Below are 54,486 nucleotides of genomic sequence, written 5' to 3'. Positions count from 1 at the left end.
TATAGTTCCGGCAAAGACGTTTTTAGTTCCCTCTCACTATTCACCAGTGGGTATTGGCTTCTCTAGAACATACTGAGTTTTGTTTCTGTGTGTGTCAGGCTGTGGTTTTTGTTTTTGCAATTCTAGGGAGGGTGGGGAAGAGCAGCAGTGGTCTCCTCCCTGTGAAAACAGCCTCTTGTAGCTTCCCGGTATGTTCCCCGGTCCTCTCCAAAAACTGAATATGAGGTAGGGACGTTCAAGACAGGTGTCAGAAGCCATCTGAAGTAGTGACAGCTGATATACAAAGCATTAAGTTATTTTTATGATTTTCAACTGAAATGTATAGAAAAATATTTATGTAATTAATTTATACTGAATAATAACATTTTCAAAGCATTCTTTGGTTTGTTAATTCGAAGCATTAACACTTCCGGAGGACCTTGGGTCACTGTGTGTTGTTTCCAGGACTGTGTTGGTGGTGGTGGCCGAGGAAGAGGGGTTGCAGGGATCTGACATTCATTAACCCTGTCCTCTAGGGAAACTCATCTACCAGCTGTGGTTCACAGGGGAGGGAATGATTTTTATCTCTATATCTACCCTACTTCCTGGCCCTCTTGCTCTCTGTTGAGAAATCTTGGCTTGGATCAAATTCCGTTTAGATAACTCAGACCTGGCATCAATTTTTATCTTGCTTTATGTAGCATTTATGACCTCATTTATCTTGGAGAGTACATAGGTAGGTATCCCTCTTAAGAGAAAAACTCAATGTCCGCAAACTCACTAATAGAAAATGTTGAGAGTGGGGGGGAATTGTTAATAAATCCAGCAAATCCTATGCCCATTTTTCAGGTTCCTTTCTGTGCCATTGGGCCTGATAAAGAGCCAGCAGGAGCAGGCGAAAAGCAGATAGCTATACTTTAAGCTATAGAGGCTATGAGGAAATGTGAATTTATTTCAACTCCCCAAAGTGAAGAGGTATGGAAATGACATAACAGAGATATCCTATGAGGTGCTTTGGTATGCAGCATGCCTTGAAAACAGAACCCCCTAATTCTTCAGGGGGTGCTTGTATGTGTGACACAGTGGGATGAGGGTTCAGTTTTAAGTTCAGTCCATTACAGGCTTTTCCAAAGCAACATATATCTGCTTATAAAATGTAAATCTATAAGGAAATAAGGATTCTATATACAAAATCTCAGCTTACGTACAACTTTACTTTTTGGATAGTTTTTATGGCAAGAAAGCTATGTTTTAACCACTTCTAACAGATTAACTACTGTAAATTCAGCACTTTCTAATAATCCTTGGGTCAAAATAACTTTAATCACAGAATTAGAAGTGTTTTAAGCTACACTATGTTTTCTGAAACAGTTAAAAGACTCTTGGGTCATTTGCCATTTTTACAGGGTGCTGTAAATACGCTTAATGGCATCGGCTTCTTCTTTATCAAGGATGCCTTTCTCCACATAAGCATCAGCTTGTTGGTTGATGAAGTCCCTCATCTTTGAAAGGTCATAATCTGGAAAATATTATTAGAGTATCATGAGCAAAGATAAGGAAAGCACAGCCCATTACAGTGATTACCATTAACGAAGAAGCATTTTGTAGAACGTCATTACCATGCCCTGTCTTTCACGTTGGAAGGCATTTTAGTTCTTGGCATTTGTGCTGTAGTTTGCAGCTTCAAATCATGTTTACACGCATTATGTTATCCCATCTGCTCTTCATCACAACTTTTCGAGGTGTTCAGGTGGGGAGAACAGCCCTCATTTGACCAGAGAGGGAACAGGCTCATAAACCAGGCCTTGGAAAACTTTAATATTTATACCAATCACCTGGGGCTTTTGGAAAGTTGCAAATTTGTATTCAGTAGGCCTGAGGTGGTGCCCCGGATTCTGCATTTTAAACAAGGTCCCAGGAGATGTTGATGCTGCTGGTTCAGGAAACACACTTGGGGTAACAAGACCCTAAAGCTTAAGTGCCTTATTCAAGGTCACACAGCTAGTAAAAGTTATGATCAGAACCAGGTGTTCTGACTTGAACTTGTTACACTGGTTAAGCCCATGTTGCTGTGACAACCCACTTTTTTTTTCCATATTAAGAATTACCTTGATTTTCATGTTGTTTGAATTACATGCATGGAGTGAAAAACGAAACCATAACCTCTTTGTGGTTCCTCTGTCCTACTTAAACAAAAAATTTAGGTAAACCATTGAACCGTCCACAAAAAACAAAGAGATCCTCAACCAAGTAAGGAGGCTGCTGGTGGCATCTTTCTGAAGGCTTGAAAAAAACCCCACATCTTCCCTTGATTCTTTTAAGTGTTATATGCTTATTGTTTTAAAATATGGGAAATACAGAAACATGAAAATAAAATTTAAATCACCTGAATTCTATGAATCATTGATAACCAGAGTGGATATTTTGTTCTGTTTCCTTTTAGCTTTTGGATGTATCTTTCTCAGCACAGTTACGATCACAGGGTACATTCAACCTTATACCTAATTCCTGTCACTCAGTTTACACAGTGAGCATTGATATTCCTCAGAAACACCATTTTTAATGGCTACATACAATACATCCTATGGAGGAGAAAGGAGAGAGGGGGATACAAAAGCTCAGAGCACCCCATGGCCACCTTTAGCTACCCTGAATAGAAGCTGAACCTGGGTCACTTGGGCATCTTTAAGCCCCTGCATGAAAGGAAAACCAGACTTGAAGGACCTCTGTACAAGCACCAGGTGTTTATCATACCACGCTGAGCTGAGGCTCAGAGAGAGGTTGTTTCCTCTCCACCCAGGAGGGCATTTGCTCCTTTCAGTTTGGGCTCGGCCATGAGGATGGAAGAGAGAACTCCCAGCACTGGACACTTTACAACCATCATCTTATTTGCTCCTCACAAAACCCCATGAGGAAAGCATTAGCGTCCCCGTTTCAGAGATGAAGAAACAGGACAGAGGAGGTAAGTCACTTGTTCTGGTCATAATAGAGTCAGGTTCTGAATTCAGGTCTGTCTGTAGTCACTGCTTTGACCACTCTACTGCCTTGAAGTAGTGAATATGAAGCATCTAACACGTGCAGAACATTCAATAAGTGTTTGGAGGCTCAGTTTTGTTTTGGTTGTTGACTTTCCCTTTCTCTCAGGCGCGAGTTAGAGAATCAAGCTGAGTGTACATTCTGTGTGCACCTCCCGAGCTGATTCCTGACCGACTCATAGGGCACAAAGGGGCACCTTTTAATCATCACTGGTTCTTCAGAATCGGTTCTGGCTCAGTATCTTTAGTGGGACAAAAGGCAGACTCCCCAAAACAGCTGTGAAGTGGTCCAGGTGATTTGAATGGACAAACAGGAAAATATTTTGCTTTCTTTTGAAATGGAAAAATGGTCTCTTGATGACATGGCTGTCACTGTGTGGCATGGGAAAACTGGCATGGTGCAGAGGAAAGGCCATTGGAGTCCATCCCAGCTCTGCCCTAGCTGGCTGTTAGAGTACACCAGGAGTAGCTAACTTGCTACTTAAAAGAGGTTTTAAGGCGGTAAGGCTCAAAAGAGATAAGGGCTATAATTCACTTTTCTAAAAGTACAGACTTTCTTTTTAAGGCTCCATAAGATTTCATCATCTTCCTCACTGTCACATCACATGGACTTCCCTTTCCTGGATTTGGGAAGGAGATTCAGGTCACCCAGGCCCCTGTCAAGCAAAGGGCATCTGCAGAGGTTAAGGAAGGTCAGAACTAATAGTAAGACTTCCTGCGCCCACAGCTGCAGAAGCTGTATGGCTCTAGGACTGGGTCCCCACAGGCTTTGACAGATGGCCCAAGTCAGGCAGAGCACATATGAAGGCAGGGGAAGAAGAGCTCTCTGTTTCTGCCTTCAGAAGGGTGAACTGCATGTCACCCTCACTTCCTGGAGGCAGAAGGGAGCCTCATACCCACCACTGTCATTCGGAAGCTTGCTCACAGAGCCTTCAATAAGCATGCACTAGAGTTCCATGATTTACTAGGTTGGGCGTTTCTGGAACTGGAAGACTGAATTGCAGGATATTGCTGATTATGATCAGGAGTCAGATTCATGTGTTAGTCAGTGAAAGAAATAACATAAATACTCTAAATGGTTGGTCCCTACAATTTACATTGGTTTCAGAATGCATTTTGGTACACACTGTATTACACTAAGATAAACTTTAAAAAATTTTTAAAGTCTTTGCCATAATTGATGGCATGTTCTAATTTTTCTTCTGTAGTGGTACATGAAACAATGGTGCATTTTTCAATCAATGACAGATTTGATGAAATATGGTTCATGTGAATTTTAATGGAACTGATAGCCCAGAAATTCGTATCATTTTGAACCAAATAAAGTATGTGTGAAGACCTGATAATTGTTTCCATCTCACTCAACTTGTACGATCACAGGCTAAAGGGGTGCTGAAAATACATACCTCTTGCTCCCACTGTGTTCTATCTCATCGGTTTTCAAACTTGGTTGCACAGTGGAATCATGAAAGTTTAAAAAATACTGATGCCTGGGTCCTGCCCCTCAAGTTTGATTTAGTGGTCTTGTGGGCATTAGGATATTTGGAAGCTCCACAGGTGATTTGAATGCATTTTCAAGTTCGAAAAGCACTGCTAATCTCATTTTAAAAGCATCACTTTGCAACTGCTCTGGCCAGACACCTGGGAATCATACTAGAATCCTCTCTCCACAGAGCTCTTGAGCCTCTCCCTTCTTCTTTATTTCCTCTGCTTTGCCTTGGTTTAAGCCGCATTATATCTGCTCCAGATCCTTACTTCCCATCTCTTGCCTGGCTTCTGGGGTTTTATTTTTTCAATCTGTAACCATACTGCTGCCAAAGAGATTTCTCAGTCCTTAACCTAATTAAGCCCTAATTTTAAGCCCTTGGGCTAAAATTAACCTCCTTTGCAGGGTGCACAAGCCTCCTCCTGACTTGGCCGCTGCCCACCTCCCCAGCCCTGTCTGCAGACCTCAGTGCTCCTGGAAGACTGGCTCCAGTTCCCGTAATGCATCACTCTCTTTTGTCCCTTCATGTCTTTGCACCAGTGTTCCCTCTGCCTCTATCTCTCCTCACTCGTAAATTCTTCCTTGCCTTTCCAGCAAAGGCTTTCCTGCAGCTCTTTCTCCCGATGTCAGGAGATGTGCCCCCTCCTCTCACCTCCTTTGCACCACCATGTTATCTGTGTTAGCCCTGAGCAGGGCCCGCCGGAGGTTTATTGATGGTGTGAGCAACCTGGCTGGGGGTGAGGGGCTGCATCTTATGGTCCTTCACATCTCTGGCACTCAGAACAGAGTCTGGTTGTGTTTTGTTTTAACTAAGTGAGCGGCTACCTTTGTGACTGCAGGGTGCACCTACTACGTGCTCAGGAAACATCATTGTTTAAGATACTCCAAGAGAAGGGGGGCGGGTGGGTACACAAAACAAGACTGGCAAAATGTTGATAATTATTGAAGGTGGGTAATGGATGCATGGTAATTCATTATACTGTTCTCTGCTCCTGTTTGACATTTTTTATAATAAAATGGAAAAGAAAAGAAAATGCCTTTGCTTGAAAGGCTGATTTGAAAAATAAGAGAAATGGAGGTCTATTCCCTTCTGCATCTGAGAAGCACCTAGAGTCTTTTGGGCTCTGAGAGGGGACTTTAGCCTACTTTGATTGTGGGAATCTTTAATAAGAGCTCCTGGGAATTCCCTGGCGGTCTAGTGGTTAGGACTCCATGCTTTCACTGCCGTGGGCCCGGGGTTCAATCCCTGATTGGGGAACTAAGATCCCACAAGCCGCTCGGCCAAAAAAAAAATAAAATAAAATAAAAAAATAAAAACTAAGAGCTCCTGACAAATTGGTGAAGTTTGCAATTTATAATGACACTAATTCCTTACCTTCTTTATTTTCTTTTTTGTTGTGTTTCTTCAACCATTCAATATTTTTTCTAATGGCTTCCAAATAGGCTTCTGTTTTCCCTGGAAAAGGCAAGAGAACCCATATTAAACACTCATAAAAATATCACTGCATCCCTTTTTAAAGACGACACTTACGTTTGAGACCATGAACAAATATTGGACTTATCAAGCACTTGGTGGGGACCGTCCCTAAGTAGGTGGTGTGAATATTTCTGTGGGTGGGTGGGATAAGAGTCCAGGAGGCAGATCCAGGCTGGCAATGTCAAGAGGCCATTATCCCCCAACACAAATAAATACAGTTTGATGTCCTGGCAGAGAAGAGTTTTGATTCAGTTCACTGGATGGGTGGGTCCCTACCAGTCTCAGATTGGGTCATTTCCAGTTAGGGATGGTTCTTTCAAACTGAAGAGTATTATCAGGTCAAGAACTGAATCAGAGTGGCAGATACTTAAGACTCCATCACCAAATAAATGATAAGTAAGTCCAAGTTTGTGGCTTTGTGTAAGCTGCTATACAGGTCTTCTGCCCAATCTGTTAGGGAGTATGTAAAAACTCAGATGAAGAAGAGACCTGAACCTCATTTCAAGGCTGGATAGTGAAACTTACAACTCCTTCTAGTAAAATTCCCCTGGATGTAAACATTCTCTGATGGGCTTTAAGTATGGCAGGAGAATACCAGGCATCACTGAAGCACCCGCCCTGTGACACCCTTTAGATGCCTTGTTGTCTGCAAGTGGGTATGATCATTAACTTAGAGATGAGGAAACTAAGGCTCAGAGAAGCTAAGTGATTTGGCTGAGGCCATACAGGAAATAACAGAGGTGAAATTTGGACTCTAGTCTGGCCAAGTTTCTGTTACCTGCACTATCTGAAAGATAAGACTTGTACTCAGACATGAGCACTGATGTACCTTTGTTCTGTCTCAAAGAAATCAACCATCCCCTTAATCAGGTGGGTCCCTAATGCTCAGAGTGTCTGCACCAAGAGGTCAGGTGATCTGGAGAGTACCGGATGGCCTAAGAAAAGAGGCCTTTAAAGTCCAGGGCCTTTGCAGAAGCAATGGCTGTCAGAGCTCAGTGTGGTGACCACCTGTTCTGAACCCCCTTTGAACCCTGTTACCCCTAGTCTACTGCCCAGACCTCTTGATTGAGCTACCTGTACTGTGTGCTTACTATGTGCCAGGGGCTGTGTTTTGTGCTCCAAAATACATTCTCTCTTTCATTCTTCACAACAACATTTTGACGCAGTCCTATTTAATCCCCGTTTTAGAGGTGAAGAAACTGAGGCTTAGAGAGAGGAAGTAAGGCTACTACTTACTAGCCTTGTGAAGTAAGATCACAAGGCTAGTAAGTAGTAGAGCCAGGCTTGAATCTGGGTACATCTGACTACAGTCCATGAACAGTAACATTGCCTTAAGATTTGCTGATGTTCCAATTTCCACCACAACATTTACTTAAGTGACTTCCTGAGCATCTTTCTTCCTGATCTTGTGAGCTCACTCTTACATCACCACTGGGGTTCCATGTTACCTGGTCCCCAGTGAAGCACAAAGAAACTCCTTTGCAAAAAGGGGTAAATGGACAAAAGGAGAGAGCCACAATTTTCAGCCCCTATTCAGTTCAATTGCCTGTGTAAATGATTTTAATTCTTTGCTTTTAAGAACGTTAGAGCATGTGAAAGACCAATGTCCTCCTGACTGATGTTATAACATTGCAGCACAATGAATGTAGAGATTTTCATAGTCTGTTGCCCATTTGCTAAGAAGGTCATCAGATTTGGTAACAACAACAAAAGAAACAAAAAGAAAAGCCAAAAAACACAGCATTATTTCAAATTAATTCGGTTAGAAAAAAGCATTTTGAAGAAGGAAAGAAATCTTAGACTATTTCTAAAGAATGCAACTTCGTTATTTTTAAAGAATTTAAATCAAATTAGTGGTTCTCATAGGGCTTGCTTTAATGAATAGATAATAATGATTTGTCATTAGCACATGAGGTAATTAGGGCTTCTGAAACTTTTGAGGATGTGTGAAAATAGTCTTGCTCTAAAGACGCAGACGTACAGAATGGACTTGAGGACACGGGGAGGGGGAAGGGTAAGCTGGGACAAAGTGAGAGAGTAGCATGGACATATATACACTGCCAAATGTAAAATAGATAGCTAGTAGAAAGCAGCCACATAGCACAGGGAGATCAGCTCGGTGCTTTGTGACCACCTAGAGGGGTGGGATAGGGAGGGTGGGAGGGAGACGCAAGAGGGAGGAGATATGGTGATATATGTATATGTATAGCTGATTCACTTTGTTATAAAGCAGAAACTAACACACCATTGTAAAGCAATTATACTCCAATAAAGATGTTAAAAAAAAAAAGAAAGTCTTGCTCTTTGAATAACTTTAAGCATTCTTCCCACAATCTTACCTATGATATTATATCCTAATATGGAGAGCTTATTTTTTTAAATAAATTTATTTATTTATTTTTATTTTTGGCTGCATTGGGTCTTCACTGCTGCGCGCGGGCTTTCTCTAGTTGCAGCGAGCAGGGGCTACACTTTGTTGTGGTGCGTGGGCTTCTCATTGCTGTGGCTTCTCTTGCTGCGGAGCACGGGCTCTAGGTGCACGGATTTCAGTAGTTGTGGTACGTGATCTCAGTAGTTGTGGCTCGCGGGCTGTAGACTGCAGGCTCAGTAGCTGTGGAGCATGGGCTTAGCTGCTCCACGGCATGTGGAATCCTCCTGGACCAGGGCTCGAACCCCTGTCCCCTGCATTGGCAGGAGGATTCTTAACCACTGCGCCACCAGGGAAGTCCCCTTATTTTTAATTTTTTTTAAGTTTTAAAATTTATTTTATTGCAGTATAGTTGATTTACAATGTTGTGTTAATTTGTGCTGTACAGCAAAATGATTCAGTTATATATATGCACACATATATATACATTCTTTTTCATATTCTTTTCTATTATGGTTTATCACAGGATATTGAATATAGTTCCCTGAGCTGTACAGTAGGACCTTGTTGTTTATCCATCCTATATATAATAGTTTGCCTCTGCTAATCCCAAACTCCCAATCCATCCCCTCCCCTGTCACCGGCAACCACAAGTCTGTTTTCTATGTCTATAAGTCTGTTTCTGTTTCATAGATAAGTTCATTTGTGTCATATTTTAGATTTCACATATAAGTGATATATGATATTTGCCTTTCTCTTTCTGACTTACTTCACTTAGTATGATAATCTCTAGGTCCATCCATGTTGCTGCAAATGGCATTATTTCATTTTTTTTAATGGCTGAGTAGTATTCCATTTACATACCACATTTTTTTTAAACATCTTTATTGGAGTATAATTGCTTTACAATGTTGTTAGTTTCTGCTGTACAACAAAGTGAATCAGCTATATGTATACATATATCCCCAAATCCTCTCGCTCTTGAGCCTCCCTCCTACCCTCCCTATCCCACCCCTCTAAGTCGTCACTAAGCATCAAGCTGATCTCCCTGTGCTATGTAGCTGCTTCCCACTAGCCATCCATTTTACATTTGGCAGTGTATATATGTCAATGCTACTCTCTCACTTTGTCCCAGCTTACCCTTCCCCCTCCCCGTGTCTTCAAGTCCATTCTCTACATCTGCGTCTTTATTCCTGCCCTGCCACTAGGTTCATCAATACCATTTTTTAGATTCCATATTATATGCGTTAGCATACGGTACTTGTTTTTCTTTTTCTGACTTACTTCACTCTGTATGACAGACTCTAGTTCCATCCACCTCATTACAAATAAGTCAATTTTGTTCCTTTTTATGGTTGAGTGATGTACCATATCTTCTTTATCCATTTATCTGTCGATGGACATTTAGGTTGTTTCCATGTCTTGGCTATTGAAAATAGTGCTGCAATGAACATTGGGGTGCATGTATCTTTTCGAATTATGGTTTTTTCCAGATATATGCCCAGGAGTGGGATTGCTGGATCATATGGTAGTTCTATTTTTAGTTTTATAAGGAACGTCTATACTGTTCTCCATAGTGGCTGCACCAATTTACACTCCCACCAACAATGTAGGAGGGTTCCCTTTTCTCCACACCCTGTGGAGAGCTTATTTGGGAAAAGGAATATCCCAGCTTAGACTCTGTTTAGGCACTATATTAAAAATTCTGAATTAGGAGAGTAAAATATAAATATGAGGTTTTGGCCATAGTGTAGCAGACACTGTTGATTCCCCACCCACATGCTTCCTGTATTTTAGATATGCTAATAGAGGAGCCCTCAGCCAGTGATGGACAGGATTGGCAGATACACACCCCAGCTTCCTCACTCCTCGGGCTCGGTCCACATGGTCCCCAGAGGTCCTCACGGGACTGAGCCCCACACCCACAGCTGAAGTCTGCTCATTAACACACCACAGTGGCTTCTTTCCCTTCCCTGTCTCATGGACCTATCCCCCAGTAGAGCTTCCTGGGGTCACCTGCCAACTAAAAACTCCACCTCAAATCCTCCTCTAGGTCTGCTTTGGAGGGAACCCAACCTAAGATAACTGGAAGTAGGGGGGGACTCAGCGTCATCTTGTCAGGTTGCTTTCTGCTCAGTGACCAATTACCTATAAAAATGGTGTTGAATTTTTAGAAGTATGAAATGCATGAAAAATAATTTTATTCACCATATTAACATTATCATCCCACAATAAAGACTGAGTTTACTGCAGCTTAAAGAAAGCTAGACTGTAATCCATTAAAAGACTACTATCTTGTGGATCATAACATACATGATTAGGGCTGTTTCTCTAACTTAAAATAGAATCCCCCCGCCCCCATCACCCTCATTCCCATTTTCTGCTTTATTTTTATCCATAGTATGTATCACTTTCTACCGTATCACATAGTTTATTTATTAAGCTTATTATTTGTCTTCCTCCCTTAGAAATATTTCTTGTTTGCTGATGTACTCTCATGCCTAGAATAAAGCCTAATACACAATAGGCACTAAGTAAATATTTGTTGAGTGAGTAAATGGATGAAGGCTTCTTACATAGAAGCTAATCATAATCAGAAGATTGTTTGGTGAGCATGGAATCCAAACTAGGGAAACTACAATTTTTAAAAAGAATAAATGGTATAAGCCTTCCTTCCTTCCTTCCTTCCTTCCCTCCCTCCCTTCCTTCCTTCCCACCTTCCTCAAAAAATGAATTGTTTATTTACAAGACTTGAAATTCAATGGATTCTGAATTTAAATGATAATTACATCAGAAACAATTTAAAACACCTACGAGGGCTTCCCTGGTGGCACATTGGCAGGCGGATTCTGCATTGGCAGAATCCGCCTGCCAATGCAGGGGACACGGGTTCGAGCCCTGGTCCAGGAAGATCCCACATGCTGAGAGCAGCTAAGCCCGCGAGCCACAGCTACTGAGCCCACGTGCCACAACTACTGAAGCCCAAGCACCCAGAGCCCATGCTCCACAACAAGAAGGCACCGCAATGAGAAGCCTGTGCACCGCAACAAAGAGTAGCCGCTGCTCACCGCTACTAGAGAAAGCCCGTGTGCAGCAACGAAGACCCAACGCAGCCAAAACTAAATAAATAAATAAATAAAACACCTACCAATGTGCTAAACATACTATATCCATGTGTCACTTAATCTTCACAGAGCTCTATGAAATAAGCATTATTGTTCCCATTTTACTCATGAGGGAACTCAGGCTCAGAGAGGCTAAGTGATGTGCCCAAGCAGACAGCTGAGTAAGGGTCAGAGCCTGATCTTGAACCAGAATGAATCTGGAACCTCTAATGAGTGGAACTGGGTAAAATTCACCTTTTCGACTAGAGATTTAGTGACTGTTGTTGTCATTACCAAACTGGCCAACAGGCAGTGGTTCTCAAGCTTGGCTGCACATTGGAATCACTTGGGGGAGTTTTAAAAGTCCTGATGCCCGGGTAACTCCTCATACCAAATAGATCAGAATATCTGGAGGAGGGACTAAGTATCAGGATTTTTTTAAAGCAATCCTGAGATGATTCGAATGTGGGGCAAAATTTGGGAACCACTGCCACCAGTAGTGGGACCTCCACACATTTGCTGGGGCACTGGAAACAACGGGAATAAAAGCAGGTGTTCCTCTGCTCTTAGAGACAAGCAGCTGGTTCCTGTTTACATTTTCTCTTCTCGGGAGCTGTAAAGCAAATCTTCTATTTACACAGTTTGCATTAAAAGCCCATGAGAGTCCACTTTGGAAAACTGGCCTATTTTTTTCAAATTAATTTCAGCTTCCTTTGGAAAAAAATAGCTCATGGCTGAGGTAATATGGCACAAGCCTTAAAACATATGCTGAAGCAGATGGGAAGAGGGCCAGAGTCAAGATGCAGCCCTATATTTCTGGCTGTTCTGGTTCTCAGCCCTGCAAGAGAAATATCCTTTATTATACAAGAATTTGTCCTGATCCTGATATGCTCCCCTGATCTGCAAACATCCCCCTCAAAAAAACCAAACCAAACCAAGACAAAACAAACAACTCTGTAGAAATCAATAGCTTTAACCTACTGAATATTGGATATACTAAAGATATTAGATGTTTGAAAAGAGTGCTTATGAAAATTGTTTGATATAATGCTTAAAATTCCATATAGTAAAGATTATATGATTATAGATTTGAACAAAGCAACTGATACTGGTATCATGGATGTCAAGGTGGGCCCCAGAGCCATTCAATTAAAGAATTTTTGTGGGAATTCCCTGGTGGTCCAGTGGTTAGGACTTGGCGCTTTCATTGCCGAGGATCTGGGTTCAATCCCTGGTCAGGGAAATAAGATCTCACAAGCTGGGCTTCCCTGGTGGCACAGTGGTTAAGAATACGCCTGCTAATGCAGGGGACACGGGTTCGAGCCCTGGTCTGGGAAGATCCCACATGCCGCAGAGCAACTAAACCCGTGCACCACAACTACTGAGCCTGCGCTCTAGAGCCCGCGAGCCACAACTACTGAGCCCACGTGCCACAACTGCTGAAGCCCACGAGCCTAGAGCCCATGCTCCGCAACAAGAGAAGCCACAGCAATGAGAAGCTCGCGCACTGCAATGATGAGTAGCCCCCGCTCGCACAACTAGAGAAAGCCCACAGGCAGCAACAAAAACCCAATGCAGCCCCCCCCCCCAAATAATAATAATGATCCCAAAAGCCGAATGGCGCTGCCAAAAAAAAAAAAAAAAGAACTTGTGCAAAATGATGCCATTTGACATGCCTGCGAGATGCAGCATGGGATGCTGGGATGAGCGCTGGTGGGAGTCAAGGGACAGAAGTTCAAGCCCCAGCTCTGCCACTCTTTCCCTATGAGCTCTTGGGCGAGACTGTTCATCTTCTAAGGCTTGGTTTACTTATTTGTAAATTAAGGAGTTAATTCTGAAAAGAAGATCCGCAGTTTCTGTATATGGGGAGAAATTCTCCTTTGCTGTCCTGGAAAATCCTGTGTTGGTGGTAGGTCTCTGGCCTGCCTTAGCTCCTGGCACACTTGCTGACTCATAGGGAAGAAGACGGACTCACTATTTTTGGACATTTCCAACAGAATGCCTTGGGGCTTGAATAAAGACACGAATTTTCCCCTCCTGTGTTGCTTTAAAAATAAAAGCATCCCCGTGAGTTAGTCAACTTATATCAATTTATTAATTAAATAAGCTGTTTTCTCTTTTCTGGCTTCTGTAAAGAAGATACGGGGGGACTTCCCTGGTGGCGCAGTGGTTAAGAATCCACCTGTCAGTGCAGGGGACACGGGTTCAAGCCCTGGTCTGGGAAGATCCCACATGCCGAAGAGCAACTAAGTCTGTGCGCCACAACTACTGAGCCTGTGCTCTAGAGTCCGCGAGCCACAACTAGTGAGTCCGCGTGCCTGGAGCCCGTGCTCCACAAGAGAAGCCACTGCTATGAGAAGCCACACACTGCAATGAAGAGTAGCCCCTGCTCGCTGCAACTAGAGAAAGCCCGCATGCAGCAACGAAGACCCAACACAGCCAAAAATAAATAAATAAATAAATTTTTAAAAAGATTAAAAAAAAAAGATAGGGGAATGATAGGATATTTAGGGGAAAGTTATCTTAGAGATGACCTTTTCATCTTAATTCCATTATCTAACCATAAACTTGACAAATGATAGCATTGGAATGAGTTTATGGGTATTGTAATGCTTATTTCACCCCTTGGATGATTTTTTAAAAAGATTTTCAGTGACTCATAGAGCAGAAGTGAATGAGTAAACATCAAACTGGCAAAAAGAGCCCCACTTAGATCATGGAATAAAACTTTAAAGTTCTTCGGTCTCCAGAGAGCAATTTATTTGAAAAATTAAGCACCATTATAGATATGGTTGAAATTGGAGTAAATTTGACTTCATTGGCATATCCCTATATTGAGGAATAATTATCAAATCATTCAAATAACTGCACCAACTAGAAATCGATATCTTAAAATATTATTCTTAGTGTGAGTCCCTGTAGAAAGCAAGGGTTTAAATAGTCTAAAGTATTTTCAAAGGTGAACGTGTCATTTTTCATCACTGGTAATTAAATTGGATTTTTTACATTTAGCCTGAAGTGAGATGCATGTAAACTTGCTTTGTAAGTTGAAGAGTGACATAAATGGAGTTTGTTGTTGTTGTTATTCCTCTTCCTCAGAGGCCTCAGCATATGCTTGGCATGGTTAATCAATATTTGCTTCTGTTGGATGGGGCCATCACTTCACATTGCAAGACCAAAACAGACTCCCTACAGATATTCCTGCCAGTGTGTCCTGCTTATAATTATTTCCGTAAGTGGTTTTAGCTATTACCTCATCTCTTGCTCTGCTCTGTAATGTCCTCCAGCTTTCTCTCTGAAGGGAGCCTCTTCTGCACGCTGCTGACTCATCAGTAAGGGAGAGACATATGTGGCTTGTGTTGTATTTGCCTACATATGACTTAAGTTTTATTCTTAGGTCATTTCAGAGCTTGCCTGAGTCCTCAAAGGCAGGCATTGGTCCTTAAATTCCTTCTGTAGCTTTCTGAGCACAGTGCCAGACATGCCATTGGAATAAATGTTTATTTATTGCTGAATAAATGTCTCAAGAAACCCAGCCAACCCTGCCTTCACCCACGTAGATTCTTTTATTTTTCTGCCTAGAGACAACAGGTGTTTTCTCCCTGGGTTTTATAACAGAGAAGCAAAATAGCCTTTGAGAAAAGTGCAAATAAAGCAACTGTGAATACAAAGATACATGTCATAATATGTCCTTTTGGCCATTAATTACATCTTTTCCAAGAAATGTTGGCCCTTGGCTTAAGCTCAGTTTGGTGTTTTCTAAACCATACTAGAATCAGTTTTTCTTATCCCAGAGTAAATAGGATCAGGGGTAGCATGAGTAAATTAAGTCTCTAAATAATGGGGGGGGGGACTAATTTTAGCCCCAATCCCTACACTTTTCCTAATGTTTCAGGAGAGCCATTACAAAGATTAACACTAACTGGATGGAGTTTTACTCTTCTCTCTCCCCGTTATTACCTGATGGAAATCCTAATGAGAAATCTAACCTCATCATTAGTCTCCACACACTCACACCCTAAATAGGAAGTAGTGGGCTACCAAGAATCAACTCCTTCATATTCCTTTTTTACATAATGCTTTCCTAAAACAAGTAAGAGACCTGGTAGCACCCATTCCTAGGGATATTTGCACAGCGATATAAGGTGTCGTCCTACGCAATGAGTATACTGCCTCGGCGAGTCAGTTGACCTAGATAGATATGGCTTGCTTTGTTCTAGGGAAGGATGGTCATCACACGTGGGTTGCTCCCGGAGGAGATGATCCAGGCACACTGAGCTGTAGTCCTTTGTGCTGCCCAATTCCTAGCTCTCTCTCTCAGGCCACAGGACCACTCTTTTCCTGCTTAGCTATCTTTCAGAAGTTTACCACTCATCCTCCACCACACATCCACTAGGACGGCCACCATAAAAACAAAACAAAACAAAAAACCACCAGAAAATAAAAGTGTTGGTGAGGATATGGAGAAACTGGAACTTTTGCACACTGTTGGTGGGAATGTGAAAGGGTGAAACCACTATGGAAAACAGTGGTTTCTCAAAAAATTAAAAATAGAATTATCATATGATCTAGAAATTCCACTTCTAGGAATATTCCCCCTGCCCAAATCGAATATTTTTTAGTCTTGAGATATTTGTTCAGAGGAGCATTATTTACAATAGCCAAAATGTGGAAGCAACACAAGTGTCCATAGGCAAATAGATGGATAAACAAAATGTGGTATATACATTCAATGGGCTATTACTCAGCCTGAAAAAGGAAGGAAATTCTGACACTCCTTACAGCATAGATGAAGCTTGAGGACATTATGTTAAGTGAAATAAGCTGGTCGCAAAAGAACAAATGCTGCATGATTCCACTTATCTGAAGTACCTAGAGTAGTCAAACTCATAGAGACAGAAAGTAGAATGGTGGTTGCCAGGGGCTGAAGAGGGATGGGGAATGGGGAGTTACTATTTAATGAGTTTAGAGTTTCAATTTTGCAAGATGAAAAGAGTTCTGGAAATGGATGGTGGTGATGGTAGCACAATGATATGAATGTACTTAATGCCACTGAACTGTACACTTAAAAATGCTACAATGGTAAATTTTATGTTATGTATATTTTACTATAATTTTAAAAAGATATTAAAAAAAGTTTACCACTCATTCAAAGTGGGCCTAGGGTTGATTGGAAGTATCAAGGCAGCATGACTGGTCAGCAAAGGCGACACATATATCACCAATTCCTCGTTTCCATGCCCATGACAAACATTATTAATTAATCATCGTAACATTCTTTCCTCCTGAGTCCAGATGCAACCTCATAATCTTTCCCAGCATAGGCTACTAGCAAACAATTAGAGTTCATATGTCAGTAATGTCAATATAGGAGAAAATTGTGGTGGTCTATGAAATCCATCCTAGAGAGAAGAAGGGTGTAATAATCTAAAACTTCATGATATAGGAAAAATCGACATGAACTTGATATATTAAGAAAAAATTTCTTTTTCGGCCCTGTGTCAAATAGTCCCAATAATTGGAATACAAGCAGTACCTTTGGCCAATATCACCACTCATTTGAACTCAAGTAACTCAGGTTGGATTTTCTATATTTTTTACATAAGGGAACCAGAACTCTTTGAAGGAGAATTGATTTCAAGTTTTGGGACAGGAAAATTCAGAGTAGGTCTAGAATAGCCTGTTTAGGAGTTTGGGATTAACAGATACACACTGCTATATATAAATAAACAACACGGACCTACTGTATAGCACAGGGAACTATATTCAGTATCTTGTAATAACCTATAATGGAAAAGAATCTGAAAAAAAAAAAAATATATATTTTGCTGTATACCTAAAACTAATACAACATTTTTCTGTAGTTCAGTTAAAAAAAAATAGCTTGTTGTTGCCAGAGAGCATAGCTGCTTTAAAAACCACTGGGTACAGGGCAAAAAGGACAAAGGAGAAACTTGGAAGCAGGGTTACTGCCCAAGCTACACCAATTTAAACAGAAAAATCATCATCGTCGTCATTATCATCATTAACTGGAACAACTTACATAAATGGAGAAATTTAATATAAAGTGTTAACAAAGAGTAGTAATATAAGAGAGAAATAGTTTGTACTTTTATTGCTGTTAAGTTACAAGGTATTAAATACATAGCTAGCTTCTTTCTTTTCTACTTAACACATAGACACTGTTAAGCATGGGTCTATTATCAAGTATGAATGTGAACCTGTTTCTATCTGTATGAGCAAGAGAGATTGGGAACTTGTATGTGGGCCAAGCAGTCTCTTCAAAATTAAGAGCTATACCATGAACATGATCAGCTTTTGTGGTCTCATATCATATTACAGCAAGGAATAAGCAAAGTCCGTCAGTTCATTGCCACTAATGATTATGTGTAATGAACAATGAAAAGGGAGCCCAGTGGTGTGTTTCCAGATGATAAATTAGCTGAATGTCGCACTTGCTACCCCCTCCCCCAAGAGAGCAATGATCCATTCCCTCAGCTATGAGGGAAGGAAACCTCTAGATGACCCTACTAATGAGATACAGAAAAGATATAAATAGGGTTCCAGTTATACCAAAGAGTTCAATATATCATGACAAAAAAATAAAGTAGGTTTAAGCCATCTGTTCACAGCTTCTGGTAAAGACACTGAGTTTCAGAAAAAGAATATCTATCTGAGATACAGACATAAATGTTCTGTGATGTAACCCGCACACTTTGTAATTAAAGGGGCTTGAAACACTGGACTGTGCAACCAGATCCCGCATCCTGACCTGAAATCAGAGGGTTAATGACTTTGAACTTGCAACTTCATAGGGTCTTTTTCTTTGGGTATAGTAAAGTTTCTCAAACCTTGGAAGATGTGAATTTATATCATATAGACTTACTAGAGCTGAGTAAAAATTTGACCCCAGGAATGTGTAAGAATAAGGATAAAAACAAGTTTTATAATTACTGGGCTAGTTTAGTGTGTGCTTTTTTGCTTTTTAAGGTATTTAGGTTATTTAAGGAAATGTAATATATTTGATTTATGACTTTTAATCAAGTCTTTGAAAGTGTCAGATTGCAATCAGTATAAATGATTAAGAAAACTTGCTTTGTTAAATCCATAAATTTTGATGACTTTGTTAAATAAGTAGTATGTGACTATTAAGAGGAGTGTCAATTATGTTTAAATGAATATTGCTTAATAAATTCATAAGATCATAAATTGGACATTGAACAATGCACAAATGGTCATGAGTGTTCCTCCCAAAGTGCAAAAGCCCATTGGACGTTAAAGTCCATCAAAAGATGAAACCAGTTTGCCATTCCAGGAGACTCAAGACCATTAAAAAAATTGCTATTCAAATAAAGGTGCCACGTGCAGAATCTTCTGTCTACAGATGATGTTAATTTCTCTGATTTGGTGGGGCTTGACTTTTGGATGACCCTTCAAGTGAAAGTTTTTGCTTCCCCAATTTCATTGTCAACGTAGAGCTGTCAATTTCATACCTTTTGGCTCATCTGTCTTTCCTCTTGGGCTGGAGTCATCATCTTTTGTGGAATCCTTCAAGGTTCCATATTCCTTTTCCATCTTAGCAGCTTCTTCCTTGGTACTGTCTGTTTCTTCATGACTCTTCTCTGATGGCACTGTAATCAGAATTGTGCACTATTATAACCCTATTTCCTATCTATTAATTAATTCCTAGTGTAGAAATAAATTTTATTAAAAAGGTATAGTTTGAGGTCAGATCATTTTTTGAGCTGAAAGAGATCTTAGTGATTATCTAGTGTGACTCCTCCCTCCCCACCATTTCACAGAAGAGGAAACTGAGGCCCAAAGTGGGGAGAGATGTGCCGAAGGCCACCCGTTGAGTTAGCAGAAGAGCTGGGCCAACACCCCCCAACCCCAGCTTTCTGGATTCTGGTTGCGTTTTTTCTGTTCTGCCACACTGTGTTATTAGAGTGTAGATTATTCTCCTTATTTTAATCAATGTTGGCATTCAAGTGGGATAGGTCAGTTTCCAAAGTAAATTTGAGTCTTGATTCCAAATGAAAATAACTCTGTAGTTGCCCCGTCTCTCCTTGATGTTGTTTCTGAAGAACAGTCTGTTACTCAGAGTAGCACCTAAGCTGGACCCTTGCTGTCAATAATAACGCTTGCTCACTTCTCACTTAAAAATAACTATACTTCCTTCTAGAAGTCCTATATTGAATTAAAGAATCATAAAACTTGAAGTAGGTAACCCCTTGAAAACAATGGTAATGCATGCCTGTAGTCAGTAAAATAGGGAATGTCAAGCAGTCTAATGATAAGCTTTTTTCTTTTTTCAATAAAAGGTTTATTACTACAGAAAAACAGGAGAAAAGAAAAATCAGTTATTGTCTCATTAAACATCCACTACTAGTGTTGTAGTATATATATATATACTTTTTTGATGCATATTTTTTTCATACTTGTGGCACAGTTTTGTTCCTTGCTTTTGTCATTAGCATCATTATGGAAGAATGTTTCCAGGTTATTAAAAACTGCTTGAAAACATCATTTTAAAGGGCTGTATATTCCATCAAATATAGGTACATAATTTCTGTGATAGGGACACAAAATTAAAGTGTAAGAGTTTGTGATCTTTTCTCTTTTTGCGCCTTCCTCATCCTTGAAATTCTCCTTTGCACAGACAGCTCTGCTCCATGGTGTTCGCCACGCTAAGCAGGGTGATGGGTAGAGATGCAGAAGTGAAGAAACCAAGAGAAGGGCATAAATCATACCACACGGGGGCACAGACTGTCCCAGAGGAGAGAGAAGAGCTGGGAGGGGACAGCATGGGAGGCAGCAGCAGGAGGGGACAGAGGGTCAGGGACAGTGGTGATCTGGGGAGAGAAAACAGATGCCTAAAGGAGAATTTTAGGAAGGATTGCTCAACTTGTGATATAGCTCTCACCTTTGCCCACCAGCCACCACTTCAGTAAAGTCCTCATTTCTTTTTTATTAATTTTTTTTTAACTTTTTTTTGGGGGGGTTTATTTATTTTAGTTATTTAGCTATTTATTTATGGCTGTGTTGGGTCTTCGTTTCTGTGCGAGGGCTTTCTCTAGTTGCGGCAAGTGGGGGCCACTCTTCATCGCGGTGCGCGGGCCTCTCATTATCGCGGCCTCTCTTGTTGCGGAGCACAGGCTCCAGACGCGCAGGCTCAGTAGTTGTGGCTCACGGGCCTAGTTGCTCCGCGGCATGTGGGATCTTCCCAGACCAGGGCTCGAACCCGTGTGCCCTGCATTGGCAGGCAGATTCTCAACCACTGCGCCACCAGGGAAGCCCAAAGTCCTCATTTCTTTTCAATGCTTCTTGGGATTAAATTTTTGTGCTGACTAGCCAAGGTTATAGCTACTTAATCCCATGGTTGGATTTCAGGTTTTCAAACTTTTTGAAATCTGTAATTCTTTATCAGTGTTTATTGAAGTTCATGATTTACCACTCAAAAGGGTTATTTTGCTAAAAGCTGGGGGAAGAATACTAAAATAAATCATACCTGGGAAAAGCTTGCTCTTATTGTCAGTAACATTTTTTTCTAGCTTGTTCTTGGTCTGAAGAGCAATTGTTTCATCCAAGTTTTCTGGAGGGGAGAGGAGAAGAAATAAAATTTTATGTCCTAAAAGGCGATTTCAAAGTTTTACTAAAAATGTTTAAATCTCACCAGAAATAGCACAACAGCAATTCCACAATATTAGCACTGCTAGTAAGGGGCTTTGATATGGATTATATTTCATTGACTCTCAAGATGGAAAGGCATACAATTTGAGATCCTCAAGTTCAGCTTCCTACTCAGTTAATTGCAGAAGTCCCTTCCACATTTCTGTGACCACTGTTAGAAAACATCCAGGATTGGGGCCTATAATGGACAGCTGTGGTTTTGGCCTACTCAACGCCTTCTGGTAACTACACCTTGATTTTCCTCTGGAGAACCCAGACCTCTCCCACTTTCAGCATATTTGCTCCACTGGTGGCTGAATAACCCAGGCCTGGCTCCTCCAGCCCTCAGGCTATGGTGATTGGTTCAAGTAGGAGCACATGACTCAAGCCAGGCCAGTGAGATTCAATGCTAAGAGAAAGAGGCTCTCTTTCCACTAGGATTACTATACTGGGCGGATGTGAGATTGGGGCTGTACCAGCCATCTTGTTTCCAGAATGGAGCAGTTTATCTGGAATGAATCAACATACAAAAAGTCAGTGAGATGGGGAGGGATAGATTCCTCACACTGTGGTGGGCTTCACAAACCTGAAGCCAGACTACCCCCACCCCTGGACTTTTCAGTTACATGAGGAAATAAATTCCCTTGTTGCTTAAGCCAAACAGTTGGATTTCTGTCATTCAGGGCTCTCACTAATTCATGAGGCAGCCAGTTCTATTGTTAGTCTTAAAAAATATTTTTTTCACTGATAGAACATTGTGTAAGTTTAAGATACAGTACAAAATACTGATCTGATACACTTATATTCTGCAAAATGATTACCACTGTTAGCTAACACCTCCATCATGTTAGATGTCTTAAGGGTGAGAATTTCTCTATTCATATTAAGCTGAAATCTGTATTCTTGTCTTTGTCCTAATTCTGCTCTTTGGAGTAACATCTTGTAGGTGTTACCAGGCAGGAATCTAGACTGTGACCACCTCAAGGCAGTCAATGAATTAGAATCCACAACCCTGGTATTCAGTTATTTAACCAGTCACATATCCATCTTACTAATAGGACAGGGCTATTTGCAAACAAGCATTTCTTTGCAATTAGTCTATAAAGATTCCATTACTACTTTGTATTACTTCTCCCCAAGAAAATTCTTCCTTCTACCCTACCCTATCCCTTTTTGAGAAGAAAATCAGGATATCCTATTGTGTGACACATTCTGCTTTCTTCTTTGAAATAGCGACCACAGCTGGCAAACTTTGTAGTCACCATACATTGTTGGGAGCAGAACAGAAGGGTAGATCACTGATCATTGTTTGTCACATGCTGAGATGGAGGAGAGGAGGTTAGTTAATCCTCTCTCTTCTACCCATGCTGCCCCTGAGCCCTCGAGGCTCTGAGGGTGTAGCTTCATGGCAGCGACAGTCAAAAGCCAACATGCTTGTACAGAAAAATTCTCTATATACAACTCATTTTCTGATTGTAAAAGTTATATACGAAAATGAACAGAAAATTATAAGGAAAAAATAACACTTACTATGCCCAGATAATGTTTTGGTATATTTCTTTCCAACTTTTTTTTTTTTTTTTCCAACTTTCTTTCTTTATGCATATCCATTTTTTAACACCAAAATTAAGGTCATATTCTAAATGGCTTTAAGCATTCAATAGTATATCATGAACATTTCCCCCATCATTAGTCTTTATAAACAATATTTATTTATTGTTTATAAACACTATAATTATTAAAAATTTGTTTATAAAATATTGTTTATAAACAATATTAAAACACAATTTATAAACATGCAATGATTAAAAACGCAAACATTAAAAAATAAAATTTAGTCTAAATAAGAATTAATAATTTATTTATTTATTTTATTTCTTTTAAAGTTTGTGGGTTTTTTAAAAATTTATTTTTATTTTATTTATCTTTGGCTGTGTTGGGTCTTCGTTTCTGTGCGAGGGCTTTCTCTAGCTGTGGCAAGCGGGGGTCACTCTTCATTGCGGTGCGCGGGCCTCTCACTATCGCGGCCTCTCTTGTTGCGGAGCACAGGCTCCAGACGCGCAGGCTCAGTAATTGTGGCTCACGGGCCCAGTTGCTCCGCGGCATGTGGGATCTTCCCGGACCAGGGCTCGAACCCATGTCCCCTGCATTGGCAGGCAGACTCTCAACCACTGCGCCACCAGGGAAGCCCAAGAATTAATAATTTATATAGTCTCCTCTTGTGGGGTAGCAAGTTTATTTCTATTGTTTTGTTTCTATAAGCCAGTGCTGTCCAATAGAACTTTCTGCAATGATGGAAATACTCACTTCTGTGCTGTTCAGTATGGTAGCCACAAGCAAGTGAGCACTTGAAATATGCCTAGAGCAACTGAGAAACCAGATTTTTAATTTTGCTTAATTTTAATTACTGTTAATTTAAATAGCAACATGTGACTATCACACTGGACAGCACAGCTATAAATAATAGTGGAAATATCTGGCTTGCACACAAGCCTTTGCGGCATCTCTAATTTATTTTCATAGGATAAATGACTTAAGTGTGAAATGTGAGTCACAGGGTACTAATATGAAACAATGATTGATTTGAAACAATGTTTTAGATCTACTATTAAGTGGGTAAAGTAGTCCACAAAGCACAGTGTGTAACTTAAGCCCATTTTTTGTTAAATAAGATAAAAGAAAAAAATGACATAGGTATGTATGTGTATGTGTGCGCACACGCACACACACACACACAAAAACATCTGGAAGGATATAAATCAGAATGTTACCTGGATGCTAGTATTATGAGTGATTTTTCACTGTCTTTTAATATCTTTTTGCATTGACTGATTTTTTAAAATAAATATGTTCTTTTATAATCAGAAAAAAACCAGTAAAACTAGTTTTCATGTAGAAAAAAATGGCATTTATACAGAACAACTCTGGATTACTCTATCCTATGAGATTTTCTCTTCCATTTAATTCTCCCTCCGCCATCAGTGATCAGAGTAAGGGGCCATGAGTTCATCTTGCCCAAAGGACCTCTGAGATGAATGGTATTTGGTGATTAACTAAACCAAGCAGGAAAACAAAAGGCTTTTCTTCTTTTAACAACCTACATGCAGAATCAAAGATTGTTTCAGCTGATCTATAAAGTTCAAGGAATCAAAGGGCCAGTTAGTAAGTATTTTTCTACAAAGGGCCAGTTAGTAAGTATTTTTGGCTTTGCGGGCCATATGCAGCTACTCAGCGTTGTCATGGTAGCACAAAAGTAGCCATGGACAACACTAAAACAAAGAAGCACAGCTGTGTTCCAATAAAACTTGATTACGGATGTTGAAATTTGAATTTTATGTAGTTTTTTCAGGTCACAAAACACTATTATTTTGATTTTTTTTCAACCATTAAAAAATGTAAAAGCTATTTTTAGCTTGTGTGCTATACAAAGATAGGTGACAGGACAGATTGGCCCCTGGCCAGTAGTTTACCAGCCCCGGTTAGAGGTAACAGAGTCCTTTATTTCACAGATACAGAAACTGAGGCCCAGAAAGGTGAGTGCCTTCCCCAGCATGACAGACCTGGTCTGAGGCAGAGCTGGGACCAGGAAGCAGAACTTCTGATGCCTAGTCCAGTGCTCCTTCCTCCTCACCACACACAGGCCGCACTGGTTAAAATCAAGACTCTTTTTGTCCCAACCATGCAAACACAAGTCAAATTTTAATAATATTATCTCTGAGGAGATTATTTGAACATGTGAATATGACAAAATATAACAAAGGTGAAATGTTTGTATTTGAACTGGATCTATAAATATAAAGAGTTGAAAACGTCTGGTTAATTTTATTTGTATGCGTTGTCAAGCTGGGCAATTCTGATTACCCAGATGATTCAGGCTACTTTGGCATAAATGATCAAATTAGTAAAATAATTGCTGCCAAATCTCTCATTCATTTTGGACAATGAAAACTAACCACTGTGAAAACAAAAGAGGTAGGACTCTCACCAAGGTAGGAAACACCTTCTTCTGGAGATATGGTGCCATATTTTACCATCATCTTCACAAAGTCAATCAACGTTTTCATGATAGTAATCAGGGTTTCTTTCTCTTTTGCCTCTTTTTCTATATAAAAGAACAAAATAATTTTTTAAAAACTAGTGGAGTATAGCTTCATCTTTCAATGTTAATTTATGAAATACAGCATCTTATTGAAATAGTTCTCCCTACATTTATAGCTAAACCATTTATAGCTAAAATATATTTAATTTCTGAAAAGCCCAAGACTTGATTGGGAATACAGAACAATGTACAGGTATACTGAACTTTTTCAGAAATGGGTAATTATAACTTCTCCAAAAAGGTTTACCTTAATCTAAAATATTTTATTGATAGAGTAGATGATAAAGACAGTTTGCAACCTGAGATAATATAAACTCAAAAGGAAAGTTAGAAGATTGGTAACCCAACAACCTTTCTCTACTCTGGTCATATGTTTTTGAGGAAAGGAATGACCTGTTTTCATTAATCAAGCTTAATATTTGAAATAGGAACACACATGTTTATTTTTTAAATGCAATGTTGATTTTTTAACAGTAGTATATATTGCTTTCTAACATTTATTTCATTTGAAAGAATAAACGCATATAGTGAAAATATTCCAATGGTACAGAAGTAAACAGTGAAAGCAATATTCTCTTCCTCTCCCTCCCCACAACTCCTACTTCCTATAGGCAACCACTATTAACAGTTTCTGGGAAACTCTTCATATTTGACATACTGTTCTGTATCTTGATAGAACAAGATGGCCAATGATTCCATAATAGTTCAGTGGCTATATTAATTCTAAAATCAGAAAAAAAAAGTCTATTTCCATTTTTGAAGGAAAGAAAAACTAAGTTGCTAGAGGACAGCTTCCCTATTCTTTCAGCTGCCAGGAAGGATTTTCTCTACATACTTCTAGCCTCTCCCCCCATTTTTTCATCCTCCTCACAGATGAGGTTGGTAGCCAACAGCCATTAGTCTCCTTTTCTTGACGGATGGGGATTTGGAATCTTTCTTCTTTCCGTTCCCCTGTAACAATGAAAGGCAGGGACCTGAAAAATGTGCCTGCTGTGCAGACTCAAACTCTTCCAGGATCGGCTGTTCCAAGAGCTAGACTGAGGGTAGGGAGTAGACAAGCCCACTGCTGGCTCTCACACCAAGCTACATTCTACAACCCGGTCTGTATCAGTAGCAAAGATATTTTGGTTTTCTGTCTGTTTTAAAATTTCTCAATTGGTTCAGACCTTGGGTAAAAAAGATGGGTACTATCAAAGACCTCAGTGTACGTATTTAAATTAAAAGTCTATAAAAATAAAGGCAATAAGGAATGGAGTCAAGGAAACTGAAAGATAAAAACACACAAAATAAAGAATATTCCATACAGTGGAATCTTAAAAATACCACAAAAGTCACAAAGTTGGGAGAGAGGAAGGTGGGAGAAGAGGTGGGGGAGAGAAATCCTGGAAAAGGGCAGGTAAATAATAACTTCAGCAACCACATTATTTGCTCAAGGTCACATCCATATAAATATTTGGTATTATGCTGATACACTTCACTGACAAGAAATGACTCACCAGGATGACAGAGGTTCTGAGCTGGGTATCTGCCAACCAGTGGGGCAAGATGGATTGGAATAGACCCTCAAGATGTACAAGCCCTGCAGACACCAGCAGGGGGGCTGGTGCCATCTGGCCAATGTCTGGGATTGAAGGACCAAAGGATGCTCCCCAGAAATGAAGTCTACTCTAAGGTCACTTCTTGGGGAAAGATGTTACAATTACAGAAATCTTTATTACAAATGTTCAATCTGGGGATGAATCTTTAAACAGAAAGAAGAAAAGCTATAAGGCAGCGCAGGGCAGCTATCTGGACAATAACAACAGAAAATTGGCACATTATTATCCTCCTTGCAGATTAACCAAAAATAAACATGAACTGAAATCTTCAGTCAACTTATGTTGGTGCACATATAAAAGAAAAGAGCGCAACACATTAAGGACTTTTTAAAAAAAAAAAAAGCAGAACATTTCCCAAGCGTGTTTTGGGCTCCTGACCTTCATTAGTCCAATGTTTAGTTCAATTCATTTGAAGACAAGTTGAAAATATCTAAAAAGCAAAATTCTGAATCATTTAAAAATAATAAATTATGTTCCATACACTTCTTACTAAGAGAGGAAAATAAAGCCTTTTTGAAAAGAGACTTGCAATAAAAGTTGAGGCTGAACTGGGTCAGGCCAGGAACGCTCTCTGATTCATCTCTATATGGGTACAAGGTTCACTACAATCCCAGGAACACAGCATGTGTTCAATACCTGTTTATTGAACAAATAAATGAACCCTCTGTTAACATGAAGATTAAATTATCCAGAAATTCCACCTTTCCTGATTACCCTTTCCTAAATATTTCCATGGCTAGTACACTTCTTCTGAAAAAAATCAATGTGAACTATTTTCCCCGAGGCCATAATATATGTCATTGATGGTTGAATTTAGAAATTGAAAACAGGAAGAAAAAAAACCCACCCACACATTTCCTGGAATTACTGTTTCTGTTCCACATGGTCAGAAAACAATGTTTACCTGAATCAATACTTTTCAGTAGTGCATAGAAGTTTGGGAAATACTGGAGTTCCTCAAAGTTGTCTTCACTGTAGGTTTTAGTTCTCCTTTCCAAGCCATTCGTCAAGGTTAAGGTGTTAGATACTGTTTCATCATTTTCTCCATTAGCAAAACCATCTTGAATTCCTGCCATTGGAGTCTCCAGTGGGGGAAAAATCAATACAAAATAAATATTTTTGTTAGAATTGATGACAATCCAGGATGATTCTTTCCTCTGTGATGCCCTTGAATGTGAAGTGCAAGATTATCTCTTCCTTTGTAAGCTCCTGCAGGATCAAACTCTATTGCAGGCGTGTGGGCATCTAGTTACATGGGAAGGTCATTGGGATTTAGAGACAGGTGCTTGACCTGAAGACCCTGGCTCCTGCTCAGGGGAGAATAGACAGGTTCCTGCTCTGGCCAAGTTTCCCTCCACCAGTTCTCATGAGTGTTTCTTCATAAAACTGCCTTTCACCAAGGAGGGGAGCTTTGAGTTTACAGAATCTACCAAGAGGGATGGTGCCAAGATACAGGAAAGCCTGTCACAATGTCTAATACAAGCAGAGCAGTCATACCTTAGTGATTCCTGGGTGACATTTTAAACGCCAGCTGGAAGGGTACATAAGACTCTTTTTCCTAAACCTGATGTGTGTCCAGTGTTCCCTATCTTAATGATCCATTCTCCATTGAGTGAACTGGACAGAAATGTAAGAGCCTTTCTTGCCTCTTCCTCTTCATCTCCCTGCATTCGATCCATCAGTAGCCTTATTGGCCATACTGTCTAAATTTATCCCAAATTTGTACATTTCTCACTTTCTCCACTACCCCACTCTAGTCCAAGCTACCTTCACTCCTTACTTTTTAAGTGGTACACCACCCACCTTCCAATCTATTCCCAACCCTGCATTTTCCACGTTCTAGCCAGTTATCTTTTTTAAAATATGATCATGTAACTCCTTTGCTTAAAATCCTTCAGTGTTTTCCCATTGCTCTTATGATAAAGATCAGAATCTGTACATGGCTGATAAGACCCTGCTGATCTGGCCTGGGTCCACCTCCCCAGTCTCATCTCTCATTGCTCTCTCTGTGTTTCAGCCACACTGTCCTTGTTTCAGTTACTTGGGTACTCCACACACCCTTCTCTACATATTGCCTATCATATTCACAAGTTAACTCCTATTCAGCCTTCAGTTTTTGGCTCAAGTCACCTCCTCCGGGAAGCCTTCCCCAAGCCTAAGTCCAAGACAGGTTCCTTTTTTATGAGGTCTAGTAGAACCATGTTTCTTTTCTCAGAGCACTTAATGCAGTCACAATTAAAATACATGACTGGGCTTTCCTGGTGGTGCAGTGGTTAAGAATCCGCCTGCCAATGCAGGGGACACGAGTTTGAGCCCTGGTCCCGGAAGATCCCACATGCCGTGGAGCAACTAACCCTGTGTGCTACAACTACTGAGCCTGAGCTCTAGAGCCTGTGAACCACAACTACTGAGCACACGTGCCACAACTACTGAAGCACACGTGCCTAGAGCCCGAGCTCTGCAACAAGAGAAGCCACCGCAACAAGAAGCCCGCACACTGCAACAAAGAGTAGCCCCCACTCGCCGCAACTAGAGAAAGCCCGCGCGCAGCAATGAAGACCCAACACAGCCAAAAATAAATAAATAAATAAATTTATTTATTAAAAAAATAAAATAAAGTAAAATAAAATAAAATACATGACTATTTGAAGACCATCTACCTCTTCCCTTAGACCTTAAGCATCATGAGAGCAGGGATTATATCTTTTTAAATGAGCATTGTATCCCCAGTGTTTGGTACATAGGTGGTACCTCAATGAACATTTACTGAAAGAATATTTTGTTTGCATTTATGCATTTAGATAATATGAGTGAGCAGGTCAAGCATATGGACATTTTAGAGATGGGAAGTAAGGAGTACATAATGGGAGTGAAGGATCATGAAAATTGCTATGTCAGTTTTAGTTCAGTTTGGTAAGTTTGAGTAAAAGCCATGAGTTCTGTGATAAATCTAGATAGTTTTTTTTTAGGGTGGGTGGATCTTCAAAAGCTGTTTTTAAAAATGGCAGATGGTGGGAATTGGAAGTAGGGAGAGCAAAGGAGAATTTTTGGCTAGCAGTAAAAAACAAAACAAAAACAATCCATAGCAATGTCTGTTTTCTAGCCTTCCCTAAAATAGGACCATAAGTCTATACACCTTTTTTCCTTGTATTTGGGATAGGATGTTGGAGAGCCATGGGGTATGGGTGCTCTGGTGGAGAAAATGAAAGGAGAGGTGAGGAGTTTGATATCCTCTTATATCCTCCTATAGTTAGCTCCATCTAGAAGTTTAAAAAGAATTCAAGGAGGAGAGAATGATTTTAGTAGTTTGGCTGAGGCCAAAGAAAAGATGAAGAGGCAGGGAGTCCAGCAAGGACAAGGACGAATGAATGGCAAGTCTAAGTAAAGGATGACAGACAGGCCTCTGAGCCAATGGAAAGAGGAAGGAGCAAGTGGAAGAACACAGGGTAGACAGAGAGGCAGCATGAGGCAACTAGCTCTGAGGAACATAAAAGCTGGTGTGGAAAAGGATCAAATCAGCCCAAGTTTCTTTTTTGGGGTTTTGGGAGCAGATGATGACATCCACTGTGAACAGAAGTTGGATACCAACTTCTGCTGTGAAATACTTGGATCCAGCACACTGTGATTATACGAATTATTATGTGAAATAACCGTTTCACAATATATTATGCGTTATTTTACTCTGGGGTATAAGGCATAATCTTTACTATGTAATATAACATGCATCTTTATATTATTTTCAAAGTGGAGTTCATTTATATCTTTTAACTCATTGGTATTTCATTAATGTATATATTTTAAGGGGGCTAAAAATGTCACATACCCCAGTTCTTATTTGGCACAAACTGAAGTATTAATTATACACAGATTGTATTAATTATATACAAATACAAGTATACACACACATCCATGCACATGCATATACACATACATAATAGATGCATATACATTTGCATATACATACCACTTTCTCTGGTATTTTTCCGGCCTGACTCTCAGTCCTGTTTGTTGGCTTACTGAGTTCCTCTTCATAACTGTTAGCTTCCTTAGAGATCAGTTTTTGTAAAACCTCTGCAACTTCATCTTCCAGTGTGTGTGCCTGGCTTTCTGTGATCTGTTATAGAGAGTCAAAACATATAACTGTTATTCCCATTTTTGTGATTTAAAAAAAAATCTAGACTAAACTCTTCAGTTGAACACCTATTTTTAGAAGACAAGAGAATGTTCTGGCCCCTCTTCTGAACATCCCTTGATTATGCCTCTACTATATGCTGCCCTTCACAGTGACTGCTCAGCACTCCTGGGAAGAAGTGTCTTTGGGCCCATTGTGCAAGCATCAGTCCTGTCTGTTGGAACCCACAGAATACTTAATTTGAGAAACAACTTGAGGGTTGTTTCTCAGTCCTCAGCTACAGATCATAGTAGGTAACCTTTGAAACCTGCAAATTTAGTGCTCTCCTAAAGCCTGCCAGGTCTGTGTTAGCATCTGGGAGCCAAGCTGGGGCGGGGTCAGTTTGGATTGCTTAGGGCGTCCCAATCATTGCGTGGCTTTGCACATCTTACTTCCTTCTCATCTAACACATTTTTTTTTTAAACTTCTGCTGGTTAAATCCTAACCATCCTTCTAAGCTCACTTCAAACACCTCCTCCTCTGAAGCTTTTCCTTATTGCACAACTGGATATAATCCATCCTCTGGCACATTGAACCACTCAGATGGTTCTTAGGCACCTTGCATCATGAGCACTTGTGTACTTGTCTAGTGCCTCTGATAAACCATAAATTCCTAGAGGGAAAGAATGGTGTCTTACTTGTCCTCAAGACCCATGGTGACTGGTATAAAGTAGATGCATTATAAACATTTGGCTCTTTGAATGAAGTGGCTTGGCTTCTCAGCATATTCCAACCTAAGATTTGGTTTATTCTCATGCATATGACTTACTAGGCCAAGATTCAGCAGTTTAGAAACGATCTTGTCAAATACTCCTCTGTCATTTTCCTCATAAATCCTGGTAGCAATTTTCTGGACAATGTCTTCAGCAGTTAAAGAAGTTCCATCTAGTTGATGAAGGCCATCTGGATCATCTAGACAGAGCAATCACAACTTCACGTTGTGGTGATCACAGACCTATTTCTTGGATTACATTAGATTTATAATCTATATCTTGTACACTCAAATATGTTTGGAATACGTTTAAGGTGGTGCTTAGTCCATGTAAACGCTTGGTTTAAAATGAAATTTGACTTCAAGTTAAGAACCTAGGATGATAATGGAAATTCTGAAAGCTTCTTATGTGATTATAAGAGGAAGATCTGAAAACAACCCAAAAGGCCTCTCCGTTTGTAGCACTAATAGTACAGAAAGTAAAATACTGTTAGATAGTATGCAGTATTGTTCAAAGCACTCTTCTATTTATTATATAATTTGATATTCCATTTCCCCACAAGAGTAGATTGGTATTATCTGCACATATACTCCCTTTGCAGGCAAATTCCTGGGCTGAGGGTGGGGAAATCTGCCTTACACCCAGAATCAGAGAGTATGTACTGAAGATTTTATGACTTACCTGGAATAACTGTTTACTTGTATGTGTCAGGGCACCTTTATGTAAGGCAACTTAATGTGACAAGCCTCTTTCTCCAGAGAATAGGGAACTTATTTTATGTGCCTGGAATTTAAGCTTTTAAAATGTGATCACAGGTTTGCACAAAGCAATATGTAAATCTATGTAAATCTCAGCAGAGAAGCTTGCAGATATGTATCCTTGGCTTTCCTGGGAATACATTTGGCAGCACTACTCCAGACTAAAGAAAGCAAGGGCCTTCCTGAGGGAAAGGAAGGATACAGTAGGGTTGGTGGCAAGGAAGCTTTGCACTATGTCCACAGAGCACTCCCAGGAATTAATTGGTCTTTTCCAATCTATGCCACATGGAACAGTATATTCATATATGCAAGTTTACAAGGCATTTAACCTGTCACTTCTAGGCAGCTTGGAAAGATCAGAAATTTAGCTCCAGTGATCCCTCTTGTTATCTATATATCCTTGGACCACTGTAAAGGAAGTTAATAAGAGTATCTATTTCATGGGATTGTGAGGATCACATGGAATAAGATGTAAAAGCACCTTTTAAATTGCAAAGTATCGTATGAAAGTTAACGTAGTTTTATTATGATGGACCGTAGATTTGTACCTGAAATAAAGGAACTACAATTATCTTCTAGAGAAAATAGACATTGCATCCCTAGCCAAATCCTACCCTAATAATTCTGATCATATTCACTCAAAGAAAGAAGAACCTAGTACATATTTCTATTCTGATTCTCTCCTTTTCTTCCATAGCTCCTGGGGATTCGTAGACTTTTTCTAGACTCTGTGAAGCTGGAAGTATGTGCAGCCTCAGGCAGAATATCCTGTTCTTGGTGTTTGGAAAGAAGCTTAGGAAAATGAGCAGGGTGAGTACACACAGAGGGCTGGAAGTTCTCTGACAGTATATGATTGCTGAATTGTTGGCCAACCCATGAGCTGTGAGCCCTTTGAGTCCTGTGTAGCAGAGTGACGAATGAGCAGAAAAGTCCCTTAGAAAACCCCGTAAAATCAGTTCCCCTCCTGGCTGACTGAAAACTGGGTTCATCACCCATGTTTTTCAGGAGCAGAGACTCACTATCACTTAGGTCTGATTTTTCCATTTGTGGGTTGCAAGTCAGACTCTCGGGAATATGTGGAGCAGAAACTTCCCTGAGTCTATGCAGAGGTGGAAGCATTTATTTCCCTTCCTACTTATCCCTCGGGATCTGAAAAAGGAAGAATAGTGGTTGCCTGCTGAAGCTGGAAAATAAATGAGATGACTGTTTTTCAGTTCATTTACTTCACAACAGGAAGAACATTAGCAACACTCTGAAGAAACAGCCTCCTCCTCTGCATCGTTGTATTCTCTTGAGCCAGGAACTTCAGGGTCCCCTAGCAGAGCTTAGCTAGATGGGGTTGATAGTTGAGCAGTTAGGCAATGCTCCTTGCCTTCCAGTGATTTCCCCTGCTCCTCTACAATGGACAGAATTACTCAGAATGGCTTCTCTACTGCTTGTGAAGGGGTGTTTCACCCTCCTATACAGACCTCAGAGGGAAACCAAACATGAGTTAAACATTTATAAGTTTTTAAAGCATTTACAACTCTAAGTGGATGCAAAAGGGCCTTGTTCAAAGTTGTCATCTGCTCAGTTACATTTGAATCTCCAGGCATCTAATATGGCACTTGACCTTCATTTATTCAATATATTTGTATTAAAGTCTTAATATGGGCCAGGACTGGAAATAGAGTGATAAAGAGTTTAGATGTGGTCCCTAACTGCACAGAGCTTACTGTGTCGCTCATAGACTGATACATAGTAATTGCTCAATGAATATTTGTTTGGTGAATGCACACAGGAGCCACAAAGCAGTATTTCCTAAAAGAAACTTACAAAAATCCTGAATCATACATACTGTAGAAAACACTGAGAATGAGAATTGGTGGGTCCTGTAGCACAAGCCCATTTACAGGTTTCCTAAAGGTATAAAAGCACCCTGCAGAAGTTAGGCCCCTTGCCCTCCCTTCTGGGATGTAAGTCTGCATACCTCTGAGGTTCTAGTCACCTGAGTGGTCCCAAACCTTCTGGTTCCAGGATTACCAGGGTATGAGAGAAAATCAGCAATTCATTCATATCACTCTCTCCAAGAATCTTTTCTGTATACTCAAGTGGTCTTAAAATGACCCCTAGGGTAAACCTAGAACCATCAAAACTAGCACTTGGTAGTTCTGAACCTATTTGCATGTTAATAAAATGTTGAACAATTTAAACATAAGTTGCTCAAGTTAGTGACAGATCACAAACAGATCTGCCTCTGTCTGCATGTACAGCCCATCTGACCAAAAAATGCAGTCAAACAAACTTTAGACTATTATTTTATTAAATCAAATGGTCAATTCAATCAAAGTGGTTAAATCTACTTTTCATGGGGCTATGCCCAGTGCCTATTTATTTCTAGCCCAAATACTTTAGTTTAAAAAGTAGAATTCAAAAAAAAATTCCCCTGGGAATTCCCTTGTGGTCCAGTGGTTAGGACTCATCGTTTCCACTCCCATGGGTCCACGTTCAATCCCTGGTCGGGGAACTAATATCCCGCAAGCCACGCACAGCACAGCCAAAACAAAACAACAACAACAAAAACAAAAACAAAACCCTCACACAAAAAAAACCAAAAAAATTTCCCTGAATAGTATACAATATGAAATGTGTCAAAATATAGACCATCTCCCCCACCCCATACATATAAAACACACTTCTGAATTCTCCTCAGGATACAATAGCCTATAAAAGTCAAATTTAATTGGCAGTTGTTTTCTGACAGAGATAATCAGTATAATTCTCTTGTGGTCCGTGGAAAAGAATGAAGACACATAAGAAAACCTGTAGTCACTCCTAAGCACCAGTACTCAGAATGGAAGACACACTGAGGAAGACCTCAATGCCTAGGTACAATAGTTAATTTATTCCCTCATGTATTCTTTTATTTGTGCATTTGTTCATTTATCAATTCATGCAACAAATTCACGAGCTCCAGACACTTGGACTACACCATCTCTGTTCTCATGCAGTTTTCAGTTTAGTTTAGGAGAAAAAGATAAATCATAAGTAGTCATACTCAAGGATGTAAAATGACAAACTGCAATAAGTGCCATGAAGGAAGGAAATAAGGTTTCTATCAGATCATGTGTGCTGGATGAACCTAGAAAAGTAGACAGCCCATGTAGGACTGTAGAAGCCATGTTAAGGATTTGGGGTTTTATCCTAAGAGAAATGGGAATCTATTAACAGTTTTATGCAAAACAGTGGCATGCTCATGTTTGTGTGTTGAAAAGATCACTCTGGCTGCTACATGAAGAATAAGATGGAAAGGGTCAGAGCGAATGCTAGAAGATCCATTGGAAGATTTTGCTCTAGTTCAAGTGAGACATGATTGGAGCTTGGAAAAAGATGGAGGTGACTGGGGATAGAGAAAAAAATTTTGAGAGATACATAGGAGATAAAATTGCTAAGACTGATGGATTAGAATTTGAGAGGTAAGGAGAAAAAGAAATAGTTTGACTCAGATTCGTATTGACAAACTGGATGTATAGTAGTGCCTTTCCTACAGGAAAGAGGGCTAAGTTGTAAGGTGTACAGAAATTATGAATTTAATCTTAGACATGTTAAGTTTGAGGTGCATCTGAGACTTCCAAGGGAAGATAAGTCAGTAGTTAGCTAGATACAGGTCTATAGTTCAGAGAAGTCTGGGCTAGTGATATGAAACATCAGGATATAGATGGTAACTGAAGCTGTGGAAAGGTTAGAATGACCTAGGGAGAAAGGATATAGCTAGGAAGAGAACACTGAGAAGGGAGTAACGAATATTCCACTTGGGGAGGGGTGGTATTTTGTTGATTTAATTGTTTGAGAATTATGATATTTTGCTTGTACTAACAGTTAAATTGGAATGTTAAAATGAATTCAATAACATAAAATATAGAGTAGATTTAAATTTTTTTCAAAGCATCAGTAAAGGAACCTTTAAAGAGAAAATAAAATCTGGGCTTCTGTGGAGCTGGAGCTTTGCACATTATCAGTAAGTTTGGGCTTTATCTCAATTTTGGACATGACTAATAAAGGATTGTAAGTGTGTAAGAGATATTTTTTAAATATAGGACTTTCTCTTAACCCATAATGGGAAACTCCAAATTAGAGAAAATAGGTAGCAAAACTTCTTTTTCTTCATTTACCTTGAAATTTATGATCCAGTCCACTCTTAGTAGAATCATAATCATCAATCAGTCTTCGATTCTTGGTTGAATCAACATCTTCCAGGTTCAATTTATTATCATTTGGAGAACTTTTTACGGACTGTCTTTCTTTGTCATTCTTTTCCTTTTCGGTTATAGCCTTTAGCAGGTTCAAGTTATCAACAAAGGAATAATTGCTCTCACCTGGCTTGTTTTCTGGAAGAAAAGCCCCCGAGCCAGGCACATCCATTTTAGTTAAGCTTCTCATAGCCTGCATTATTTAAATTAACATCAGTGTAATTTCTTATTACCTGAAGGGTATGTTTTTTTAATCTTGTCTGCTTCTGCTTCAGCAATCTGTGAAAGAAACAGGAGATAGACCTGGTTTTAAATCATTACTCCACCACTTACCAAATATGACAGCTCAATAATTTAATCTCCGTGGGATTTAGCTTTCTTGTTTGTAAAATGTAGTTAATAATTTCTATCTCAAAGTATGTCATAAGGATTAAATGAGATAAAATAAAGGGCAGATGGTCTATAAATATTAATTACCACTCTGATAATATTGGTAAAAGATAAATCTCTGATAAAGAAATCTTACAATAGAATGGATGTGATGTTGAGCTTACTGGGTTATTATGCAGTCAGCTTTTTGTATTATACTGAACTCTATATTTAACTGTTGGGACAGAGAAATTACCAAAATTATATTTCCCTTCATAATTTCAATGTTTATTATTAAGCTCCTGAGGTTTGTGAATACAAAATGGTTAAAAATTCACAGCATAATTACATTAAATAATAATAACTAAAATAAAATGGAATAGCATTTATCATTTTACTTCTGACCTACCTGCTCATTCAGAGGTCTTTCTGCACTTAATTCTCTATTATGTAGGGGTTTGTCTGGAATAAACACACACAAATACAAATTTAATTGTTCATTGGAAAGACAATATGTCTCATTAAATAAAATCTTCAAAAAAAAGGAGAAATATTTTTGGATGACTGTGAAACAAAAATATATATTAACAAAGATTATCAAGATTATACAATAACGATGATTATCAGTGTTGCCTTGCTTATTATCTTGGTGTATTTCCTGAGTTAATAGAATTACACTTCTTTTTTTTTGACCAGAAATCTAACATATTGTTCTAACACTTGGTTTACCAGCTGTTTTCAACTAGACAGAGCATAGTCTGGATTGGTATTATTGGCACATTAAAAGCTTTCTTCATACACTGCACGTTTTATGAATAGAATATCCGAGAAAGGTTGTAAGATGACTAGGAAAAAAAAAACAAAAACCCAAAACCAAAAAACAAGCCATATATTAGGCGGGAAAGCCACCCCCTCCCAATTTCAAAATAAGATCTTTCAAAACAACTTATGTTATTGTTCTATCATGTAAAAAGTGAGGGAGGAAAATCTGTCTTCTGGCTCTAAATTCGAACTGATTTCTCTGTCAACATGCACGGATATGACGTGATCAGAAAATGAGGCAAGGTGATTTACAGCTCGCGGATTATACCAAGCTGTACCTTTTCATGGCGAAATAAAAGGGAGGTGGGAAGAAAAGCGTCCACGTACCTTGGCTGCCTGCCGGTTTGGGGAAAGCTTGAATTGGGCTGCTGTGGAGCACCAACACCACAATCCAAGTGCCGGTCCAAAGGAACCCCATTCTTCCACGCTTGGCTTCAGAAACAGCCTGGCGCCGGGCTCCCGGAGCTACAGCTTTTGTTATGAATGAAAAGGAGGCGTAAAAACAGGAAGAGCGAGGAGGGCGGGCGCGGGGAGGGCGAGTGGCGGGGACTCGGAGCTGGTGGAGCTCTCTGGGGCTCGGGAGTAAAGGGATTCGAAAGACTCTGGGCGCTCGGGACTCAGGTCTTCAGGTGGAGGAGAGCGCTGTCCGCCCCGTGGGTGCTGAAGTTCCTGTGACGCGGAGCGGGCAGCGGGTCTGCTAGGGCGTTGCCTTCTTCTCGCTCCCTCCTTGAGAGGAAGTGAGGATGGAAGCGCATGCTCCCTGCGAGCCAGAGGCGGGAAGGGATGGCGTCAGCGACTCCGACGCAGCTCCAATCCCCACAGCGAGTGGAAGGGGGGAGGACGACAGACAAGCTAGCGTATTTTCTGTGCCGCAGTCCTAGGGGTGCTCCTGCGCTCACGGTCACCTGGATTACTGTAAGCGTGGACATCGTTGTCGTAACCTCCCAAGTAAACGTTACCTCAGGGACCAAATGCCTTCTCTGCCCGTGCACCTGTCAAGGAAAGCTACATAACCTTGTGCAAGGGGTTCTGCTCAGAGATTATTCTGGGATACCTTCTCTAAAAAGCCCTTCTTTCCATTCCACCTTCTGTACCTAAAAGGTAGATATAATTCTTATATTCTTAGAAAAGCCGTGCCTTTTGTGATTTGGGTTGACGTACCAGGGCTCCCTTGGTGCTCTTATTTGTGTCTCAGCTCTGTGGAGTCCTTTGTATTGGGATATTTAAGGAACATTCTTTCAAATAGATTGCTGCAGCACACTCTCACTCTCCTAGATGAGGAAACAGAACAACAGCAACAAAAATCATTGTTTGTTCCCCTAAGGGTGAATATCCTCATCAGTCCAGGGTAGGTGAGCAATAGGGGGCCAGTTTCAATAAAAAAATTTCCCCTTTCTCACCATGGGAAACCCCTCTTCAAAGAAAGAAAGGAAAAAAAAAAGAAAAAAAAAAAGCAGCAGTTTTGTAAAATTCTTCCCTAGGATTCAATTATGCCTAAGGACTTGGTTGTTCCAGCGTTCCTTGAAGAGAGTGGGTAGTCATGAAAAGCATTTTTCATCATAACTAGGTCAGGGAGGTTCTTCCTATATTTTGAGAATATTCCCAGAAGCCTAAGATTATTGCATAAAAGGAGCTATCAAAAGACTTTAAAATGATGAATACAAGCAACACTAATGTGAGCAGGGTGCTGAGTAAGCTGTTTAGTCTCTGATTTTTTAATTAATTAATTAATTTATTTTTGGCTGTGTTGGGTCTTCGTTTCTGTGCGAGGGCTTTCTCTAGTTGAGGCAAGCCGGGGCCACTCTTCATCGTGGTGCGCGGGCCTCTCACTGTCGCGGCCTCTCTTGTTGCGGAGCACAGGCTCCAGACGCGCAGGCTCAGTAGTTGTGGCTCACGGGCCCAGTTGCTCCGCGGCATGTGGGATCTTCCCAGACCAGGGCTTGAACCCGTGTCCCCTGCATTGGCAGGCAGATTCTCAACCACTGCGCCACCAGGGAAGCCCTAGTCTCTGATTTTTAAACAGAGCTTGGACCCTTTCCTTTGGACTGTGGCATGCTGGGAACTAGTCTGAATAATGACCAAAGAGAAGAATTCAGCACAATCAGGCCTTTGATTTCTGCACCCCTGCTTTTCAAGGAGCAAGTTAGTTGTTCAAGTACCTAAAAATAAACAAATGAATCTCCCTCATTCTGGAGGTCTTTGAATTTGGATATCACTCAAATATTTTCTTTAAGAATCTAAAGAGTACTTTTGATCTAACACCTACTTCAAAACAAATAGTTGTTTCTTGGCAGTGATGACATAGCATTAATATCCCAGTAGGCTGAATGAAAAAAAAATTGTCTCCCAATTTGAAATCCCAGCCAAGTGAAGGGCAAATTTCCTTATTTTCCTCTTCTTTAAAACAGAGGTGGCAGGCTCTGTTTACCTTAGAGTGTAATTGTGGAGAACAACTGAGTACATGTCTTGATCAAATCATTTTGATGCCAGGAATATTTTGACACAGCCTAAAAAATAAGTTATGAAGTGTTTTCAGCTTTTCAGAAACATTACCAAATATTAGGTGAAATAGCCAGTCACTGAGATTTACTCTGTCGCCTCAGCCTCACTGCATCCTTTGTCCTGTCCTTAACTTACCTCTCCCCACAATGTATGTTTGCAGTTGGGAGGGACTCAGGATGGAATTAAGGGAAGGGATGGCTATTGAGCACAATGTATTGCTTGCCAAAAATGAAAAAGGTATTTGACTTTTCTCTGCCATTTATGCTCAAAGTGACTGTGTTAAATCTAAGAACATGTTCTGTTGCTGACCAAATGAGCTGTGGAGCACTGAATAAACTGCAAGGCATGAATTCATTTACATTCCTCAGTCTTACGGATGTTTCTGCCAGACGTAGTATAGGTCTATGAGTGGAGTAATCCTAAGTTTCATTTATTCATTCATTCATTTAAGAGATATTTATTGAGTACTCAAAATGTACCAGGTATTGAGATAATTGCTGGGTATACAAAGATAAGTAAGGTATGGTCACTGCTGGTCTTACAGCCTGAAAGAAAGGACTGTGATTATAAAAGCACCACCACAACTATTTACTGAATAGGTTTCATGTGCTACACATTGATCTCACTTAAATGTAAGTGAACAAATAAACATGAGAGTGTGTTATGGGTTCCCTGTTGTACATGCAGAGTTCGGGTGGGGTGCAAATAATAGAGTGAATGATCAGGAAAGGTTTCAAAGAGAAGATCTCTTTCCTTAATAATAAAAAATTAAGATATTTGATTATTGTGTGTAAGCACACTATAAACATTGAATAATATAAAAATATATGTTGAAGTTGCAAGACAAGTGTCATTGACACAGATCAGGTGATCATGAAATAGACAACATACAATGCACAGTGACTTTGTCAATGCTGCTTGTATATGTGTGAACACACACGTGGATTGATTGTTGTATGCTCATTCACTGGTATAGAAGATGCCTTTTGTGCTGAGTCTTGAAGATAGAGATATTTGAACTTGTTTATATTTGAGGAAAAATTTTATATTAATTATATAATTAATTTTATAATTAATTTTATATTAATTATATGATTATATTAATAATTTATTAATTTTAATTTATTAATTTTATAATTAATTTTATATTAATTATATGATTATATTAATTATTATTATAGAAAATTTCAGACAAACACAGAAGTAGTAAAAATACTGAAACAAACTCCTTGAATTCATTACCTAACTTCAATAATCATTAACTCATGACCACTGTTTTTATTTTATATTCCCAACCAATGGATGATTTACGTGTAAAAATCCCAAACTTCATATCATTTCATCCACAAGTATGTCAGTATGTTTACCTAAAAGATAAGGTTCTTTTTTGTCCTAGCATTACTGTAATACCTTTATCATATCTCATAATAATAATATTCCTTTAGTATCATCACATATCCAGTCAGAGTTCAAATTTCCCCACTTGCCTTATAAATATTTTTACAGATGGTTTGCTTACACCAGAATCCAAATAAGGCCATATGTTGCAGTTGGTTGGCATGTGAGAGACCCATATGAGTATAAGATATTGCAAGGTTTTCTTTCCCTTCCCCAGACAAGTTAGTTGCTTCCTTAGAATACTGTGCATACTTCCAATGTAGCATGTATCCCATTGTGCTGCTTTTTGTACATGATTCTTTTCTCTTCATTTCAAAAATAATAAATATACACTGAAGGAAAATTTCTGAAAAGACAGTAAGCAAAAAGGAGAAAAATCATCTGAGAGGGATAACCACTGCTAACTTTGGGCATATTTCCTTTTGGTGCATGTTTTTCTAAGAAGATATTTTACACACATATTTATAAAATCGTATCTCTCACTGTAATTATCTCCTTACATATTTAGCTGTCTATCCCACTAAATGGTGAACTCTTTAAGGGAAACGATCTTATCTTGCTTACCCTTCATTTCTCAGCCCTTCTTACAGCATCTGGAAATCCATTTGCTTAAGTAAATTAATGAAGTGATGAAGGGTTGCCTGTTTACCTTTGGTCTTCAAATGTTGAGACCATGATGGCTGTCCCACATTGGAGGATCATGACAGTCTTGCAGGGCCAGGAGCTGCCAGTTCCTTCAAGAGCTGTTAGTCACTCTGTCAGCATGATTATCCACTCAGCATTTTCTTTACAAAAGAGTAGTCTTGCAGAAGAGTATTCATGAAAGGCCTAAGAATAGAGAGCCAGAGCTGGCAAAGGCTCACACAGCTACAGAGCTATAGGAATGGATCCATTGCTGTTGAAAAGACTGACACAGGATGCCAACACTAGAGATGGCTACTGGTGTAGCTCAAAAGAGAAATGTGGAATCTGGAAATTCACCATCAGAGGAAAGTTGAAGTAACGAAGGATGACGGAAATGAGCAAATAAAAAGACTAAAACAAGGAAAGTAAAAACATGGACGTGAAAAGAGTATATGAATAAAGAAAATGGGCCCAAATGACAAGATGTGATAGGCCACCTACAGAGTGCAAAGTGCCAACACTGAATCTGAGAGTGGGAAGGAGGAGGAGGCGGCTGAATGGCAAAGATTTTTGTTGTTCACTTACCTCGTTTGTAACATGATTGAACCAGATGGTGTCAATCTCTTGCTCCAGAGGTCATGGGAGGAATGTGTGAGTCATACAAGGGCTCTCTCCAGAGATACAAGTGTAGAGCAGTTTCCCAGAAGGAATCAGGTTGAGGGTGTAAGGCAAACAAAAACAACAGATGCTCACTACACTGTAGAATGTAGTATTGATATTTAAGATAGATTAAACATTATTGAGTAAAAAACATCAAGTTGCCTATTAAGGGTATGATTCCTATTATAAAAATTGTGTGTGTGTGCCTGTGTGTGCTCGTAAATAGTGATTTGAAAATTTTATTTCCCATAATGTTCACAGTAGTTGCCAGGTTAGGATTTTTTTTCCTTGTTAATTAGGCAGTTCAGAATTCCTTGGATTTTCAACATGCATATGTACTCGTTTTATAATCAGAAAAAAACCTCAATAAATCAATATAATCTATATTCAATTCAATTCAATAATTCAATTTTATATACTAAAAACATATTCTATTATGTCTCAGACAATTGTAATGAATTATCTTCTTCTTGGATATGAGAATAGATTGTGATAAGGTCAGCAGAGGGGAAATTAAAATCTAGTACAAGGGTTTTTTTGTCTTTTATGACATTCTGCTACTACTTGAATGCCATTCTAAACGATTTTTACAGTGCGTGGTCATTGTTTATATTTCCTTTTTATTGTGACCTCCTTGAGGGGAGGGGCTGGTAAGGACTCATCTTTTTATCTCGATGCCTAGTATATTATAAGGAAGTCAGTAAATGTCGAATGGAATTTTATCACCTTATGAATCTATCCATAGCAGTTCTCTTACATGAGGCTTGACACCTTTTCCCAAGCCACAGGTGTACCTCAAGTAGCCAAACTATGCCGGACACCATCCCTCTCTATCAGCCCTACCCATACCCTCCCTTTCCAGGGGCAAAGCTGCTAGTTGGTCTGGGGCATGATTGAGGTGGGCTAAGGCTTCCCAAGGGCTCCTCAGGTTACTACCCATCCTACACCCTCCCAGGCTCTGCAGCTGGCCTCTGTGGCACCGGGAATTAGGAATAGGGGATTATTCCAGGTTTTTTCCCTGTTCTGTAGTACAGGTTTCGGGGTTGTGGGGAAGGAAGATAAAGGATACAACCTGGGATTCCTTTCAGTAGGGTGTGTTCTAGGAGGATTTGCTAAATTACTGAGGGCATGTGTTTCCTTGTGGATCTTCACAAGGTACTAGTTGCAAGATGTGTTCAGCTTGCATGAAGTCCAGGCCATTCTTGACTTCCTCAAACACAGCAGGCCTACTTCTGCCTCAGGGCCTTTGCACTTGCTGCTTTCTCTTCTTGGAATGTTCTTCTTCCAGATAGTCCCAGGGCTTAATCCCTTACACAGATCATATTTTTGCTAAGAAGTCTCAGTCTTAGGAAGGCCTACTGTCTCAGGTTGAGTTCCCTGGGAAACAGACTCTGAAATGGAGATAAGCAGGCAGGAAGTTTTTAAGGTATTCTCTTGAATCAATACCTATGGAAGGGAAAAAATGGGAAGGATTTACCAGCAGGAGAAATTGAGCCACAACACAATATCAGTGGAGGCTTTAGCCAACCCTACAAGGAGGTCTAAAGATGAGATGATCCTTCAGAGCTGTCCGGAGTTGGAGCAAAAAAAGTAGGCCTTTATACTTTTGCATAGATCAGTCATTGGGTGTAGGCCTTCCCAGGAAGAAGTCAGAACCTTGGATGAGGTGGTTCTTTTCAGCAGCTAGGGGAATAAGGTTTTCAGTCCTGAAGTGGCTGGCATCTGAGCAGTGCATCCCAACCTTCACCACACATACCTTGACCCCCTTATTTAAAGTTGTACCCCCTGTCCCTACATGCTCCCTCCCCCTCCTCTGCCTTATATTTCTCCATTGCACTTACCATCTAACATACCACATAATTCACTTGTTGATTTTATTTATTATCTTTCTCCCCCAACTAGACTGTGAGATTCTTGTGGACAGGGATTTTGTGTATATACTTTTTTTTTCACTGCTGAATTTCAAGCATCTAGAAGAGTGTCTGACATATAGTAAGTGCACAATACATATTGATGCCTGGAATATGCTTTAAAACCCCAAGAATATGCTTTAAATTCCCAGGAATGGGAATTCCCTGGTGGTCCAGTGGTTAGGACTCTGTGCTTTCACTGCCGAGGGCCTGGGTTCAATCCCTGGTTGGGGAACTAAGATCCTGCAAGCCACTTGGGGCATCACCCCAACCAAAAAAACCAAAAACCAAAACCCAAAAAAAAAAAACAGGAAAAAATATATAGCTAGCTAGATAAATAGAAAAAATAAGATTGGCCATTAGCTGATCATCATTGAAAATCTGGGTAATGAGTACATGTACACAGATTCAGTATACTATCCTCTCTAATTTTGTATAAGCTTGAAAATCTTCGTAATAAAAAGCTTTAAAAGAAAAGGTTTATTTTAAATTTACTGCTCACCAGTAGAGACAGCAGTAAGAGAGACTGTTTTTCTTTCTTCTTCTTTCTCCCTAAGGTGTATCCGAAAATACAAGTAAACATCTTTCTCAGTGGAACAGAAAATCAATAGTTTTGCTCTGGTGTTCCAAAGCCCATCCTCCAGTCATCCCTGTAGGCATGCTGCTGCCATGGGGACCCCAGATGACTCAGCTGCCAATGCCCCTGCAGGGTTAGTGGTACAATTTCAGTTTTCTCCTCCTAGGATGTCAACATTTTACAGACATCGGAGAATTAAGCCAGCATTTCTTGCTAGACACTGCGTAGATACAATTAGACAGGACTTATGCATTCTGAGAAACTAAGAATGATTGCTGGATTTCCCCTCCCATCTGTCACAGAACAGTGGACAGGAGGAGGCCGTGTGAGAGCGCTCACCTCTCCACAAAGTGGAGGCTAGGTTGACCCGCAAAGAAAAGGAGTTCCCTCTTCTCTGCCCCCTCTACCCCAAACAAATCCCCAAGAAAGGCCCTGCACGGTATGATTCCTGTAGCCTCTCTGACCTCATTCCCTTCCACTCACCCCCAGGCCTCTGAGATCCAGCTACCCCAGCCTTTGCTGTTCCAGGCATGGTCAGACTAGTCCTCGCATTGGTTCTTTTACAGTGACTTCCTCCTCTGCCTGGAACAGTCTCCACCCGGCTCATTTCTTCACCTCCTCCAAATCTTGGCTCGTGTCACCTTCTCCCTGATGGATTATTTAAAATTGTATCACTTCTGCCACCCCTGTACTCCCTACCCTTCTACCTTGCTCTACTTTTTCATTATTCTTTGCCAATTTTCTCTTACAACATACTATGTAAATTTTAATCTATCTATCCCAAGTGTCAATAATAGTGCCTAGAACATAGTTATTGAAGACACTGAATGAATGAATGGAGCTCAGAGTCCTGTGTTTCTCAGCCAGTGACCATACATTCAAGATTTTCAAGTCAGTCCTGGTTTTAACTCTGTTCCTGTCAATATCTCTCTGCTTCCCTTCCTCTTGCCCTATTATCTCCATCCCTCCAGTTCATACTTTAAAGCAACCAGAGTGATCTTTAAAAAGTGGAAGTGTGATCAAAGGTAAGGATGGAGCTTGGGCAAAGCAACATGGAGAGGTGCAGTACCCTGTGCCTGGTCACAGGTGGGAGACATTACCACCCAAGGCCTGAGCCTGGTATGAGCTGTGTAAGAGGGCCAACTTTCAGGACTGTGGCCTTCAGTAGAGGATGCAGCCAACAGGAGACAATCTAACAGGGAGGGAGCCAAGGAAATAAATCTCCTGACACCACTCTCCTCTCTTCCAGTCATCTCCTACAACTGGCCCCCAGTGGCTGAACTCAACTAGAAACCAGAGGACAAGGGAATCACTGAGACAGTCCTTAGAAGTTAGCCTTCTTGGGCACAGGACAGGGTGAACAGTGAATCTGGGGTAGGGGCGGGGGAGGGGAGAAGATCGAAAATATCCACCTTTTTCTCTTCTTTCATGCTGCTCCACTCCCATGACCCTTTATATCATTCCCAGATTATGACAAGATTTCCCTCAACACAGGACTTCTGTACTTGCTTCTGCCTGGAGTGCTCCTTCACAGACCCAGCTCCTTCTCATTCTGGCGGATGTCCCTTCCTCAGACAGGCCTTCCCTGATCAATGTCCTCACTCAGTTATCTTCTGCTGCATCATTCTATTTCTTTCTTTCTTAGCATTTATTACAATCTTTAATAAATTTGTTTCATTGTCCATCTCCTCCTCCAGACTATGCAAGCTCTCTAAAGGTAGGAACTTTGTCTTTTTTAAAATTCCAACACCAGGAGCAGAGTCTGGCATCTAGTAGGTGCTCAATAAATATTTTTTAAATGAATGAACAGATAAATAACCAAGAAACTTCTAAAAGAAAATGAAGGGAAATTTCTTACAGATATTAAATTATAAAGCTACAGTAACAAGAACATTGTGACCCTGACACAGCAATAGAATACCATAGTCCAGAAATAGAACCACTGCAATAGCTTCCTGACTGTTTTCCCTGCAATATGGTGATTCACTATATGATAAAAGTGGCACTTAAAAATCAGTGGGGAAAAGATAATTCATAAATGATGTTGGGATAATTGACTAGCAGTTTTTTAAATGATAGATGTATTCCTTACACCTTCATTGAAATAAGTTGTGTATAGATCAAAGATTTAAATATGGAAACATGAAAAATTGTGTGAATACTTTTATGATCTTGAGAAGAGAAATGCTATTCTAAATATTATAGACAAAACAGAAAACATAAAGGAAAAGAATGATACATTAACTACCTAAAATTTATCTTTTTATAAAATATGTTATAACAAGTTTGAAAAACTGTGGAAAATACTTGCAAAAATAAATTTACATAATATATAAAAAGTTCTTAATAGGCAATAATAAAAGAGTAGTCCAAAAGAAAAATGGGCAAAGGACATAAACAGGAGCCAGCTTGAAGAGATCCCCAATTACAAACTCAGAACACTTTTATCATCAAAATAATGGCATAGGATAACTGAAAGTAACACACAGGAAAAATAATCCATGGGTCCATAATGGATGCTTAGAAAGGGGTGGGGGGAGTTGAAATCCTTCTTCTTTACAGAAGAATGCAAACTAACAACTTAGAAAAGAATACTAGAACTAGAAAACCACCACTTTGCAACCTCATATTGCAAGAATTATCAATGAATTCACCTAAAACCATTAGGTGAAAAATTTTCCAAGTTTCTAAAATATTACCCCACAAATTACTTGCTAATGCAAAGAAGACATGTACCTTTAAGAGGGAGTTATTTGGTAGTCACCAGTTTAATTTGGTGATGAAACTTAGCATCACTCATTATGGGACTTGACATTATGTGCCTCTTGAAGGGATGTAAAATTAAGTACACAAGCATCACTATCAAGTGTTCATACTGTTTCCAAAGATGCTGATTTATTTGGCCTGGAGTAGAACCTGAACATTGGCATTGTAGGTGTTTAAAAGTTCCCTAGGTAATTCTAGTGTGCAATTAAGTTAGGGAGCGAATCACTAATTTAAATATTTGACAGGTAAATATCTATACCTCTATGAATTATTCTGGAATTACATGTGAGAGTCCTAATGAAATGATCTGAAGAAGAACACAAGTGCAATGAAAAATCATCTTCCTGATTTTCTCAGTCTCTCAGCCAATTTATATTTTCCAAAGGTCATCTCTCTTCTCTTTTGCACTATCATAAATTTTTAAATGAATATGTATCTTTAAATCATGTCATAATAAGAAATTGCCAGTTCAATGGAACAAGAAATTCTACAGATCAAAGATAAATGTTACTTAAGGATTTTTGACATATTTTAATTTTTAAAATGTGTGTATCTGTCCTCTCACTGCCTTATATGAACACTATTAGAAAAGGAGATTTCACTATTTAAGTAACTTTTGACCTGACAGATTACTTGCTAGTCATGAGGAAAGGAAGGATGCAATTGTACAATGCAAGAATCAGGATGTCACCACATATTGTGTGACTCTATTTACATGAAATGTCTGGAATAGACAAATTTATAGAGACAAAGTAGATTAGTGTTTGCCTAGGGCTGGGGGCTGGTGGTGGTTGGGAATTGTGTGTGGGGGGGTGACTACTAATAAGTATGGGTTATCTTTTGGGGGTAATAAAATTTTTCTAAAAGTGATTATGGTAATGGTTACACAACTCTGAATATACTAAAAACCACTGAATTATACACTTTAAGTAGATAAACAGTATGGTATGTGAATTATATTTCAATAAAGCTATTATACTAAAAAAAAAAATCAGGCTGTCATTATCCAAATCTAGGAATCAATCTTAGCACCACAAACAGTGGAGCAACCAGGCATATGAATATTCTCTTACAATGCAATTTGAAGCATCTCTGAAGTAGTCTTGATAAAAAAAAATGCTTATTTGAATCTAATTAAGGTTTTAGACCTAAATTCTAGGAGACCTTTAATTCTAGGAATAAATTCTATGTTTCCATGAAGAAGCAATGAGACAAATCCAGAAGGTGAAAAATTCTACCAGACTCTTCTAGCCTCCTCAGCAAGTCATTGTAATGGAAGGAAAAGTGTGGATGGAAACAGTTCCAGATTTCACAAGACTTAAGAGATGTAACAAATGCAACGTGTGGGCCTTCGCTGGATGCTATTTTGAGCAAACCAACTAGAAGGACATTTTTTTTTTAAATTTTTAATTTATTTATTTATTTTTAGCTGTGTTGGGTCTTCGTTTCTGTGCGAGGGCTTTCTCTAGTTGTGGCAAGTGGGGGCCACTCTTCATTGCGGTGCGCGGGCCTTTCACTGTCGCGGCCTCTCTTGTTGCCGAGCACGGACTCCAGACGCGCAGGCTCAGCAGCTGTGGCTCACGGGCCTAGTTGCTCCGCGGCATGTGGGATCTTCCCAGCCCAGGGCTCGAACCCGTGTTCCCTGCATTGGCAGGCAGATTCTCAACCACTGCGCCACCAGGGAAGCCCTAGAAAGGACATTTTTGATACAATTGGAAAATTTAGAAATAGAATGGGTATTTTATGATATAAAAGAATATTGTTAAATTTGTTAGAGATTGTGGTTATACATACTTAATTTTTACAGATGTCCATTGTAGTATTTAGGGAGTGAAATGTCATGATGTCTGTAATTTACTTTTTAAAAACATCAGAAAAGGGACTTCCCTGTTGGCGCAGTGGTTAAGAATCCGCCTGCCAATGCAGGGAACACGGGTTCCAGCCCTGGTCCGGGAAGATCCCACATGCCGCGGAGCAACTAAGCCCGTGCGCCACAACTACTGAGCCTAAGTTCTAGAGCCCGCAAGCCACAACTACTGAGCCCACGTGTCACGACTACTGAAGCCCGCGCGCCTAGAGTCCATGCTCCGCAACAAGAGAAGCCACTGCAATGAGAAGCCTGCGCACCGCAACGAAGAGTAGCCCCCGCTCACCGCAACTAGAGAAAGCCCGCGCGCAGCAACGAAGACCCAACGCAGCCAAAACCAAATAAATTAATTTATTAAAAAAAAAAGAAATATGCAAGTATGTATCATTAATGCAACGGAATTCTGATACTTCGAACAAAGTTAATCTAAGAGGATAAAATTAGGAAATATGTCTTCAATCTAAACATCTTTAAACAGCTAAGTGAAGTCACATCAATGGTGGAAACAGTGAAAAAATGCCTTTCTTTGTTTAAAAATGCCTTTTGAATAATAATTGAAATGAAAAATGATTTTAAAAATGAATGTTGAAAAATGAATTATTAGTAAAACAAAAGGAGAGCTCAAAAGTAGCTTTTCAACTATGTATCTAATTTAAAAAAGGCCACATGATGGCACTATACCACCATCTTTCAAAACAGCAAAGACCTTTTTAAAATTATATAAATGAACAAATATAAGAATTTTGAAAGGCATTCTGGATTTATGACTTTATGGATTATAAAACAGTGTGTAGTTGGATGTAGTTCAGAAACTTGTCTAATCTGAATGGAAAAGATGACCTCATCACACAGTTTCATATATTATGCTCAAAATCGACAGACAAGAGAGACAGCCAAAGAAAATAATGCTTATTACTATTTGATAGGTTGTGTAGTGCAGTAAGTAAATGATGTTTATGTAGTTTTGGGGACAGCTATTAAATGGCAAAAAGGGGGAAAAAAAAGATTTTTCCAAGAGATGTTTGAATAAATTAAGAAGTATAAATAATTTTTAGCAATTCTGAGTTCTATGTTAAAGTACAGGTGCTGTACCAGCTTCTGCAATAGACATGTGCATGACAAAATAACAGCCCAAATATTATTGAAATTTGTATTGTATTTCATAAAATGCTGTTCTTTTTTAAGTAAAGGGAATTTAAAATATATATAATTATTTAATTTTTATACCTATGTAAAACTTTCATGCACATAAATTCACAAACCAGGAAAAGTCCTTTATCATATTTTGATCCCTACATTGGGATCACAAAAACAGCAATTTTAACCATATGTTAAAAGTTAGAAACATTGTATTCTTGAAATTCCAATAGAAGTCAACAGACAGCAGTAAGAAAAAAGAAACTTGTTAATTTCCTGACATGCTGATCTAGCGTTCCACAGTCCAGTTGCCTCCCCTGTGCTGTCCACCCAAAGATTTCTGTCTCATTTCTGGTATTTCTTTTTTTTTTTTAATTTATTTTTTATTTTTGGCCACGTTGCACAGTGGCTTGTGGGATCTTAGTTCCCTCACCAGGGATTGAACCCGAATCCTGGCAGTGAAAGCACCAAGTCCTAACTACTGGACCGCTTAGGAATTCCCCATTTCTGCTATTTCTTATCATTCAGGTGATCTGGGGAAGAAGAGGTACATAGATTCAGCAGTGTCAATGGCAAATCATAAACGAATAGCTATTTTATCCTACTTCTAGTCAAGCCATTGTTAGCTGCACTCAAGGACAGATTCACTATGAAGCTAATGAAGCATGCTTATGCTTGTACAAGCCCCTTCCAAGTCCCAGGGGAAAGCCCTAGCTTTTGTTCATATAGCCATATATTTTTGTAAAATTTAAATGTTTTAAAACACAATTGGTTTAGACCTTTGTACTCCAACTTCCCACCAAACTTCCCCTCAGGTTGGATGTTGGGTCAATGGTCATGGGTATTTCTGGAAGTCAGATGAATATTCAGTAAGAAATAATATTGATAATTCCTTAATATCATCCAATACAGTACTGCGCAAAACCTGATGCATGGATCATTATGCTGGCCCATAAACTGCTACCTGTCTGTGAAGAAATACATAAAGACCTTATTTGTTGTACATCTTTCTTTCACTTCATTTTTCAAGTATTAAATTTTATTTTATTTTACAACTGTAATGATCCGCAATAAATTGGGGGAAAAAAACCTTCTTCACTTGAAGAAACACTGATTAATACCCAGCCTATATTTAAATTTTCCCAGTTGTTCCCAGTATGTTTTTTATGGTTGGTTTGTTCAAACCATTTGATTATTATGTCTCTTAAGTCTCTTATAATCTAGAGCATCCTGTTCTCCCCCTTCTTTTTTCATGTCACTGAACAATTGCCTTGCAAAATTGTACGCCTTCTCCTTTCTGGTTTGTCTGATTACTTTCTCAACATTTTTTTCTAGTTAGTGGCTTGCATTTTTCTTAACAGTGTCTCTTGAAAGGCAAAAAAATTTAATTTTGATAAAGTCCAATTTATGGGTTTTTTTCTTTTATAGTTTGTGATTTTGGAGTTGTATTTAGATAGTCATGGGCAAACAAATAAACAGACAAAAAAACCCCTAAAAAACAAGACAAAATAAAAACCCTTGACTCTCACACAGTTTAAAAAATTAACACAAAATGGATCACAGACCTAAATGTAAAAGCTAAAACTATAAAAATTTGAGAAGAAAACATAGGTGAAAATTTTGGTGGCCTTGGAATTGGCAAAGATTTCCCATGGTGATTCTAATATGCAGGCAGGATTGAGAACCATCAGTAATTCCATTCCTGATAACAACTCTGGTTAATGTGATTTAAGGGGAAGTATCTCAGGTTGCAGTGTTTCTCAAATTTTAATGTACATACAAATCACCTAGTTACTTAAAAAAAAAAAAAGATTTAGTGGGTCTCAAATTGTCTTACCTCTGGTCTTTCAGTTATGTGAAAAAAATATGTTATTTAAAGTTTAAGCCACATTTAGCTGGGTGTACTGATACATTCATCTGAAAGTATCTTAACAGTCGTACTTTTATAATCCCGTTTTTAAAAAATTTAAAAGCAGATTTAAAAAATTTAAAAACAGACACAAACCGTAAATGAACCCTAAGTGTGATGGGGCTGCTAAAAATAAGGAAACACTGTTTCAGACTCTTTCAATACTAGTGTGGTATCCAGGTTAGTTCTACTTTTCTTGGTCATACCACATCTAAATTATTCCAGTTTTGGCCTTACTTCTTTTTTTTTTTTTAATATAAATTTATTTATTTATTTATTTATATTTATTTTTGGCTGTGTTGGGTCTTCCTTTCTGTGCGAGAATTTTCTCCATTTGCGGAGAGCGGAGGCCACTCTTCACCGCGGTGCGCAGGCCTCTCACCGTCGCGGCCTCTCCCGTTGCGGAGCACAGGCTCCAGACGCGCAGGCTCAGTAGTTGTGACTCACGGGCTTAGTCGCGCCGCGGCATGTGGGATGTTCCCAAACTAGGACTCGAACCTGTGTCCCCTGCATTGGCAGGCTGATTCTTACCCACTGCGCCACCAGGGAAGCCCGGTCTTACTTCTTAAAGTGGACATGGATAAACAAGAACTCAGGTAAGGATAGTGAGGAACTTAAATGGAAATTTTAGATTGCAGAAAGACTTTTTTTTTTTAACTTAAGACTTACTCTTTAATAACTAAATTTAAATATTGGAAACATTGCCACATAGACTTACTTCGTCTAGATTCTAGAAGACAAAATGACCCAAGTCATACAGAGGCATAACTTGAGACCATATAACTGCAGGCATTTTAATGATTAGAGCTGTTGAATGATAAGAGCTGCTCTTGTGAGAGAGAGAACTCCCTGTCCTTGGAGGTGTTCAAACAGCAGATGGTTGTCTTGCTATGAGGAATAATGTAACAAAATGGAAAATTACAGGAGATGACCACTAGGATGGCTTCAACTTTGAGATGCTCAGCTTCAGAGTAATTTTGCAGCTCCAGCTCCATGCTGTGAGAGGCACAGGGCTTCTTCAGGCTTCTTGTGACTGTTTTATTCTAGGTGCAGAGATGACCTGGCTACAACATCTCTCAGCTGCTTTTAATCATCAGGGTGATGAATTCTGTAAAATGAAGGAGTCGGAGCAGGTGTCCTCCAAGGTTATTTTCAGCTGTAGCTTCCATTGGTAACATTAATATTCACTGCTAAACATCAGAGACCAAGAGTAGTTTACCAGTTTGTCATAAAAGGATATAACTCAGGAACAGCCAGAT

General features: G+C 39.6%; 1 protein-coding gene across 2 annotated transcripts; it reads right to left on the bottom strand.

Annotated features, from left to right (window-relative positions):
• Window positions 1–904: 904 nt before the first annotated feature.
• Window positions 905–38,621, bottom strand: SCG3 (secretogranin III). 2 transcript variants are annotated; one of them, XM_036838433.1, is made up of 12 exons: window positions 38,205–38,621; window positions 37,465–37,517; window positions 36,920–36,965; window positions 36,609–36,824; window positions 31,756–31,898; window positions 30,780–30,929; window positions 27,720–27,897; window positions 25,104–25,220; window positions 20,958–21,041; window positions 18,943–19,080; window positions 5,876–5,956; window positions 905–1,498 (listed from the first exon to the last, which is right to left on the bottom strand). In XM_036838433.1, the coding sequence occupies exons 1-12, from the start codon at window positions 38,293–38,295 to the stop codon at window positions 1,380–1,382; spliced, it is 1,416 nt and encodes a 471-aa protein (XP_036694328.1). In that variant the 5' UTR covers window positions 38,296–38,621; the 3' UTR covers window positions 905–1,379. The 2 variants fall into 2 exon arrangements, with proteins under 2 accessions (XP_036694328.1, XP_036694329.1); XM_036838434.1 differs by lacking the exon at window positions 37,465–37,517 and having other exon boundaries at window positions 1,175–1,498; window positions 38,205–38,286.
• Window positions 38,622–54,486: the final 15,865 nt, after the last annotated feature.

Source organism: Balaenoptera musculus, chromosome 20 (assembly GCF_009873245.2).
Source record: "Balaenoptera musculus isolate JJ_BM4_2016_0621 chromosome 20, mBalMus1.pri.v3, whole genome shotgun sequence".
NCBI lineage: Eukaryota > Metazoa > Chordata > Mammalia > Artiodactyla > Balaenopteridae > Balaenoptera > Balaenoptera musculus.
Note: the sequence above shows the minus strand (reverse complement) of the source record. Positions and strands in the feature narration are given on the sequence as shown.

Bases quoted from the DNA above. Each gene is read 5' to 3' on its own strand.
- SCG3 (XM_036838433.1), bottom strand. From the start codon at position 38,295: ATGGGGTTCCTTTGGACCGGCACTTGGATTGTGGTGTTGGTGCTCCAC. The intron at 31,899-36,608 runs GTAAATGAAGAA...TGCTCTGTCTAG, and splicing joins ACTGGATCATAAATTTCAAG to ATGATCCAGATGGCCTTCAT. The intron at 25,221-27,719 runs GTAAACATTGTT...TCTTTTATATAG, and splicing joins ACTGAAAAGTATTGATTCAG to AAAAAGAGGCAAAAGAGAAA.